The sequence below is a fragment of the Impatiens glandulifera genome, chromosome 2, assembly GCF_907164915.1.
Source record: "Impatiens glandulifera chromosome 2, dImpGla2.1, whole genome shotgun sequence".
Lineage (NCBI taxonomy): Eukaryota > Viridiplantae > Streptophyta > Magnoliopsida > Ericales > Balsaminaceae > Impatiens > Impatiens glandulifera.
In genome coordinates this window covers 2,026,766-2,098,854 of record NC_061863.1, presented here as the reverse complement: position 1 = coordinate 2,098,854, position 72,089 = coordinate 2,026,766, and the positions used below count along the sequence as shown (strand labels likewise).

Here is a 72,089-nt window from a genome sequence, read left to right as displayed (position 1 = left end):
TTTGTTAATGCAACTGCCGCCAATCCACTTGATGCCGATAGCAGTTCAGAAAACACATCAGCTTTGGATTTCAAACTTTTCAAAGCCTTCATGAAGAACATGAAAGATTTAAAAGGAAATGAAGGAAACAACTACAACTTCAACTCAGGTAATTTTTTTTCATATTCTCAAGAAAGTATCACAACAACTTATTTTAAACAAATTAACACTGTTAAGAATTACAGTTCAAGTCTTAATGATTTGAACAAATTAAATACTACATGGATTATAGATTCTGGTGCTAGTATACATATTTATAATAATAGAAATCTAATACATAATCTTCATGTTATTAAGAAACCTCTAAGTTTATATTTATCTTATGGTACTAAGAAAACTTTTACAGAAATGGGAGCAGTTTTGTTAAATAAAAATCTACACCTTATAGATGTTATGTTTGCACCAGACTTCAAATATAATTTGTTATCTGTTGCAAAGTTTATTGAAACTAATGAAATTCAATGTAATTTTTTTTCAAATGAATATCTTTTGCCGGACCTTAAAAGAATTGTTATTTTGGAAAAAGGGACTAGAAAGCAAAATCTATTTCGTTTTGATAATGATCACTCTTATGAAGAAGTTTTTGAAAATAGGAGTCTAGCATCTTGTAGACAATGCAATTTAATTCCTGTTGCTAATGTATATGAAAGTCTTTCATATAAACAACAATGTACTTTTGAGGCTTTGGAAAATATCAATGAAAGTCTTTCATTTTGTGCAAATATTGATTGTAATATTCTTCATAAAGACTTGGTCATCCATATGATATTGTTTTAAAAAAAACATTTCCTTTACTTAGTGGAAATCTACAACATTGTGAAACCTGCCCTATTTCCAAAATGACTAGATCTCCTTTTCCAAACACTATTTCTAAAACAAAGTCTATTTTTGATATGGTTCATATTGACTTATGGGGTCCTTACAAAGAACTTCCATTATTAATACTCCATATATGCTTACTTTATTAGATGATTATAGTTGATCCACTTGGACTTCCATGCTTAGTGACAAAATTATTGTCTTTAACACTATTCAAAATTTTATTAGACTAGTTGAAAACAAGTATAACAAGTCTATTAAAATAATTAGAAGTGATAATGGATCAGAATTCATTAACACTAAATGTCGAGAATTTTTATCATATCTTGTTTTCAACATCAAACTTCTTAGGGAACACAAACATTGATTCCATTAAAACTATTAGGGCTACACTAACGTTCTTTTCTGAGGTTACAGGTTTAACTATTAATGAAAGCAAAAATGTGGCATTTTATGGAGGCGTGAAGAACGAAATAAAGCAGGACATCTTCAACATCATGGGCATCAAGGAAGGCAGCTTTCCCGTAAGGTACTTAGGAATTCTGTTAAACGCGAAGTAGATCGAGATCTCACACTACAAGTCGCTAATTGAAAAGGTAAAAAACACTATATCTGGATGGGCATCGAAAAAACTTTCTTATGTAGGGAGGATCGAACTTATCAAAACCGTGGTCATGGGCATAGTTGGCTACTGGGCGCAACAAATGGTCATTCCGAATAAGGTAATGAAGGAGCTCGACACGCTGATGATGAACTTTATCTGGGGCAGTAGCGGAAGAGGAGGAAAGAAAGTCAAATGGACCGCTCTCTACAAACCGAAGGACGAGGGAGACATCAACTTGAAGAACTGTATCGAGTGGAACAAAGCTCTCACCTTCAAGCATCTGTGCTTTGGAGCGCAATCAAGAGTCATTATGGATCAAATGAGTGCATACGAGGTTTATAAAATACAAAACCAACATCTGGACCTACAAAATTCATGAAGGTATGAGCTGGTCTCTAAAAAAGATTCTTAAACTAAGAAGCGATATTACAGATCTTTATGACATTCGACTAGGGGACGGGAAATGCACTCTATTCTGGCACGACCCCTAGTTCGAAAACCAGCCTATCATCCACAATGAGAAGTTTCAAAATACCCGTATCAGAAGGGACTACACAGAAGCGAAAATTAGAGACATTAAAGACGAGAATTATGACTCACTCCTGAGAAGAAATCCAGAAGGACAAAGGATAATTGATCATGTAAGTAACATACAACTACACGATAGACCGTATATTCATGAATAGAAAGCTGAGGACAATGGGAAGCTGGTATCGAAGAAAATATGGGAGGTAATCTGAGAAAAAGCATAGAAAGTAGAATGGGCTCCTCTTATATGGTCAACGAAGATTATCCCTCAACACCAGTTCATCCTATGACTCGCCTTTTGGGATAGACTCAACACTCGTGATCGTATCAACAAGTATATGAGCATCCCGAACGCGAGTTGTCTTCTATGTAGAGGAAATGAAGAAATCATATATCACCTATTTGGGAGCTGATGTATTGCTTCAGAGCTTTGTGACAAATTCTATAAAAGCTTGAAGCTGATCAGTTTCCCGAGCAAATGGAATAAAATCAAAGAAGCGACACTACTCAAAGTCAAAGGAAATAAATTTGCAACAAGCGTGTTCAAGTGGGGCTTTGGAGTAGTGGTGTATAATATTTGACAAGAACGGAATGCAAGGGTATCTGGAAGAACCCGCAGGAGCATTGAAGAGTTATGAAAGATATTGTATCGGATTGCAGTGCCTCATGGGAACGTGGAAAAGAATTCCAAGCACGGAACATAACTGGAATATCTGTAGCAACTGGAATTTACTGTTTTTTGAACTCACTAGAATTGAAATCATTGTAATCATATAATTTATTTACGTTTTTAGCTTTTTAGCTTTTATTCAGAATGTTACGACTTCAAAATAATTCTAGGCCTGTCTAGAATGATCTCTTAAACTCGTGATTTTTTTCCCGTTTTTGGGAATTTTTTTTGAAATGACGCTAAGTCATTTTTCCAAAAAAAAAACTCACCAAACTTCTTATGCTTATGCACCCCAACAAAACAGAGTGGTAGAACGCAAACATATACATCTTACTAAAATGTCAAGAGCCTTAATGTTTTAATCTCACTTACCAATAGAATTTTGGCCTTTCTCTTTACTAATGGCAACACATCTTATAAATAAACTTCCTACTAGTGTTCTTGATTAGGAAACACCATACTTTATGCTCACTAATGAGAAACTTGAATATGAATACATGAGAATTTTTTATTGTTTATGTTACATTGCGAATGTCTTACCATCCAAAACTAAATTTGACCCAAGAGGCAAAAAATGTGTTTTCTTGGTTACCCATCTGATAAGAAAGGTTACATTGTTTATGAAATTGAATTAAAAAAGATCTCAACCTCAAGAGACGTTAGATTTTTTTAGGATATTTTTTCTTTCCAACAAACACAATTAACTAATGAATCTCCACAAAAAAATGTTTCAGAACCTCTTTCACAATATTTTTTTGAAAATGATGATGATTCTTTAAATGAAATTATAACTACTTCTAATTATACAGAATCTGATACATCAAACCAAAATCATATTCCTGTATCAAATAATCGAATAAGTACTAGAACAAGACAAACACCTAATTGATTTCATGACTATATTGTTAACCAATCAACAACCGGAAAAGAAAAACAACAAACAAATTTCACTCCACCCACATTTTCTATCCAATATTTCTAACTCTTCAGAACCACGTAGTTTTGAAGAAGCTAACCAGAATTCTAATTGGATAAAAGTTATGAAATATGAACTTAATGCCTTAGAACTTAATCACACATGGGATATTACTAATTTGCCCAAAGGAAAGAATACAGTTGATTGTAGATGGATATACAAGGTTAAACATAAATCTGATGGTTCAATTGACAAATATAAAGCTCGATTAGTTGCAAAAGGCTATAGTTAAATAAATGGTGTTGATTACCATAACAGTTTTGCACCGGTTGCAAAATGTGTAACTATCAGAATTCTATTTGCTATAACCGCTGCAAAACAATGGCACTTACATCAAATCGATATTGATAATGCTTTTCTAAATGGAAAACTTGATGATGAGATTTATATGTCATTACCTCCTGGTTATAATAATGATAAACCTAATCAAGTTTGCAAGTTGAACAAAAGTCTTTATGGTCTTAAACAGGCTTAGAGACAATGGAATATTGAAATTAATCAAACCTTTTTAGAGATGTGTTTCTTGCAATCATCTCATGACCACTGCCTCTATATTAAAAGGGTAGAATGTGATGTTACTATTGCACTTTTATATGTTGACGATATTTTGATTGCAGGTGGCAATCTGAATGAAATTTCTAATGTTAAAAGACAACTTAATTCTAAGTTCTCAATTAAAGATTTAGGTGATGATAAATTCTTTTTGGGATTTGAGATTTACAGGAACAAAAATGGATTGTATGTCAATCAACGAAAATATATTTTGGACATTATTGATGATGCTAAACTAATGAGAACAAAACATGCAAAAAATCCCATGTCCAAAGGCATTAAACTTGAAATGCATGATGGTGATCACTCATTGGCTGAATCGGAAAAGTATAGACGACTTATTGGTAGATTAATCTATCTAAATTTGACTCGTCCTAATATTACTTTTGTGGTTCAACATCTAAGTCAATTTATGCAAAAACCTTCCATGACACATTGGAAGGCAGCCTTGCAAATTGTAAGTTATCTAAAAGGTTGTCCTTCTCTTGGGACATACTACTTTGCTAATAATGATTTGATTCTTGAGAGTTTTTCAAATTCAGATTGGGCATCTTGTCCAGATTCAAGACGATTAGTCACAGGATATTATATTAGATTGGGTAATGCATCAATTTTTGGAAAACCAAGAAACAAACAACAGTCTCACGATCATCTGTAGAGGCTGAATATCGTAGTCTTGTGACTACGGTATGTGAGATCCAATGGATATGTTATCTTCTAAATAACTTGGGAGTCAAAACAACATTTCCAATCAGACTGGTGTGACAATCAAGCAACGATCGACATCTCCGAAAATCTAGTTTTTCATGAAAGAACGAAGCACATCGAAATCGATTGTCATGTTGTACGAGACAAATTTAAAGCTGAAATTATTTCGTTGTAGCAGATTTCGTCCAAGTCTCAACTTTCTAATATTCTTACAAAAGCATTAAACTGTCATCCATTTTCAGAATTAAGGAACAAACTTAGTCTTCAAGATGTCCATATTGAGGAGGGGATGTAAAACAATATGTTAAGTTTGTTCTGTTTATTAAGTTAGGTTATATTTTAATAGATTGTGTTGTTCATCTACCTAAATGTAAACAAAATAATCCTTTAAGGATTGCTTTGTAATTATTACATTTTAATATTAAATGGCAAGGGGAGCTGATAATCCTCAATGTTGTTTCTCATTTTTCTCTTTGTAAACCCTAGCTCAATATTCTCTCTTCTTGTTGATTCACCATTGTCACAAATCACCAGGTTTATTTCAAAGACGAGACACGACCTCCATTGACAACATGGTTCTAAGTTTGGGCATTTATCTTTTACGCGCTCCCTCTTAAACATAAGTAGTTTAAGCTAACGTAAGGCTTTAGAAAGACCCATTTGGAGATCATTTTTCTCAAATCTCAAAAGTTATATTGACTCGTTAGGAGACCGTCAATGGAAAAAATATGTTTTCCCGTATCCCTACTCATTTATCAAATTTTTATTTCACGCTTCGTCTTTTCCACTTCGCACTTTTGGGCGTGAGGGTTTAAGGGTCGTGGTCCTTCTTTCAAATCAAGACTAAAGCATGTTTTATTTATTTATTTTGAACCATTTTTTTAATAAAAATGTCCCAAATATTGATATATGGGTTTTGTGTTTTTAAGTTTATTGGGACAAGTCCCGTGACAAATTGCCTAGGTATTCTCATAAAAGAAGAAATCAGGTCCTAACATAATTTTCATTTATTGGTGATGACTTAAGTTTTTAGTGGGGATGAAGTGTGATAGATTTTTTTTTAAATTGTTTTTGAAATTATTTTTCTTTTAATAAAAAATGTCCTCTTGACAAGCTGCTACTTAGTTCTGTAAATGTGTGTTATAATTAACTTTTTTTTTGTTTTCGAATTTTATTTTATTGGAATTTAAGTTTAAAATTTATTGGGACCGAACCTAGTGATAGGCTGCCTACGTACTCTCTTGTGACAATGAGAGATCAGGTCCGAACGTAGTTCTGTACATATGTGTTATAATTATTATTTTTTGTTTTTAAATTTTTTTAAAGTCTAATTGGGTAGATGTATGTTAGTTAAATATGTTGATGCACAATTTGATATCATCTGTAGGCAATTGGTGATTGAATGCATGGTGATGGTGATGGTGATGGTGATGGTGATGGTGATGGTGATGGTGATGGTGATGGTGATGGTGATGGTGATGCATGGTTGATCAGATTTGCAAAGAAGGAAGAGACACATGAGAAGACAACACACAACACGGTGAAGGCAGAGATCCCGGGCAATCCCCGTGCGATCTCTCCCCCACAAGAAAAAGGAGACGTTTATTATATCATTGACCTGCCAAGCAAGCGCACCTGACATGACAAAGGTCGGATCGAGGGACACAACAAAGATCATCTAGCTAGAACACCAATCATCTAGATCTAACAGAAGTTCTCAAGTGCAGCAGCAGCATCATCATCTTCCATAACTTCTCACATTTATCCTTCAAGCCTGACTTCTCATTGATGATGAAGGCAAGCACCAGTTCAATAATTCATTGAATCTAGCTTCCTACAATCAACAGATTAAAATATGTCTGGATCTGGATCATCACATTCACGCTCTTCTTCCAACATATATAAGAAGACCAAATCAGAACTTATATATATAATATAGAAGGAATAGAGTCAGGTCTAGAAGGAAGCAAAATATATAGGCGCTCAATAAATTAATTAAGGTTATCATAGCGTTTACTACTTCTCCCATAAATTTTGGAGATTTTTAATTATAATCTTATTTTATTTTATTTTTGTTTAAAAGACTAAAACACTTATATATATAAATTCAGATATAAAATGTTTAAATTTTAAAAGAATTATTAATTATTTTAATATAAATTTAAATTACTATATTCTCGCTCCAAAATATTTGGAGAAAATTACACTAGATTATTTTATTTTTTCAAATGATCACTGATATATATATATATATATATATATTTATATTTATATATATTTATTTATTTATGTATTCAGAATTTCAGATATAAAATGTTTACAATTTAAAAGAATTCTAAATTATTTTTAATATAATTTAACTACATTAAGCATAAATTAGAAGGTATAGAGGACTCACCTGTACAATATAACCGGAGGGATTTAATCATTTTTTAATAAGGTTAATATATTTATATAAAATATCAACTTATCAAAATAAAATATTATAATAATTATGCCAAAGTCCTAAATATTTATTTGTTAACAAAAAAAAATTAAAATAAAAGATAAAAAAAAGTCTGGTAAATTTGTATACCTTCATAATTATATCTTTAAAATAAATTAACAATATATATAACCTAACTTATATGTGAACTTATATAAGAGTGTCACAAAAATTATTATAAATTATTGTTCGAGATTACTCAGTACTTAAATTAAAGTGAAGATAATGATAACTTTCAACATTAATTAAAAAAAAAAATCTTTCTTTTTTCTTCATTCTATATAACTCAAAAGCTATTTAAGGTATTTGAGCAATTAGAGAATAAGTTGAATCAAACAAAGTTTAGATGCTTTTTTAGGTCATCATCATCATCTTTGTAAAGTTATAAAACTACATTAAAACTCACTTTAATACATAACACTAGCAAATCATAATAGTGTACAATCTTTCCCCCAACTATTTGATCAAAAATTCTCCACATACCTTACTCATCTTCATCCTGAGTATCATCACAAGCCAAAAGATGATTCAAAGAAACTTTTACCTTCTTTTTGGCACTCGAGTTTTCGCCAATAATTTCTTCATCTCCCTTTCTTTTCAACGACTCATCATCCCCGTTACCCATTTCACCATCTTCATTCACATCACCCTTTTCTTCTTCTTTTTCAATTTCTTTTTCAACTTCTTCGCCTTCATGTGATGGCGACAATTTAGAGTTATTTTCTTTTGATTTCTCGCATTCAACTAAAAAGGACCCAACTTGTTCATTGGGTGCGAGATCATGGGCAGTTTTGCCGGCCTTAGTCTTTTCAGTGGCATTAGCACCTTTCTTAACCAAGTATTTTATTAGGTCTAGATGGGATCCTTGGACTGCGTAATGAAGTGCTGTCATTCCCTTTCGATTTGCAGACTTGATTGAGACTCCAGATGAAACAAGGGTGCGAACGACTTCTAAATGTCCCTTTTGTGATGCAAAATGAATGGCGCCCATGTCATCCATGGCTGCAGCACCAACATCAGCCTTGTTCTTGCAGAGGTAATCTACAACTTGAGCTTGACCAGCCCATGATGCTAAATGAAGCCTGATGAAAATATATTAGATGTTGAAAGTGAAAGAATTTGTAAATGAACTATAAAAAAGGAAATACAATATTGGGTCTCTTTCTTTTGTAGGGGTGGATAGAGTCGTGCTAGTCTCCTCCAGGGAATAAAGAAATACATATTACGTTGTCGTTGTTTGTTATCAACTTTTTCATGCTGATCGTCATCTGAAAAAATTTACTCTTGTCGTGCTTGCTAAAAGCTAGAACATAATGTGATAATGTTCCAAAAGAAATTCTACAACAATTACATAATAATTTGGATACTAAATGGAGCAATAAAAATCACAATATAATATGGATCCTTATCTAAAAAATTTCTTATACCAAATGGAAAAAAAAAAAACTTTTGATTTTGGTGGTTTTCAAATGGGATCGTGATTGTGACATATTGTAACAAAATACCAATTTTGAAATAGGCACAACGGGGAGTAATTTTGATCTATGATTTGATCCCAACTCATATTTTGTTTGTCATCTAGCCTAAATATAACTTAAAAAAATCCAGCTACACTTATACACTAAACAAAAATATACATGTTTCTGAAAAACGGAACATGATCTAGCAACAAAATTATTTTTCGAAATGAATTTGTGATCTCACCCAACTACATCTTTTTACCAAACAAAAAAGAAAATAGTGTACAACTACAAATTTTGAGGATTTCTCATTGGGATGGGATTGAGATACAACTCCAAAATTTCTTCAAACGAGTTCATTAACTATCACCACAAATCAATTCTTTCTTTTTTTGTGACAAGTGTTTATCACCAGTGGGATTTGGGAAGGCTAGCACAACATCCCACCACCATGACCACCCATTTAAATCAAAGTGTTCTCAGTGGGAATCAAAAGTAAGATTTGTTAGACACTAAGAGCTTGTTACATTGAGAATAAAAACGTTTGGTAGCATCTTAAGCTTAGCAGTTGCTTATGATATAACAATATATATTCATTTAAGATAATTTTACAAAAAGAACAAACAATCTTTGTATTGGATTCTGCCAAGAGGCCAAAGTTGATGGCAGCATGAATACCAGAGATCAATTGAAATGCATAATTATCAACATTTCCCAGCACATTCACACAAGTTTGTATGGATAAAAAGTAAAATATTTTGAATTGTTCACTAGCAATGTTCCACCAAATTAATCAATCAACAATGCTGAAAACATATAAGTGGAATGTGGTTCATAAGAAGCTGTTCAATAAAAGGATTTATAGTATCATCAATCTAACCAGACAAATTTAACCTAACTATGTATACTACGAAATTTCTCTTTCAATTATTTCAGGCCAACTATTAAGATTAGTTTGCAGTCTATCAATCATATTCTATCATCTAATTCAATTTCCAAATAGATATTTGAACTTTGTTTGATTCAGTATTACAACCCTAGCGAGTAAGTATCAGAATCAATTTGACAGCGTAACTTTCTACTTGCAGAATCAAATATGAAGCTGGAATAAGAAAGAACATTGGAATATATAAAAGAAGAAATGAGAAACATACGGCGCTCTGGAGTGCTTATCTCTGGAATTGATTGCCAGAGGATTAGAACTGCATATTCTCTGTACCGCCATTAGATCACCTGACCTTGCTGCAGCGTGTAGATCTCCTCCCGCTTCCGAAGATTTCTGAGGTTTTCCCATTTCTTCACTCCTTCTCTCTCTCTCTCTAAATATCTTAACCTTCGTCCCGTCCCTGTTTCCGGTTCAGCTTCGAGCCATTATCGAACCTCTGGTATTTTATTTCAATATATTAGATCAGTCCTTAACATAATCTTGATGTTCAAATTAACTCCTCGGATTTTATTTATTTTTATTTTTGAATTTTCAATTATTTAATCTTTTTTTATTAAATAAATAAATATTATTATTAAATCAATTAATTAGGTCAAAATATTAAATATAAAAAGTTAGAAACTAAATAATTTTAGAAATTCTAAAGGAATAAAAATTAAAAATTAAATAAAAATTTCACACCTATAATCAAAATTCAAATATTGCATGTCTTGTTTTTTCAATAATTTATTAACAAATCTGGAATTCACATTATTTAATATTAATTTAGTTACTTGGTTTTTGTAGAGAAATTGAGAGAATCTAAAGGGAGATGTTCAATATTTTTTTTTTAGGAATTTAATATTTGTCACACAAAATAATATTTTATTATTATTATTATTATTATGATTATTATTATTATTATTATTATTATTTTTGACAAGTTCCTCTTTTTAATAATGAGTTTTTTTTAGGTATTTTATTGCAAATTTAACTATTATATTTCTTTTCAATTATATAATATGAATTCATCAATTAAAAATTCTAAATAATTTTATTTTAATTTTATAAAATTTAAAATAAAAAATATTATAATAATTATTTTTTTTTATTGCTTTCTAAGTTTGTATTAGTATTTTTTAAAATATTTTTATAAAATTATTTAATTTATCAACTAAAATATTATTTTTATTTTATTTTTGTTAAATTTTAAATAAAAAATTATATTTAATAATTTTTCTTAAACGATTTTAAATAATTCTTTTTTTTTAATTAATTAATATTTTTTGTAATCATAAAAATCATAAAAATTAGACGGAATAAATTGTACACATCAATTAGACAGAGAATAAATAGTACAGAATGAAATTATAATGAGGTTCTCTCAATTGGGAAAGTTCTTGGTAACAACACCTGAAGATATCAGAAGTGAGAATGTTGACATGAGTAACGAGAAATCCTGTAAAAAAACACGATCGCCTGCCAGTGGAAGGTTTTCTGCGTTCAGTCAATCTACGCAGAGTGAATCGGTCCCTAAGGAACCCCGAAAGGGCCTGTCGTCCGATGGGTACACGAAAGTGACGAAGTTGCTTTGACTACATAACCCTGCCTGTCAGTATTAATTGATTGAATACTCTATTTTTAAATATATATATATATATAATTATATATAACCAAAATAATATTAAAAAAAAAAACTAAACTACTTCTGAGATAAAGTTGGTCATATGCTTCTATTAATTACTAGATAAAGTTGAGGTAATGTGCTTCAATTAATTAGTTGATTACATGTCATTTTTTATTTATTTTTTTAACATAGGTATACCTTGAGAGTTTGGATTGGAATTTTTGTTGTTAATTTAGATTATTTATTTCATTTATAATTTTTTAATTCAAATTATTTAATTGATTAAATTTAAAATAAATAATAATAATATTTTAAGATTAGGGATTATGAATAAACTTAAAAGATTATATATTATTTTTTGGGATGAATTAATCATACATCCTCTTGCAAATTATAACCTTATTTTATTTCTCTATCTAAAGGATTAGTTCTTTGACAATCATGCCTTCTTACTTTTCACTCCGTTTGTGTCCAGAATTCCTCAGTGTCCAGAATTCCCCAGTACTATCTACAAATTAAAAGCCGAGTCTACCACCTAATACCAACTATTTTCACATGAAAGGCCAATATAAACCCCCTCAAATTGATCCAATTTGGTCTAATCCCAACCCTCTTTCCGGAGCAGTACATTCGTTTGTGTGGCAGTTTAGCGTCAAGAATTTTGATGTTGATACATTGTTTGTGTGGCAGTTTAGCATCAAGGATTTTGACGTTGATTCAGATGTTCACAACTCAGACTTTATAGCACTTTTAAATAATCAAGGTATCGACTTTGCAAGGAACAGAGGAGATGGTATTGATTCAAGATTGTTAGTCTCTATGTTGACACATTCGGGAGTGTTGTGCTCTAAAATTCTTCGCGCATGGATCACTTTTCACGGTCTCTATGATTTTGGCTTCATCGTCAAGATCCTAATCGGAAGACCTCTCCCATTGGATCCGAACATGTTCATGGTCTAGTCAAGCAAATATTTGGGGAATCAGTTTTCGACCTCAAACACGTTATGAAGTCGTTCAATGGACTCTACGATGGGTTAGACAAATTGGCGATGACTCTTCAAGTGGAAAGAAGACCGGGCACTCAAAGACATCTGGCGGGCTCAGATAGTCTTCTTACCATGGAAGTATTTTGTAAACTCATGCGAGATTATTTGGATAAGCTTTCCCCTTACAAAATCATTGGATTCAAAAACATTCTTCATGGACTCTTATCCCTAATTCATACATATCAACCTCAATCTCTTATGTTTTTATCCCTCCAGAAATTTTCATTTAAATTATTTATTATTAGTCATGCATATTATAAATCTCATATTAATATAAATGAGATATTTTAAATATTTTTTAACATTCTAAGTATATTATTTTTTTAATTCATGTATATATAAAGTCTTAATTAACTATATATTAATCTAAATCGTAAATTACTGGTTTATCTAATTCACAAATTTCGGTAACTTTTATTATTTTAAATATGATTAGTAATTAAAAAATAGTTAACAATTAAAATAATTATGCCAAAATAAGTTAAATATTAATTTATTTAAGTCAATATTAAAACATTATTTTAAATAAATTTATAAATATTTTTTTATTCAAAACTAAATTCACTAGTAAAATATATGAGCCAAATATTTTGGGTTTGTTTGATTGGTATATAAGAGATAAAAAGAGAATTAAAATCAAGAATTAATAAAAACAAATATTTGAATTGTATATCAAAAATATTTTTAATAAATAATGATATTAATTTTAACAAATTGTATAAAATAGTTGTTATTAATATTACAAAAATCATGTTACTTTTTATTAAAATTATATATATATGAGAAAACTAAAATTATCAAACTAATTTTGTTAATTAAATAATGAGAAATATTGATGAACTAGGATAACTAAAACAATGTCACTGAGTCTAAGTCTAAGTCTCGTTTCTTCTTCAGTTTATAAGTTTGAAAATGGTAAGTCTTCAAGTTCCGAACATGATTTGAGTAACCCTAAAATGGCATTAACCTTATGTTTTTATTGTCTCTTCGTTTTTTAATTTTTTTAGATAATGAGATTCATGTAAATACATTCAAGTTTGTCGAAAACACTTAGAGGTAAGTTGATATATTTTTAGTTAGGTTTATCTAAACATGGTAGGCTACTAATTTAATTAAGTTTATCCGAACATGGTTTAAACATGGTTTGCTATTGATTTAGTTAGTTTTATCCCAACATTGTTTGTTTTTAGTTAGATTTAATATGAAAATTTTCAGTTCCGCTCCCAAACATGGCCTCTCCTCTTACATCGTTCCTCACTTACCTGAAAAGAACATGTCAAAGTAGCTCTCTCTCCCCAAAGAACCAAATGTAATCATTAAATTATTTTTTATTAGAAACTCGTCAATACAGACCTTTACAATCTACCTCAACAATTGTCGTAGTACTAATAAAAAGAGATCTCAAGACTCTCAACAGTTGGGAGTGTTTTTATCACTTGACCTTTCAAATTAAAATTTCAGCGAACTCTCTCAACACCTCATTAAAAATAAATTTGTGGCCCATAAAGTTTAAAAAAAATATATGATACTATATGAAAATTGTGGTAGACAAAGTTTAAAAAATATGATACTAATTATTGGAGAGACATTACAAAACTTAATATCTCTTATTTCAAATATAAAAGTTGTTATTCTTTTATTAGTATTGATACATTGTAAAATTTTAATATTTTTAATTGGAAACTATTTAAATATATAATGTCAGTATATTTGAAATAGTGTCTACAAAAATTGAATACATGAAATCCATTTTTTATTTTTATTTTCAAAACATAACGTCAATAAATTGTTTTAATAATAATATTTTGTTTGATTGGTTCATTATTATTTTTATTACTCTAACAAATGTAATATATATTTTATATTTGATTTATTCATTCTTTCTATTATTACTATATAAATAAATTAGTTGACTAACAAAATATATAAATATATATTGACAAATTAATAAATAAAATGAATAGAAAAAAGAAAAAGAAATTATATAAATATATTTTGAAAAATTAATAAGTAAAATAAATAGAAAAAAGAAAGAGAAATTAACGGAGAAAAGAGAGATAAATAAATTTTAAAATTTTTATTCCTAATTATTAGCAAGTCCTTAGCAAATTTTTTGACTCCCGCAATCATTCTTATATATATATATATAATATCATTATATAAAAATATTTATAATATTTAAAAAAACATTAATATAATTAAGAGAAAAATATATTAATATATTAATTAAATAATTAATAATACTATATTTTTTTAAAATTTAAAATTTTCTGAAACCTATAAACTGAGTAGGTTGCTAGCCGAAACTATTACAACCGGCACAAAACCACCCAGTGTCATTTCACACATATATGAATAAAATGTTAAAAATAAATTTTGGTTACATTACTATAACTTTTGTTTTCTTTTCTGTTTGATTTTTCATGCATGGAGTTGTCTGAAATTTATTTGGTTACAAACTAGTCATTAACTTTTTTTATAATCAAATTGTGAATTCGGTTATAGTTTTTAGCTAAATTTTATTTAATAATAATAGATTATTATAATTTAAAAAAATAAAATAATTTATTTTAATTAAATTAAGTTCTCAATTAATACATACTATATTTTCAAGCTACATAAATTGTTATTTCGATATTAATTTTATATTATACATAAAAACATAACATTAACCACTTTATTAATAAAAAAAAAACTTATATTTTCTTATTTTAAGACATAATACTCAACCTTGTTGGGGTGAGTTTTATCATAACAATCAGATATAATAAAATAAAATTATTTATAGTTCAATTTATTAATAAAAATATTAAAGTGTCATTTATTATTATATATTAATAAATTCACCACCAATCAACTTTTTTTTTAAAATTATTATATATATATATATATATATAAATTATTTTAAAATAGTTAATGCCCTTATTTACAAATATATATATTTTATTATATATTAATATCATGTAAATATTTATACCAAAAATAAACTTTTCAAAAATATTTTAAATTTATCTAAATATCAATAATATATCATTTAATAAATTTAAATTTTTAAAAAAAAAATTGATTTTTTCTTCCTAATATATAGGACCTATAAACCCGGGAAATTTGATAATATGACCCTAATAAGTGAACTATTTTGTTTTTTAACCTCTTTAATTTTGGTTTTGTTTTTTAACCTTTTTTTATAATTTTTTCCAATTATACCCCTGCATAACCTTTTCATTTTTTTTTTTTTTTTTTTTTTTTTTTTTTTCTTTTTCTTTTTCTTTCTTTCTTTCTTTTCTTTTCTTTTCTTTTCTTCTTTTCCCCCGCTTTCCTCTTTCTCCCTTTCCTTCCCTGACCCCCCGACCGTTGCACTCCCTCCCCTCCCTTCTCCCCCGATTTCTTCTTCATCTTCCCTTCCGTTCTTCTTCTCCGTCACCTCCCTCCCCAGCCTTCTTCCGTTTCCGTTTCTCCGCCGACGCCAAGCTCCGCCGACGCCAAGCTTCGCCAAGAAGCCCAACCATTCGTCGATCGCCAAGCCGAACTTCTAGCCAACGGACGATTTGAGGTTAGTTTAGGTTTATAGTTTAGGTTTATTGCTTCGTTCGGTTTGTAATAGTTAGGTTTATAGTTTAGGTATTCGTATATGCTTTCTTGTAATAGTTAGGTTTATAGTTTAGGTATTCGGACGATTTGCTTTGCATGTTTTGCTTATTATGAATATGAATGTTTGTGAATGTTTTGCTTAGCTGGTATAGGGTTTTAGGGTGGTGAACATCAGGGTTTTAGGGTTTAAGTTTAGGTTTAGGGCTTGGCGTGGGGGTTGGGCGTGGGGCGTGGGGGTTGGGCGTGGGGCGTAGGGATTAGGCGTGGGGCTTGGGCGTTAGGCGTGGAAGTTGGGCGTGGGGAGTGGGTTTGGGCGTGGGTCTTGGGCGTGGGGCGTAGGGCTTAGGCGTGGGGCGTGGGGAGTGGGCGTGGGGTCTTGGGCGTTGGGCGTGGGGAGTGGGCGTTGGGGCTTGGGCGTTGGGCGTGGGGGCTTGGGCGTTGGGCGTGGGCGTTGGGCGTGGGCGTGGGGGGTAGGCGTGGGGGTTAGGCGTGGGGGCTTGGGCGTTGGGCGTGGGTAGTGGGCGTGGGGCGTGGGCGTTGGGCGTGGGGGTTGGGAGTTGGGCGTAGGGATTAGGCGTTGGGCGTGGGTAGTGGGCGTGGGGCGTGGGCGTTGGGCGTGGGGGTTTGGAGTTGGGCGTGGGGGTTGGGAGTTGGGCGTGGGTAGTGGGCGTGGGGCGTGGGCGTTGGGCGTTGGGCGTGGGGGTTGGGAGTTGGGCGTAGGGATTAGGCGTTGGGCGTGGGGTTGGGCGTGGGGTTGGGCGTTGGGCGTGGGTCTTTGGCGTGGGGCGTGGGGAGTGGGCGTGGGGCGTGGGTAGTGGGCGTGGGGCGTGGGGGTTAGGCGTGGGGCGTGGGGCTTCAATTATTAATATGATTTTATTGTTTTTGATCAACCAAACATTGTGTTTATGATTTTAATGACTGTTTTTGCAGATGGCACCAAAGGAAACCATTGTCAATGATTTTAATGGCCGTGTTTCATGGAAATCCACCGGTCCTAGCTTGGCAAAGATAAAGGAGAGGTTTACTCACCATGATCTTTTGGATAGGGCTTTGCAGACCCAATTCAAGTCTATATTCCAAGCCCCGACATTATTATTTTCAGGAACCATACTCCATCAGATGCTTATCAGAAAAGTCAGTTCAAATTCGAAGGAGATAAGGTTCATGGTCAAAGGTAAGGAGGTCTGCTGGGGCATGAAGGATTATGCATTGGTGACAGGCCTCAACTTTGGCAGATTTCCGTTGGTGGAGGAGGTTGAAGAATGTCCACCCCTTGTCCTCAAATATTTTAACGGTAAAAAGGATGTTAAACTGAAAGAGCTTGAAGACCTTTTCGTCGGATGCTCTGATAAGGAGGATTCATGGAAGATGGGGCTCATATTTCTCATTTACCAGTATCTGTTCGCATCTGATAACAGGAGGAAGATAAGTTTAAGAATCTTTCACATGGTGGAAGACATGGAGATGTTCCTCCAATTTCCATGGGGAAAGGTGTCCTTCAGAGCTACCCTGCAGGGTATTGACAAAGATATCAAATACCTCCGTGGATTATATCTCTCGAAGAAGAAAAACTGGAACAAGAAAGGCGTATGTGATGTCGCTTATACTATACATGGGTTCGCACTAGCATTCCAAGTGTGGACCTATGAGCTTATCGATACATTCGTCCCCAATTTTGCTGAAAAGACACCGGAAGATGATCTTACAAGCCCAAGGATAGTGCTCTATAAATCTTTTAGGAGTTATACCGGACCTGAGGTATCTACAGCCATCCAGGAGTGCACTGTTCGAAGAAGAATTCATGAGTCTGCGGAGGAGAAGCGGATGTACTCTGGGGACGACTTTGAAGATATGACAAACAACATTTATGATGAATTCTTTGAATGTGATACGAGGAAGAGAAAGATTGAGGTTTTTGAAGAAGAAGAAAAACTTGAAAGGACTCCCAAACCGCCGACCAAGAAGAGTAGACATATTAGTCCCAAGGTCCCTGAAGTTAGTGGTGAAACTAGCCAAGAAAGCTCCTCTCATTCAATCCCTTCTGCGACGACTCCTATTCCAACTGTGTCTACATCTTGTGCACCAAATCGAGTGTCTCAAGACTTAACTGCCAAACTTGATGTGCTGACAAATGTTGTGAATGAGATTAAAAAGGATGTGAATGAGATTAAAAGTGAAATCAAGCTCATGAAGGACAATCAAAAACTTATAATCACATTATTGGGGCAAAGAAATGAACAAAAGAATGGTGGAGGAGAAGAAAAAGAAGAGGCAGGTACAGCTGCAATTGATACTCAGAAGAGGACGACAAAGAGAAAGAATGATGATGTTGAGAATAGAACGAAGAGGAAGAATGATGATGTTGATAATGAGAATAGGACGAAGAGGAAGAATGATGAGTTGATGAACTCTAAGAGGAAGAAGACTGAGGATGATGATGAGATTACAAGAAAGAGGAATGAGAGGAAGGAGAGGCGAGAGAGGCTGTTAATCTTATCAAAGAAGAAGATTGCTGATGAGTTGGACAAGAAGAGGAATGCTGAGAAGTTGGCCAAGAAGAGGAAGGCTGAGAAGAGGAAATCGAAAAAGGTACACACCCTAAACCCACACGCCTAAGTCTCATGCCCCACGCCCACTACCCACTCCCCACGCCCACTACCCACGCCCCACGCCCACTACCCACGCCCCACGCCTAATCCCTACGCCCTACGCCCAACCCCCACTCCCAACGCCCAACCCCCACGCCTAACCCCAACGCCCTACCCTCACGCCCCACGCCCAACTCCCAAACCCCACGCCCACGCCCCAACCCCCACGCCCACGCCCCACGCCCAACCCCCACGCCCCACGCCCAACCCCCACGCCCCACGCCCACTCCCCACGCCCCACGCCAAAGACCCACGCCCAACGCCCAACCCCACGCCCAACCCCACGCCCACGCCCTACGCCCAAGCCCCACGCCCACGCCCTACGCCCTACGCCCAAGCCCCACGCCCAACCCCACGCCCACGCCCAACCCCACGCCCAACGCCCAACCCCACGCCCAACTCCAACGCCCACGCCCAACCCCACGCCCACGCCCTACGCCCAAGCCCCACGCCCAACCCCACGCCCACGCCCAACCCCACGCCCAACGCCCAACCCCACGCCCAACTCCAACGCCCACGCCCAACACCCAAGCCCCCACGCCCAAGTCCCAACCCCCACGCCCACACCCACGCCCACACCCAAGACCTCAAAATGTATATTAATCTCATTTCATTTTTGATTTTGCAGAACGATGAGGAGGAGGAGGACGAGTACGAGGACGAGGAGACTGAGGAGGAGGAGACTTTGGAGAAGGACGAGGAGACTGAGGAGGAGGACGAGGAGACTGAGGAGGAGGACGAGGAGACTGAGGAGGAGGACGAGGAGACTAAGGAGAATGACGAGAAGACTGAGGAGGATGACAAGGTATGGTATAGAACGTGCGAATCCCCACGTTCCACAATGTATATATATTAATCTTATTTTTCATTGTGCAGAATGATGATTCGCCCCCCACGCCAAAAACCTCTCGCAAATTGGTTTTTGATGGCTCAGAGGAGAAGAATGATGACGTGCATGAGAATAAGGAGAACAAGGAGAATAAGGAGGTGGAGGAGAACAAGGAGGAGGGGGAGAATAAGGAGGTAGAGGAGAATAAGGAGGAGGAGGTGGAGGTAGAGGGGAATAAGGAGGTGGAGGAGAACAAGGAGGAGGGGGAGAATAAGGAGGTAGAGAAGAATAAGGAGGTGGAGGAGAACAAAGACAAGGAAAAGGAGGCGGAGGTGGAGAAGGAGAAGGAGGTTGAGAAGGAAGCTGAGAAGAATGACAAGGTATTGCACCACGCCCTACATTCCAATTCCACTATGTATATTAATCTAATTTTTTGATTGTACAGGAAGAAGATTTGCCCCATGTTCCAAAGGAGAAGAAAGAGGAGGTGATTGTGGAGACTGAGGAGGAGAAGAAGAAGAAGGAGAAGAATAAGCAGAAGGAGAAGGAGAATGAGGTGAAACAATTGACTCCCTCACAATTTGTTGGTAAAAGTTTTCGGAGAAAGAAGAAGTCGAAACAATTGGGGGAATACACCGACCCTGGTGGGAAAGGGTTTAAACTAAATGATCCGGTTAAGGTTAATCCTTTGTTACGAATTGACGAGGAAAAGATGAAGGAGTTGAAGAAATGGTTAAAGAGTGATGCAAAGGATTTCAAGGAGTTGACGACTTGCTCTGCAGATCGTTCTTTATTCAACAGATTGCTCAAGCCTCAACAATGGTTACACAATACGGTAAGTATTTCTGTTCTCTATTTTTTAAACGCCCAACCCCACGCCCTACCCCCACACCCCACGCCCTACTCCCACGCCCAACGCCCTACCCCCACGCCCAACGCCCAACCCCCACGCCCAAGCCTCTCACCCCACGCCCAACGCCCAACCCCCACGCCTCACGCCCAACCCCCACGCCCAACGCCCAACCCCCACGCCCAACCCCCACGCCCAACGCCCAACCCCCACGCCCAACGCCCAACCCCCACGCCCAACGCCCAACCCCCACGCCCAACCCCCACGCCTCACGCCTAACCCCCACGCCCAACGCCCACTACCCACGCCCAATCCCCACGGCCCACGCCCAACCCCCACGCCCAACGCCCAACCCCCACGCCCAACCCCCACGCCTCACGCCTAACCCCCACGCCCAACGCCCACTACCCACGCCCAATCCCCACGGCCCACGCCCAACCCCCACGCCCAACCCCCACCTAATAATTTTGCTTAATCTATAATTTTTTTCGCAGGAGATAGATGAAATCTGTCATCTACTGAAACGAAGGGCTGAGGAGTTCCCTAAGACATATCCAAGAAATTTCTCAATTGCTGACTCCAATTTATCTCAGAAGATGAGTAATCGCTATGAAGTGTTCACCCCGAATCCTGCAGGCTACAAATTCGACGATCTCATGGAATACGTAATTGGTGAAGGAAGTAATCCTTGGAATATTGTTGATATGATATACGTACCCTTGAACATAAAGCAGAAGCACTGGGTCCTGTGCAAGATTCATCTTCAAGATTGGTGCATATATGTATATGACTGCGAACAGAATATGTTCCCAAAGGATGAATATGACACATTCTTGGAACCAATGTGTGTAATGGTGCCGTACTTGCTTGAACAGGGGTTCAGCACGAGCGATAAACAAAGGTTTCCACAGATCAAATTGGATGCGATGCCATATTCCATAATACCACACCCCATAGTCCCAAAGACAACCAAAAGTGGGGACTGTGGGGTTTTTACTATTATGCATTTGGAATACCTTACTGCCTCATTGGATATATCAAATGTGGTCACTGAAAATATGAATTTTTGGAGAAACAAATGGGCAGTAAGGTTATTCCATCAAATTGTAGACCCTTGATCTAAATTCAATATAAATAGTTATTTTGTTTGCTTCAAATTTCATTCTAAAATTAGTTAATTATTGTTGTCTTTGTTAGATTCAAATGAATGAGATTTTCCAGTAATATGTATAACAAAACCTTAAATTAATTCAAGTAATAATATGTAAAGCTCCAACGCCCACTCCCCACGCCCCACGCCCAACCCCCACGCCCCACGCCCAAGCCCCACGCCCCACGCCCAAGCCCCCACGCCCCACGCCCAAGCCCCACGCCCAACCCCCACGCCCCACGCCCAATCCCACGCCCAACCCCCACGCCCAACGCCTTACCCCCACGCCTAAGCCCCACGCCCCACGCCCTACCCCCACGCCCACACCCCCCCCACGCCCAAGCCCCTACGCCCCACGCCATAGACCCACGCCCCACCCCCACCCCCACGCCCCACGCCCAACCCCCACGCCTAAGCCCCACGCCCCACGCCTTACCCCCACGCCCACACCCCCCCCACGCCCAAGCCCCTACGCCCCACGCCATAGACCCACGCCCCACCCCCACCCCCACCCCCACGCCCAAAGGCCCACGCCCAACCCCCACGCCCCACGCCCAACCCCCACGCCTAAGCCCCACGCCCCACGCCCTACCCCCACGCCCACACCCCCCCCACGCCCAAGCCCCCACGCCATAGACCCACGCCCAAAGGCCCTACGCACAATGGCCCACGCCCAACCCCCACACCCCACGCCAAAGACCCACGCCCCACGCCAAAGACCCACGCCCCACGCCCAAAGGCCCACGCCCTACGCCCAAGCCCCACTTATTGCCTTTGGGCACCTGCACATCAGATATGTTACAACAGAAAAAAAGTCACCTGCACATATACCACCTAGACAAAACTACCACCTACATATATATATAAAACATCATATGGAATAGTCACTAATTCAGTTGGTGCAAAAACTTACAATTTAACAAAAAGATACAATTTAACCAAAAGAAATATTGTCTAGAGAATGTGGCAAAGATGAAGATTGTGAAGGTTGTGCCAATTGTGACGGTTGTGAAGGTTGTGCCACTTGTTGTCTTGAAGTAGATGGTGCAGGCATCACTGCTTTGCATGTTGCCCTGTTATGGCCTCGACCGCCACATGAGTTGCACCGTCTCTGTGGCTTACGAGGCTCACCTTGTGATGGCCTACGCTTTGTTGTTGGCCTACCCTTCTTAACCTTGATTGGGGGTTTTAGACAAACTCGTTCCTTGATATTTTCTGGAATATCCCAAGAACCTTCATCGCAAACTGGATAACATGTATCTACATATGCCATACACCACGCTTCAGTTGTGAAAAACCTGAAAAAAAACATTTAAGTTATATAAATTCAATCTTAGAATTAAACAATGCAATAATTCTCTAACCTTGAGCAGTACTCATAAGGAATAGTTTTCCGAGAACGGGCAGCAGCAAGGGCATGTTTACAAGGAAGACCAGATAGATCAAATACCCTACAAGTACAAGTTCGAGTTTGGAGATCAACTTGAAAATCATGTTCACCGTCATTCACATGAAACTCGAATCTGTTAAGCGGATTAACAGTGTAGAATCTGGCCTTCTCGGCTTGTTCACGTAAGTACTTTTCATAATATTGAGATAAATGTTCTGTGTGGTTAGAAGCTTTTTCTCTTCTATCATGAAACCATTCTTGTAGTGTGATTCGTAAATACTCAGCCAATGTTGATATGGGATATTTCCTAGCATTTCTGCACTGACTATTAAAGCTCTCAGCGTAATTGCTTGTCATTTGATTGTATCGAAAACCAGGAAAAAATGCACGACTCCATCTCTCCAATCCTATCTCTTCCAGATAGACAGCAATACGAGGGTCCTTGGTCTTGATCTTGTCAAAATGGAGTTGAAACTTTGGAACTGTATATGCGCGTGAAGCCATATCAAACTCATCATGGCAGTTATCGGTTTTGAATTTGGCCATAATATTCATTTTGATGTGGTATGTGCATGCCGCGTGATGTGCTTCTGGAAAAACAGCGGACAAAGCATTGGCAATACTTGGGTGTCTATCAGATACGAAGACGAGATCCGGGACTAATCCAATTGCCACTTTTAATTGTTGCATAAAATATGTCCAAGAGTTATTATTCTCCGAATCAACAACGCCAAAAGCAAGGGGAAATAGTTGTTCATTCGCATCCAATGCAATCGCAATCAATAATTGACCTCCAATCTTGTGTTTAAGAAAACTGGCATCGACGGACAATACTGGACGACAATACTTGAAACCTCTGATTGAGCAGCCTAGAGACATGAACATATATCTGAATTGACCATGCTCATCCGTCTGAATGTCAGTTATGGTACCTGGGTTACTCTTCGCCAACATGAACAAATATGATGGCAATTTTCCATATGATTCCTCCACTGTTCCTCGCACTGCCATTAATGCTTGTTCCCTAGACTTCCAAGCCTTATTATATTTCAGCTTAAACCCATAATTTGTCTGCATGTCTTCCATTATTTTCTTAGGCATGTGGTCATGGTGATGGTCCATATACTTACGTTTGATGCACTCCGCAATTACCCATGATGGTGCTTGCCTCACATTCTCTTGCCTCGTCAAAATTGAGCATGTGTGTACATTTAGTAATTTTCGAATCTCAAACATCTCTTGAAATTTCCCTTTCACGGCACGCAACCTCCACTTGCAATTCTCATTCACACATTTCACAAACCAAAGAACTTTTGTTGACTTTTCGATTTTGAATTCAAAATGATTAGCCATCGCATATCTATGCACCCTCAATTGAAGTTCTTTTTTGTTCTCATAAAACGTACCCACTTCCAATCCGTTTTCAAGGGTTAATTGAGCATGTGTTTCAACCGGGATTGGTTCCTCAACATTAATGGATGTTTTCCTCATAGGGGAAGTGGCTGGCCTGGGTTCAAAAGGGGGGGTACTAGCAACCAATTCACTCGGATGAAGAAATGGGACTTGTTGTTCTTCATTTACTGCATCGTGTATGTCATTTTGGGGGAGTGGATCTTCATGCTCAAATTCAGAAACCTCCTCTCTTTGGATTTCATCCGTTGGGTGTGAAGGTTGTGACTTCTCTAGTAAAGATACACAAAGAGGAGTGTTTTGCTCTTGGTGTGAAGTCGAAATATGTTGCACATAGAACATCACATCTTTATCACATCGGATAACAGCAGGAGGAGCTCTTTTAAAAAGACAATTATACTTCACTTTCAACACTAAATCATATCTCACTTTGTCCACGCGAATAGCATCATAGACGATTTCAGTTAATTCTTCATATGTAGTATTTCGGGATAGATGCACACCTACTAAAGAATTTGCTTCAAAAGAACTAACACCTTCATCATCTTTCAGCCACTCACCATCATATAGGACAAAACAGCTAACATATAAATTGGAATCTGCAATTGATAGAAATTTAAATGTTAGTGTACAAAAGAAAACCTACCATAAATGGATCGTTGGGCTTGGGCGTGGGGCGTGGGGGTTGAGCGTGGGGCCTGGGGCGTGGGGCGTGGGTCTTAGGCGAGGGGTGTGAGACTTGGGCGTGGGGTGTGGGCGTGGGGGTGGGGCGTGAGACTTGGGCGTGGGGGTGGGGCGTGGGGAGTGGGTGTGGGGCGTGGGGGATGGGCGTGGGGCGTGGGTATTTGGCGTGGGGCGTGGGGAGTGGGCGTGGGGGCTTGGGCGTTGGGCGTGGGTAGTGGGCGTGGGTTGTGGGGGTTGGGCGTGGGGCGTGGGGCTTGGGCGTGGGGCGTGAGGAGTGGGCGTGGGGCGTGGGGGTTGGGCGTGGGGCGTGAGGAGTGGGCGTGGGGCGTGGGGGTTGGGCGTGGGGCGTGGGGGTTGGGCGTGGGGCGTGGGTCTTTGGCGTGGGGTGTGGGCGTGGGGCGTGGGGGTTGGGCGTGGGGCGTGGGTCTTTGGCGTGGGGCGTGGGGAGTGGGCGTGGGGCGTGGGGGTTGGGCGTGGGGCGTGGGGCTTGGGCGTGGGGCGTGGGGAGTGGGCGTGGGGCGTGGGGGTTGGGCGTGGGGCGTGGGGCTTGGGCGTGGGGCGTGGGCGTGGGGGTTGGGGCGTGGGAGTAGGGGTTGGGAGTTGGGCGTGGGGCGTGAGGGTAGGGCGTGGGGCGTGGGAGTAGGGCGTGGGGCGTGAGGGTAGGGCGTGGGGCGTGGGGCGTGGGGCGTGGACCGACTTTGACAGCATTTCGTTTACGTATCATTTCCCAGCATTTCCCAGCATTTCAACCATAACATTGACAGACATTCAACCATAACTTGAATGAAATGAGATTGATAGAAATGAACGTACCCATTTAGATGGTCTCGTCGTCGCGGGGTCTTAGTTGGGTCTCAGGCGTCGCGGAGCTGTGTCGTTGGCGTGGCGGCAGTTGACTACGGTGGCTGGCAGTTGGGGGAAGGGAGGGTGGTGGGGTCGCGGTGGAAAGGAAGAAGAAAGGTGATTGGGGAAGAAGGGAATGTTTGGGAAATGGGGGACATGTGGGGGATGGGGGGTGGTGGGGGACCAACGGGAGGGGAGTGAATGAGAGGAGAGAGGGAAAAGAAAAGAAAAGAAAGAAAGAAAAAGAAAGAAAAAAAAAAAAAAAAAAAATTAAAAAATGAAAAGGTTATCAGGGGTATAATTGGAAAAAATTATAAAAAAAGGTTAAAAAACAAAACCAAATTTATTGAGGTTAAAAAACAAAATAGTTAGGTTATTAGGGTCATATTATCAAATTTCCCTATAAACCCACTATCCAAGGCACATCTCAAACTATAACTGCTCATCTCCTCTCTATCTCTCAATCACTATCATTAAAACCGTACCTGAATCTTCTCCGCCGGAATCTTCTCCCTCTAAATCTATCATCAATCACCTTAAAACATGGATCAAATAACTACATCATCCAGCGATGATTCCGCTGCGAAATCAATCTCAATAGTTCCCTGCGCAGCCTGTAAATTCCAGCGCCGCAAATGCCCTCCTTCCTGTCCACTTGCTCCATATTTTCCGGCATCAAATTCTCAACAGTTTCTCAATGCTCGTAGATTCTTTGGAGTAAGTAATCTAAGTAGAGCTTTGAATAGGGTTAAACCTAATGAGAGAGATGATACAGCAATGACTATGATTTTCGAAGCTAATACTAGGGCTCTTGATCTTGTTGGTGGATGTACTCGTATTATACGAGAACTTGAATTTCATATCGAACAGGCTACTGCCGAGCTGGATTTTATTAGGTTTAAGCTTAAGGCTTGTCGTGGTGTCGGCGAAACGTCGCTGCCTGTGGTGGTTCAGCCGGATATTGGATTCGGTATGCATTTGTTTGAAGGGATGCCGACTTTGATGTCATCATACACCAATGATTGTCATTTTCCAGGGTTTGTTTACTTTTAACCTCATTATTAGGGTTTTTATTTGTGTTTCTTTGTTTATACATGATTTTAAAAGATGATAGTGTAGTATATTTTGTTGAAACTTGTGACAAGTTATGCCATTGATTCGATCTTATATGTTTTTGATTAATTGAAAATTAGTTTTTTCAAAAATAAATAATTCAAACTCAGAATTTATTTGTAGAACTTGTTTGATCTTGGGTTTTTAGTTTATCTGGGTTATGAGGTGAAATGAGAGAATATTGAGTTTTATTTAAGCTTGTTCATACTTTTATAACCTACATTATTAGGGTTTTTATTTTTGTTTATTTGTTTATCATGATTTTAAAAAAAAATGATAATGAAGTATATTTTGTTGAAACTTATATGACAAGTTATGCTATTGATTCTTATATGTTTTCTTCATATGATATATTGATCTTTAGAAAAATAGTTAATTTTAGATTTTTTTATTTTTAGAGCTTGTTTGATCTTGTTGATTTATCTAAGTTTTGGGATTTATTTGGGTTATGAAGTGAAAGGAGGAACAACATTGAGTTTTGATAAAAAAAAATTAATAATAATAATAATATCAAATAATAAGCTCTTATGTATATCTGTTTGATTAAAATTAAATGATTTAATTTTTTTAGATCCAATTCAAAGTATATTTATAATTAATTTTTTTTTTGTAGGATGAAAAACGTGAAAGAAGAAAACGAGTTGATTCATCATGATCAAGAACGACAGCATGATCTCAAAAGTGTTCATACTTTCTCATCTCTAGTTGCTCACAAATTAGTTGAAGGTAAATTTTGTATTAACTAATTAATTATTAGTATGAAAATGGAAAATTAGAAAGTACAGTATATATGATTTAGGTTGTTTGGAAGTAATTTAAATGTTGTTGAATCAACATATTGAATTGCTTAATGTTATAATCTTAGTGTTATTTTGGGTCTAAATTATAGTAAGTAAGGTTGTTTTAATAGTTTAGAAGATATTGATAGTGTAGCTTTTACTTATGTTTTTTTAAGAATGATTTCAATTTGATTATTAGATTTAAGAAAATCTTTATAGTAAATGGAATCATGACTATGAGAATTAGATTTTTTTTTTAAAAAAAAATTATTCCAATTTATGATTATAACTTATCTAATTTAGATGGGTAGCACTTATGGGCAAAAAAACAGTTAAATACAATTATTATTTAATGCAATCAAGCAAAAAAAAAATCAGTTTGAATAAGAAGTCAAATTAGAAGATTAGAAGTCCCAATTAATATCATTTATAATTAGTGATTAAATTATTGGATCATTTAAATATATTTTTCTGCACTTTTTTTTCTGAATAAATTATTTATTTCTCAAGATGGGTTATCAACATATTTATAATTATAAATTGTGCATATATATTTTGGTCTTCTTTATTAAATATATAATAAAAATATTAAAAATAACTTATATATTTAATTGTTTTTGCAGATAATTAACTCGAAGAATCTTTGGTGGAAGTAAAGAAAAAGAAGAAGAAGATCATTAGTCTTATTATTTGTTGATAATTATGAAATTTAATTTAGATAGGTAACATTATGCATTAATTAAATTTAACTAATTTAATATTTATTCAATGCATATGTCATTTAAAGTTGAAATTCCGTTTGTAATGAAATTCAAAGTAGTAGTTAATGTCTTGATAACTAGCTAGGGATTTAATTCTTGGATCATTTACATTTATTTGTTTTTCTCTCTTTTTTTTTATTGTTAACCATTTATTTATAATGACAACTAATATATTAATAAATTTATCAAAATAGTTTAAATATTCTATCAACAAGTTATTTAAATTTAGTTATCTGTAAACATAATAATTTAAGCAAATATCTTAATAATAGTTTATAATCATGTCCTAATTCATAATTATTTCTAATTTTTTGTTCAAAACCTAATATTTTATCTTGTATTACTTTATTTATCACATCACTATTTTTATTCATCAAAAGATTCAAAACACCAATTTTATTCATCAAAACACCAACAAATTGAATATTTTTTATTCTGAATTTTAATTTTATAAATTGTTTATACAATTTAATATATAGATTATAAGAAATGATTTACTTGATGATGTGAAAATGGATACTTTATTGATTTTTAAATTTTCTTTTTTTTTAGTATTTATTTAATTTATTTATGAGAAATGATTAAGGAAGAAAATAAATATGGAATAAGAGAAAAAATAACTGTAAAAATAAAATAATTTTGATTTCTTCGTCCATTTCATTCCTTAAATTCTCTCTCATTATCCATCATCTTTATTATTTAATAAAAATTATTTTTTAATAAAAATAAATAATATCAAATAATTTTTATTTAATATATTATCCCTCGTTATGAATCTCATCTATTTAGAAGGTAAATAATATTAATCTTAAAAAAAAATATTTAAAAATAAATCAATAAAAGATTTAATCCCAAACCCATATAAAAAAAAACTCTTATAATATCTTATACCGTGTCAATAAAAAGAATTAGTAAATCAGTGGAAAGATTACAATAATTTAAAAAATAATTCATAAAATATATTTTTATATACACTCAAGTAACATACTATTAGTTTGGTATTAAAACTTTTGAGTTTTACTTTTTATAAAAAATTATGATATTGCATCATACTTTTTTATATATTTATTATTATTTAATTTATTAATTCAAATTTTAAAATATATTTAGTTTTATCTTATGGGATAGCGAACTCTCTTTTATTGTTATATCTCTAACCCCTCCGTCAAAATCAATTTTAATAATTCAACTAATAAATTTTATTTTTATTATTTTATCATTCAATTTATTAATTAAAATTTTAAAATATATTTATTTTTAATTTTATAATATTTTACTGTTGCAACAAACTCAATTCTTCTATCTCTAAATCTCTAACTATAGAAAATAAGTTTTAAATAAAATAAATATTGTAACAATTTAACTAATAAATATATATTTTATAAAAATAAAGTTATAATTTTTTTATATAAGAGGAAAACAAATTATTTATTTTTAACTTTATTATATTTGTACGGTGGAGTCAATTGTAAGTCTTATATCCCTAAATCTCTAACCGTAAAAATAATTTTAAATAAATTTTTTTATAACAATTCGATTAATAATGTTTTTTATAATTTCAATTTTTTAATCAAAATTTTAAAATATATTTACTTATAACTTTATAATATTTTAGCAAACTATAGTCTTCTATCTTTAAATTTCTAAAATTAATTTAAAAATAAATAAATATTATAATAGTTTATTAATAAAAAAAATTAATTATTTTTATAATTCAATTTATTAATTAAAATTTTAAAATATATTTATTTTAACATTATAATATTTTATTGAAACTCTGGTCTTTTATCCTTAAATCTTTAACGGTGAGAAAATCAGTTTTAAATAAAAATAATATTATAATAATTCAACTTTTACTTTTATATATATATATATATATTTCTTTTTATTATTTAATTTATTAATCAAAATTTTACAATATAATTACTTTTAACTTCATAATAATTTACTGAAAACTATGGTCTTCTCCTCATAAACCTTTTACCGTACTTATAATAATTCAACTAATATATATATATATATATATATATATATATATTATTTAATTTATTAATCAAAATTTTAAAATATATTTATTTTTAATTTTATAATATTTTATTGGAGCAACACCCTAAATTTCTAAAATCAATCTTATAAAAATAACTTATAATTTTATTTTTATATAAGATGAAAACAAATTATTTAATTGTATTCAAATTTTAAAATATATTTACTTTTAACTTTATAATATTTGTATGGTGAAGCGAACTCTCGGTCTTCTATCCCTAAATCTTTAGTAACCGAAAACCAATTTTAAATAAAAAATATTATATCAATTCAACTAATAATTTATTTTTTATTTTTTATTATTTAATTTATTAATCAAAATTTTAAAATATATTTATTTTAACTTTATAATATTTTTCTAGTGTATGGAACCCTCTCTCTTCTATCCCTAAATCTCTAACCACACAAAAACCAATTTTGAATAAAAAATGTTATAACAATTCAACTAATCAATTTTATTTATTTTTTTACCATTTAATTTATTAATCATAATTTTAAAATATAGTTACTTTTAACTCTATAATATTTTAATGGTATTTTATCCCTAAATCTCTAACGTGCAAAAATCAATTTTAAATAATAAAAAATATTATAATAATTAACTAATATATATATGTTTATTATTCAAAATTTTTAAATACATTTACTTTAAATTTTATAATATTTTATCGGTGAAGCACTCTAAATCTCTAATTGCTAGAAAACAAATCTTAGAAAACAAATTATTTAATTGTATTAAAATTTTAAAATATACTTACTTTTAAAATTTTAATATTTTTCTAGTACAGTATACCAATTCTAAATAAAAAATGTTATAACAATTCAACTAATAAATTTTATTTATTTTTTTATCATTTAATTTATTAATTAAAATTTTAAAATATAGTTACTTTTAACTTTATAATATTTTACTGATCTTTTATTCTAAATCTAAAAAAATATTATAATTATTCAACTAATATATATATATATATATATATATATATTTATTATACAATTTAATAATAATTTTTTTAAAATACATTTACTTTAAATTTTATAATATTTTACTGGTGTAACACTTTAAATCTCTAATCGCGAAAAAACCAATTTTAAAAAATAAATTATTTAATTGCATTAAAATTTTAAAATATAGTTATTTTTAATTTTATAATATTTTACTGGTCTTTTATCCTAAATAATAAAAAAATATATTTATTTTAAATTTTATAATATTTTACTGGTGTAGCACTTTAAATCTCTAATTATGAAAAACCAATTTAAAAAAACAAATTATTTAATTGTATTAAAATTTTAAAATATATTTACTTTTAATTATAATATTTTATTGGTGTAGCACTCTAAATCTCTAATTGTAATAAACCAATTTAAAAAAACAAATTATTTAATTGTATTAAAATTTTAAAATATATTTACTTTTAACGTATGGTAAAGCAAACTCTTCTATACCTAATAATTTTAAATAAAAAAATGTTATAACAATTCAACTAATAAATTTTATTTAATTTTTTTATCATTTAATTTATTAATCAAAATTTTAAAATATATTTATTTTTAACTTTATAATATTTTTATGGTGTAACAAACTAGCCGTCTTTAAATTTCTAATCGCGGGAAAATCAATTTTAAATATTTTATTTTAATAATTCAATTAATAAATTTTAATTATTTTTTTTATCATTAAATTTATTAATCATAATTTTAAAATATCGTTATTTTTAACTTTATAATATTTTACTGGTCTTCTATCCCTAAATCTCTAACCCCGCGAAAACTAATTTTAAATAAAATAATGTTATAATAATTAATAAATTTATATTTTTATAATTTTATTTATATATAAGATGAAAAAAATGATTTAATTGTATTAAAATAACAAATATAATTGTTTTACTTGTAATAAATATGATATTGGGGTGAAAAATAGATGGATCTGTGAAATGGAGGGAAGAATGAACGGTTAATTTAATCCCAATGGTGTTAGCTTGAAGAAGAAGGTGCGTAAATTAAAGGGAATCTTCTTTCTTTCTTTCTTTCTTTTCTGCAAAATTAGAGAGAAGAGAAACCCCCATCGATGCGATTCGATTCATAGAGATGTCGAAGATGAAGCATCTTTTGCGTAAGCTCCACATCGGAACTGGAGGAGGAGGAGGAGGTTTCAATGATCATCATAATCATCATCACCGTTTAGATCCTTCTCCGCCGCCACATACTGAATCAACTTCCTCTTCTTCTCCGCCTCCATCCGCCGCCACTTCATCCGCCGATTCATCTACTTCGTCATCATCGATGGCGGCTGTCCAACAAGGAACGAGGACTGTGGAGTCCACGGAGGAATCTACGGATTTCAGTTTCTTCGAGGAAGAATTCCAAATGCAACTTGCTCTTGCGATGAGTGTGTCCGATCCAGATTCACGTGAAGATCCTGATGCTCTTCAGATGAATGCTGCTAAGCAGATGAGCTTGGCTTGTTCACCTTCTGAAACCCTCATTGACTCTCTTTCTCTTCGGTATTGGGTATTACACTAGCTTTTCCTTTAATATGACTGATTGTATCTTCGATTGGTTCGATTTCATTGCTCCTGATCACATTTGTATCAATTAGGTTTTTCTTTGATGTTGTAATTGCGTTGACTGTACTCTAGTATTTGACTACCTGATTTTGCATATTTAGTTTTCCGCAATTGATAGGCTGCATTCAGTTGCTATGCATGTCCAGATTTGTGCTCTTAATTTTTTTTTGTTAGTAATGTTAACTCAGATAATTCCGTTGTGTTGTCATCTGCAGAATTATAATTTCGTGAACTATGATGAGAAAGTGATGGATGGGTTTTATGATGTATATAGAATTGGTTCATCCCCGGGATCTCACAAGAAGATCCCCATGTTATTCGATCTACAAGCAATATCTGCTTCTGATAATGTTGATTATGAAGTTACTTTAGTGAACAGAACAGTTGATCCTTTCCTGCATCAGCTCGAGGAAAGAGCTAATCAAATTTATATGGAATGTGAAATGCTTGGTCAGGCTCCATTTCTAGATGGCTTAATCCAGAAGATAGCTGATCTTGTTGTTGATAGGATGGGGGGTCCTGTTAGTGATGCTGATGTGATGTTGAAGAAGTGGACTTTTAGGAGTTCAGAGTTACATAATTCTCTCAACAGTATCGTCATTCCCCTTGGTTTCATCGATGTTGGGCTTTCACGTCACCGGGCCTTGCTTTTTAAGGTTGTAAGGACTTCATCTTTGTTATGTGTTATATTATATTTAATGGATATGAAAGTTATTTGCTTAAGTTAATATTATTCTCAAGTTTGAATGTGCTTACTTTGAAGTTCCCAAGTCATTTGTTGCCTGTGTTTTGTGAAGTAATTCTTTTATAGTATTTGTGAACATTATTTAACATTTGCTTGCATAGATAATTAATAGCCCTGGATAAATATGAGAAATTTGTTGCTTCTATTAGTGTAAGGGGTGAACAAAAGTTAATTTGGATGCTCATAGTGTGGAATGGATATTCCCATGTTTCTGAAATGTTGTTCCAGTGATTATTGCATTTCCCTTATTTGGAATCTCGGTGATTTCATATGTTTATTTTTAATACTTTTTGAGAAAGTATCAATACTATTTGTAATTACTAATTCTCATGTTTAAATTATATCACAATCAAAACAAGAGGCATGCCTCTATAAAAATCAGGTGATTGCAAATAGGTTTTACTCCATTGGTATTTATATTGGAAATGATACGTGCCTCACTTTTATGGTTATGGTCTGTGGCTTAGATGAAAGAGCCTCAGAAGCTTTACTTGAATAAGAAACTCTAGTTTAATTGTCACTTTTATGATTACGAATCCCTTTTCTATATATTCTCTGGTTATTGTTGTGATATAAAATCCACAATTCAATGAAGCTCAAAACCATCTTACTTGCTGCTTGTTTGATAGGTGGTATCGTTTCCATCTTTCTTTAAAATCTTGTTTGATGATAAAAGTGGATTATTTGGGTTAAATGGCCAAAATATCCTTAATATCTAATATTTTGAAAGTTGATGTTTTTCCATTGTTAAATGGCCATTATAATATTTTGTTTCATCCTGGATGAAGAATTTAATCTTCTCATCTTTGTTTAGGTGCTTGCAGATAGAATCAACCTGCCTTGCTTGCTGGTAAAAGGCAGTAATTTTACTGGGACCGATGAGGGAGCTGTAAATCTGATTAAATTCAGTGATGGCAGGTAGCTGCTGATACTAGTTTTTTCTCCTAGCAATGTCATCCAAATCATCAATTAACGTAGGCCTTGTTTGCTCTGGATTATTTGGGATTAATTCCAACTAATCCACTATCCAATTAACAATCTATTCATCAATCACATCATTCAAATCATCAACCAAAATATCCTCCTCTATTTTAAAAGAGTATATTTATTCTCTATAACCTACATCAAACAAGGTTATATGAAAATAACCACTTTTTCAAATAACCCTAGATCAAACAAAGCCTTCATTGCAAATAGCATGTCATTACTTGGATAGTTACCATGAATTATGTTTGCACTTCTGGCCGCTTCTTCTCAGAGAAAATCCTGTAACTGTAGATTTTCATTTTTGGTTTTGTGCAGTGAATACATTATTGACCTTATGGGTGCTCCAGGCATATTAGTTCCTGCAGAAGTACCGAGCACTCAGCTTCAAACTTCAGGGTCATACATCAGTCATGTTCCAGAGTATCGTACTAGTGTTCCAGAATTATCTTTACCAATTAAAGAAAGTGGGGCCTTGGTTGTTTCCACAAATTCTACGACAGGAGCCACCTCACTAGAAGAGTCCCTGTTGAATTTGCTGCCACAAAGCAATGGAGTGGCAAATATCAACCAACAAAATGAAGAAGAGAGATTTGAGTGTGAGTTTGGCAGGCTTAGTCCATTACCATGCAGGTGGTCTAAAGGAGGCCCTACCCCATTTGGGAGTACATCAGATTCTGATGCTCAAAAGATGAAAGTTAGTGATGTTTCCAGATATGTCATTAGTGCAGCAAAAGATCCAGAATTTGCTCAGAAACTTCATGCTGTTTTGTTGGAAAGTGGCGCGTCACCTCCTCCAGATTTATTTTCGAACATTGATTCGCAAAATATGCAAGTAGAAATACATGGAGATTTATCCTACTATGCATCTACATCCGATAACTGTTTGCCTTGTGAAAGATCTCTTGTTAATTGTGGAATTGGTGAAGCAAGCAAAACTGATGACAAAGGTATGTCTATTGTGTCTATTGGTCTATATTTGCATAATGAACAGTCTGATCAATCCTCCAAGCCCTCTGCAGCTAACATTTACAAATTACAATCTGCAGTGGGTACGAATGATGATGATAAGGCAAAATATGATGAAGATAATAGAGGGAAGTTTCTCAACAAAAATGGACACACCAAAGAATCTTCTTTCCCGTTGTTAGAAGTGACCACCAACGAACTTGTTACTGCTCGTAGTGCTGTGGCTGAAAGAATAAGCCCGGTGGGTGAAGTTGAGGGATGGGAGATTTCATGGGAAGAACTTCAGATTGGAGAACGTGTTGGTATTGGTAAGAGAATATTTTCTGTTCAATTTGATAATTGATGTGAATGTTAGTCTGTATCTGGAATTGTCTTTGCCAAACAACCATTACTCAATTGATTAGGAGCTTGCTTGATGTAGTTTTTTTCTTTCTAAACAAACCAATTTTTTGTAAAAGATCTTGTTTGATGAAAAAGTGGATTATTTGTGTTAAATGACTAAAATATCCTGTGTATTTAATATTTAAAATGTTATGTACTTTATTTTATTTTCTGAAGAAGAGAGTAATTGATGCGTTCATTTTCCTTTTGATTTTGATTCCTTTAAAGAAAAACATATCTGAGTTGCTTAGACTGAAATTCCACTTAGCATCCATGCAGCTGGGTATTTGATTTAGCTTCTTTCTTTTTGATAAGAAAAATAAACAAACTCTACTTCTGACCTCAACTGTGGATTCCGATCATTACCATTGTTGGAATCTGGTAAGAGTTATCAGAGGTACAAAGGAAAACCAATGACTAGGGTAGAGGATCAAACCCTAGCATCTGTAATAACAACCTCTAAGTTAGCTGGCTTGTAGTATAATTGTTAGATTCCCTTTTATTGTTAATTGTACTAAACTGACAGTAAGTTGTTAGGCTATGTCATATATAAGAAGATAGGCTTCCCATTTCATAGGCATGAATGCATGATTGGAAATGGTGTAGCCTCTATCCTCTTAACCTATATTTGATCTTAAGTCTTCCTTTGTTCTCTGTGTCTCGTCTCTTTCCCCCGTTATCTTCATTATAAGTTTCTCATCTCCATCCCTTAATTCTTATTGTTACAGAATCTGTATTTCCTCTAAGTAGTGTTATAATGATAAAGTTCAACTAATGTTCAGCATGTATAGTTGGCTTATGAGAAAGTTCACTCTTCAGTTTTTCAAAACAGCCTCCGTTTTTGTTTTGCAGGTTCATATGGGGAAGTCTATCTTTCCGAATTGAATGGCACTGTAAGTTAAATCCTTAATTCACTTTATTCTTCTGCAATAGTTGCTTGCGAATGTTGGATAATGATTTGCCTTTTGTGTTCATGACGATATACATTTCTGTTTTAACATGATAGAATTTAACTATGCAGGAAGTTGCTGTGAAGAAGTTTATGGACCAAGACATTTCTGGAGATGCACTGGAGCAGTTCAAATGTGAGGTAATTGCTGTCGCTATGATTATGCATGTGAGGAATCATTTTTCTTTTAGAAGAATTTAAATGAGAACCTGTCGATTTATCCCTGCAGATTGAGATCATGTTGAGGTTAAGACATCCAAATGTTGTTCTCTTCATGGGGGCTGTTACTCATCCTCCAAATCTCTCTATACTTACAGAGTATCTTCCAAGGTTGGTCTTGCTTTAGATTTGGGACTTGTTTGATGTGGATTTTTTGGATTTAAGAGCTTGTTTGATGTGGATTTTTTGGATTTAAGAGCTTGTTTGATGTTTGGATTATTTCCAAATAATCCACTATCCCTTAAAACATACTTTTTCAATCATATCATTCAAATTATCAACTAAAATATCGTTATTTTACTTTTTATAACATTTTAAAATATTAAATACTAAGAATATTTTGGTTATTTTACCACAAATAATTCAAATAAACATTTTTACATCAATTGTTTTTTAAATAACCAAAGATCAAACCAGCTCTAAAATAAAAAAACCATCATCTCATCATCAATCACTTTAGGGCTTGTTTGATGTATTTTATTTGGATTTAATCCAATGCCATGTTTGATCCATGTTATTTGAATTGAATCTCAAAGAACCTACTATCTTTATCAATCACACCATTCAATCATCAACCAAAATAATATTTAAAAAAATAAATCATTATAATACCCCTAATGTTTTTTTACCCAAATAAGCTGCAAGGTAATTTTGAATAACTTACCGCATATCGAACTACCCGAGATTGACCAAGGCCCAAATAAAAGACCATGCCACAACTTATCAACTCTTCACTCTAATAATAAATCAAAATCTAAAACTACTCTTCTTCATTTTTCTTTTCTATGTCAATTTTTATACATCATTGAAGTTAATTAGCAGTTCAAACAAGCCCTTACCGCATTGAAATAATTTTCACTTGGCATGCTCTTGCTACAACTTTCATGTTCCGGTTTAGATATATAGAGTGTCTGCCCTAATACAGCTCCACCAAAAATTGAACGAACTAGATGATAACCAAAGTGTTGATTTGTTTGTTTGTCTGTAGGGGAAGCTTGTACAAGCTGCTGCATCGGTCGGGTAACCAACTGGACGAAAGGAGGCGAATGAAAATGGCTCTTGATGTGGTAAGTCAGTAATATATTTAAATTTATTTTATTGATAATAATATTGTGCGAAGTTTGTGAAGGAGATTTTTTTCTGGTTCTTTTGTTGGCAGGCAAAAGGAATGAACTACTTGCATACAAGCAATCCTGTTGTTGTACACAGAGATTTGAAGACTCCAAACCTTCTTGTGGACAACAATTGGGTGGTTAAGGTGTGTGACTTTGGATTGTCACGTATAAAGCATCACACATTCTTGTCATCCAAGTCATCTGCTGGAACGGTAAGGGTTTAGTTTTTTCATATTCAATCGAGTATGATGTTACAGTAGCTGAGCTTGTTTGATCTTGTATTCTTTCCAAAAAAAATAATTTCTTTTAAAAAATAATGTTAGTTGATGTAAAAGGTGGCTTATACCGCTAAAATAACTAAAATATATTCTTTGAAAGGATGAAACCATTTCACTAGTCCATACTTTTGTGTAGGTCCCAAACTTATGACCTGAGTGGTCATAAGTTACAATCACTGTAAAAACTAAAAAATAGAACAAAACACAAAAGAATCGTCATAAAAAGAAAGGGAACGGAGGTAGTGTTAGTTTTGTCCAGGGAAAAAACCCTAGTTCTTAAAATTGTGAAAAAAAGGAAGGAATAGAAAAGACCGAGTGAACCTAGTCTAATCTAGCATCCATCTATGATCGTGTAATGAATTTTGTATGCTATCCTTTTCGGTGATTTTGTTTTGAGGATTTTCACTTGCTCGTTAATGTACTTAGTATTTAATATTTTTAATGTCATAAAAAAGTAAAGTAAGGGCATTTTGACATTTTATTTGATTATTTGAATGATTTGATATATCAATTGATTTAATAGTGGATAGTGATTTGTTGTTACTGAAAGTATTGATGACTATTGTCGTTGCATGCAGCCTGAGTGGATGGCACCAGAAGTTTTGAGGAACGAACAATCAAACGAGAAGTGAGTCAAAACAAAACAAAATAAAAGACTAATTTATTTGTTTTGTTATGTGGTGATGATTTTAAATATATATATGTGGAATTGAAATTGCAGGTCAGATGTGTATAGTTTTGGTGTGATATTGTGGGAGCTTGCAACTCTTCGTGTACCTTGGTCCGGTATGAACCCAATGCAAGTTGTTGGAGCAGTTGGATTTCAGAATAAGCACCTAGCGATAACCCAAGATATTGATCCAACTGCAGCCACCATTATCCTCGATTGTTGGCAACCGTATGTTAAAAACTTAAATTTAAGGAAAAAAAAGAACTTGAATTGGTTAACTTGAAAAATTGTTGTTGATTATGTTGCAGGGATCCTCAATCGAGGCCTTGTTTTGGCGAGCTTCTTTCACGTCTAAAACAACTTAAACATCTTCAAGTTTCATCATCATCATCTACAGAAAGAATTAGAAGCGCGGGCATGTTTTCTAATTGAACTGAAATAGGATGACGAAACAAAAAAAGGTCGTTATGGCTCAAAGAGCCAAAACGAATGCGAGTTAATTGGCAATGATGGGAAAAAGGTTTGTAGCTGTTTAAACTATTATAGTAATACATAAAAAAAAATTGAAGAGAAAAAAAGAAGTGGGGATTGGGAAAATTGTGTTAGTTTCTTCAAAGGAAGAGACTTCTTTCTAATAATAATCCCATGAAAAAAAAATTAGCATTGTTAGTCTTCTTCTTCTTCTTCTAAGACTTGCTCTTATTTAAGTAAGAAATCAAAAGTGGGAAAATGAGTTTTAATTTTTTTTTTTGGGTTTAAATTGGCAAGTGTATAGCAAGAAGAATTGAAAAAAAAAATGTGAAATGTTTGTAGAAGGAATATGAGTACTAACTTCTCCATTGAAAAAAGATCTTTGGTGAAGGTTTAATATTATTATTATTATTATCTACAGCTCCATAATTGTGTATTTACTATTATGTACTTATTTTTGCAAGAATAAAAAATATTTTTATTAATTCATATATTTGGGAGGTTGCAAAGCTAAAAAAATATTTTTTATTACTCACAAAGGAAGAGCTAAAATTTGTGTTGATATAGAGTTTTAACATAATAAAAACATATATATTAGGGTAGGGTATGATTCCATTATTGCTATGATTTTCGTTTTTTTACTGGTAACATTTATTTTTTTGAAATATTAATTTATGAAAAAAAAGTTAGAAAAGAATGCAAGTTCCTGACTAATAAAAAAAAATTAAAAATTTTAAATGCTAATAAGATTGAAATTTTTTTATCCCTTTACAATATTTTTTAATTTAATTATTATATTTGTTAATAATTTAATTGTTGATAGTTAATAGAAAGGTTTTACTTTTAGTTGAAAAAATGTATTTCAAACCGAATGTTTGTTTTAAATTGTTATTATAAGTATTTTTTTAATTAATTATTTAAAAAAATGAGACTGAGAATGAATGGATGTATAAGATACACTATTAAAAAATTATACATTAGACACTAACAATAATATAGAGTTTTAATATAATATAATAAATCAGTTTGTATAAAATTTGTCAAAAAAATGAGGCAAAATATATATCATTTATTCTTATACATTTAGGCTATAATATATATATATATGATCACTATTTATATTAGTGAGACTTAAATTTATTATAGAAGTTCATTAGTTTAGGTATCGGTTTAAGAGACTCATTTGAAAATTATTTGAAAATGTATGATAAATTTTTTGACAAAAGAAGAATTAAAGACTAGTTCAAAATAAATGTCATTTGAAAATTATTTGAAAATGTATGATAAAATTTTTGACAAAAGAAGAATTAAAGACTAGTTCAAAATAAATGTATAAAACTTATTTATCATGAAAAGAGTGGAATATAACTAGAAATAATGTTAATTGTTTTTTAAAAATAAACATTAATTTAAAAAATAAAAAATAACATGACAACAACAAACGCATATTTTTTTTCAAACTAAAATTTAAAAAGAAATAAAATTAGTACATTGCCAATATAATGAGATCTTTATTCAACTTTAAGTTGTTTAGTCACTTGAAGATCAAATACTGACTGATTATGAATTATAGTTAATTTTCAATCTTCATTTGACTTAATCATAAATTATTTTTTATTAAATAATCAAATTCAGTATCCAACCTTTTACACTTATTTTCAATTTAACAAAACCTACCCAAATATCAATACAAAAAATAATACTATAAATCCAAAAGTGATCATTTATCCCATGAATAGATTTCCCTTGTTCTATACTATTAAAAGAGTACTAATTAACATAATAATAATAATAATATATAGTTCATTTTTTCTAGTAGTACTAGTTTAACCTCAATCAATCTAGCATATGTAACATTGTAATATTATATAGTAAAAAATAATAATAAGGATGGTAAATATATTTTTTTCAATACCCGAAATACTTTGGCGCAACCAATAACAAAGCTTCCAACGCGCTAGGAGAGAACTTCCTCGCAAAAACATGACATATCGACGACGGTTGGTTATTATAAACGCAACTATAACCTTCCACCATCTTCTTCAAAAACGCTTCTTTTATATCGGACCTACCAAATGTAGCCGGGTGGGCACCGCCTCTAGACCAATCGACCCATGTTATGCTTCTATTCGCCAACATATGAGAAGCCTGAATAGTTAACATCGTCGGGAAGTAATGCTCGTCTACGTAACATGCGGGTTTGCAAAATTCCGAAAACTTGGGGTAAAAAGTTGTGTCTTCCGCTATATATGTGGCTAATTTGCGATTAATTTCGAACCATTGTGATCCTTTTCGCCAATGGGTGATGTTTACTTCCGGTGCCATGTTTGGATCGTATCGTCCTCTTCCGTATGGTCCGGGATCGTCGAATGCTCCGATAAAGCTGTATTTGGATCTCGTTATGTAACGGTATACGACGCTGAAGTTGTAGAGGGGTATGCAGGATTCCGAGAGAAGCACGAACCATTCGTTTGAGATGTCGAGTAATCCGTTGGAGATGAGTCGCCTCTCCGCGTCGCATATGCTCATTCTTCCCCATTCTGATAACTGCATAGCAAAGGATGCTGCATTTAAAATTAGCAGTAACAAACATTTTTGAAACATGTGGACATGAAACTATTGTTTCTAGTTTCACCCACACACAAAATCAATAATATTGGCATTATTTGGATGACCATATTTTCAAATAACCTTAAGAAACTAAAAATTTAAGGTATGATTCTCACTAACAACGCCTCGAATGAAATGGAAACTACGAAGGTGGGGATCCTATCTCCCTTTCCGGGAAAAACCCTGTTTTTTATAATAAAAAGTGAAAAAGATAACCTTATTCGTTATAGGTTATTAAAAATTGGGTTATCTGAATAAAAATGCATAAAGGATATAAGTATATAATGAAATATATATATAGAAATGAAATATATATATATAGTGAGTCTTTTGGTTTAGGGTTTGAATAATGTAATTGATGAGGACCATGGATGATTGGTCAGTGGGTTATTTGAGATTAAACACAAATATAACCCGACCAAACAAGAGTTAGTGTTTGGCGCTTTACTTATTTTCCTTTATTTTGCGACTTTATTCCTTAAAGGAGGCTAGCACATCTCCCACCGCCCTAATCCCCACTTAATTCAAGGTGTTTTTTAGTTGGAAATTGAACCTAAGACCTTAACCTCTACTTCTAGTTAGATCTAAAAACAAATGACCTTGTTAGAACTTGGGTGGTTTCAATAAGGTTATTTTCAGATAACCTCAGTCTAGATTATTAATAATTGGGTTATTTGAGTAAAAAGACATTAGAGTATAAATATGCAACAACAAAAATATACATTTTAAAAAGAAAGTCGGATATTTGTTGATGATTTGAATACTGTGATTGATGAGAGTATGAATGATTGGATGGTGAGTTATTTGAGATTAAAGTCAAATAACCCTAAACCGAACAAAGGCTTTGTATTCCCCACTTAAATCAAGGTGTTCTAGATGGGAACGAACCTAACACCTTAACACATGTCTCTTCATTCATCCGACGATCAAATTAACGAATAATACTTATGTTCATGAGCAAAAATGATACGAAAAATGAAAAAAAATTGAGGGTTACCTGACTCGGGATCTGTCTCTTGTAGAAAACAGAAGAGGATGGAAAATCCGGTTGATAAGATGGCAGCGAGTGAATATATATCGAATATAACCCTTCATGGCCCTTAAAAAATCTATCCCAAAGAGGAGCCAATGGTAATGGTCCCTTAGTTAAGAACATGAAAGCAATTTTGGGAGTTCTCTTGAATGGATACTTCTTAATTCTCGGAACAAAAGTTGCTCTCCAGAATAACTCTTTATCAGTCATTGTATGCAACAAATTAGATGGAGGTTTAATCCAATTCTTTATGCTATTAGGTACTTCAATACATTCTTTGAAGCTAGGTGTTACCATAGTCACAGGATTATATACTCCAAAGTATCTAATCATGTAAAGACTAATAAATGTAAATACTAAACATAAGATCAGAAAAGCCAAAAGCATCTGTAGCAGCCTTTGAGGTAAAACCCTAGATTGACTCGTTCTAGTAACCAAAATTGGATCTTTATCTTTACCCTCTTCCATCGGCATTATCTTTGATGGCATCAGATATCAAACTATCGATGGTTTCTACATTCTTAGTGATGATCTAATTTCCCCTGATTCAACTCTAGCTGATCGAGTATTCAAATGATTTTCTAAACCCATCAACATTTCTTCCCTAGATTAACCACTTGACTTCAAATCACCATAAACTGCAGCAGGAATCAAGAAAAAACTTACAATCTAGATAAATCGAAATAGGATCATGAAAATGACAAGAAACAGTAAATCGAGTAAATGGGTAGTTGAGTAAAGCCAATACAGGACATGATAAGAGCTAATCCAGTGACGAAAGACTTACATATCGATGGCGATCTCAACAGCTTCGGTTGCTCGTGAGATGAACCGATCAGTGGGTATACTAACACAGTTTAGCGGTTACGAAAGAAGAAGAATTAGGGCAGATGATGAAGATCTCAACGGAGAGATTAATCAGGCGAGAATCACGAAAGAGGAAAATCTATGGAGAATGTTAGAGAGAGAGAGAAGAGAGAGAGTCGTTTTAGTTTGGCACGATGAAAATGAAAGGTGTACACATATGACAGGCAATTCTTAGAAGAAGAAGAAGGTCGGTTCTTTGTTTCTTTTTGCTTCAAACTTTAATAAAGTTATTTTCTTTTAGTAAAAATAAAGAAATATATATATTTAATTATTGTAATAAATATGAAAATATTTCAAATCTTCATTATATATTACAACATAATTTCGATGATTTAAGGAAGAATTGATATGAGTTCTATACCAATATCAATAAGTGATGAAGGTGAGTAAGTATCCGTGTAAGATGAATTTCTATCTAAAATTTTGAGCAACAAAAATTTGTCTTTACCCAAAGGTTGAAAATAATGTTAGATAATAATAACGGATAATTTACGAGGAACTGATAAAATCAAGTAGAGAATACTTATAAAAGGATGTCTAAATGAAATAAAAATTCTATAAAAAGAAAAAAGTTATTAGAAAAATAAAAAATAATTATAAAATTCATTGTCAATACGCTTAAGAGAGTATAAATAATATTATACCTACCAAAATATTCGACTAAATAAAATATTGTCCCGAACCAAACATAAATACCAACTTAAATTTGAATAGTAAAAAAAATCAATCAAATGAGACTATATTTTGATTATGTGAGAAAAGAGGAGCGGTCTTATGTTTTGACCGATAATTGATTAATACAATCAAATACATCTTGAATTGTTTTAAAAAGTCTTATCATTTTCACACAATTTTATTTGATAACATTTTTACAATTTTGCATTTCTGATTTAATTGTTCTTTAAAGTGTAAAAATTAGTTTGATTTAACTCACTGGACAAATGGTTAAATATAACTAATTTTACCTGATTTATAAAATTCAAATTTTATTTATCTAATCTGTAATTAATATCATAATACATATTGAATTTGGATTGGATGGTGTATATTAGATAATTTAATTTAACATTTATTTTATTTTATTACATAATATGTTCATGTTTATTTTTATTTTATTATTTAATATTTAACATCTTCACTTAACTTTTACTTTTATAAATCACTTAATGTAACCCTAAATTTATTATATTTACATTAGTAAAAACAATGTCTCTAATTTGTTAATACAGTTAATAAAGTGTATTTTTAATTCCAATGTTTTAGGTCATTGAAAAGAAAATAAATAAAATTGATTGTGGTTTAAGTGATTAAGAAAAGAAAGTAGAGAAAAACAATTTGAAATATTTAAAAAAAAGTTTGGAATTTTTGTTTTGTTGGGATAATATAGACATATCATCTTTCAATCCGAATTTAATATAATTCAATCTGAACTATAATATAGAATATCCTCTTTCAACCCAAATTTAATATAATTCAATCTGAACTCAATTCAGTCTGAAAGAACTAATTTAAATTAGTATTTGAAATTTGGATTAGTTTGAATTTTGGTTTAATTCGTTAAATTCTCCGGTCTAGTTCAAATAGTAAGGGTTATGTCTAAGAGTAAATATTACGATTCAATTCTCACTATAATATATATAATTATAATGATGTTTAATTTTTAAAATGTTCGAATTGCCGGATCGAGAATTGTGGTTAATTTGGTAAATGAATACTTGGGTTGCACATGTCCATTAACTTAAAACGGTTAAAAATAAAATAAAAAATGTTATATGTATGTTTCGAACTTGCAACCTAACAAAAACAAGTACAACTCTTTAATCAAATGTGATTGTGATGTGGTTTGTCGATGGATAATAGGCCGGTAACAATTGAAAGTGGTTAAAAAAAATATGAATCAAATATTTGATTGACTAAAATGTGAGGTAACAATGTTAAATATTAAAAAATATGAATCAATGATTGACCAAAATGAAAGTGTAAGGTCACGAGAGGAGAGATTCATTCGGAAAAAATATGTGATAAAATATGTGAGAAAATAAGTTGTTTTATCGAAATAAATAAAATGTGGAATGAGAGTGTTCTATTTTTTTAAATATATTATTCGTAATTTATTAAAAATTTTAAACATTGAATACATATTATTATTATTATTATTATTTATTAGATTTATTTTATTTATATTTTGATCGCACGTTAATTTTTCTAGTTTAAAATAAAATCGTATTAATTTTTAAATTAAAAAAATATTTGATTTCACACCATATATCCATTTGAATAATAAAAGCTTAAATTGGTTATTTTTAAAAGTCTAGTTATCCAATTAATTGATTTGTTTGAATGGTAGTCATGATTTTATTGACCTAAATAAATCGGGTAACCATCTTTAACTACTTATGACTTTCTATATTGTTCTTAATATAGAAGATTTTTTATTTTCAAAGATCTCATAATTTTTTTACTTTAATTTTGATGAATCAAATTAAAACAATGTGAAATAAATGATCTATAGAAAATATGATTTTGACTAAAATTTTGATATATATATATATATATATATATATAAATAAAGACTTTAAATTTGAAATTCTTATTAAAGTCAATTGAGATTTTTGACTTTTATTTTCTTAAATTTTAAAATTTGAGGTATTTATTATTAAAATGATCCAAAAGGAGTGTTTAACAATTTCAATCATTGTAAATTTATTATGTTTGTGTATTTATAAATAAATAAATGTCACTTATTTAAGTATCGAATTTTAGGGAGGTAAGGTTTTGACTATCGATTCTTAGGAAATTGGTAGTCAAAACTATCTGAAATTCGGTAGTTAAATTAATAACATTAATTTTTTTTATTAATTAATTTATAAATATAATGTATATAATAAGTTAACAACGTTTGAAATCATTAAACGAAAATTTTTTTTTCCATATAATTTTAACAATAAAATAACTATAAGGTTTGAAAAAATGTCCTAAAATTATTTGTTAGAGTCCAATTTTTACCAAAATAAATACACAATTATGATATTCTCCCTATTCTAGAATCCCCTGTCAAGCTAATCTAAATGTGCCTAACACGTTCAAAGACCACATAAAATACATTTAGTTGAATTGATTTGATACTAATAAATAATAACATTTAGCCTTATAGGAATTAAAATTGTACCCAATTTTCCTTATTTATTTCACAATACATTTTTTTTTTTGTTAATTTTATAACGATAATGTAGTTACGACTTTAGACTTTTAAACAATATTTTGTTTGTAGAGGATTATTTATTTTTAATATAAATGTATTGACTTACCATAAAAATTATATCTTTTTAAAGACATAAATCATTTTTCTTTCATACACAACTATAATAGTGAGATTATAGTTTTTAGATAAGAAACAATAATATTTTTATTTAATGTAAAAGTAATTATATATATATATATTTTATATAATTATAATTAATTATGCAGTTTATTTTTAAAAGAAGAATTAATTAATGAATTGACTTAATTAGAATACAAAAACATACCAAATAAATGCACATTTTCATATAATAAATTAATGATACAAAACAACATAACATCATCGTGTCCAAATAATTAACAAATGGGCCGCAAGACCATCATCAACATATCCGGCCCATTTAGCCACAGGAATTTTGCCCATATTATAAATTTGTTAACGTTTATTTTTCTAAGTAACTTAAATTCAAATTAATAAATATTTTCAAATAAATTTTATTTAAAGATCAACCTAACAAATATGACCTTGTTTTCACAGTGGACTAGACATAACTCTTCTTTAAATCATAATATTATTCTCAAATTAAGAAAAAAATATTGTTGTATTAATTAAAAAGTTTTGAAGTTGTTAAAACAAATGCTTAAATGTTGAATTAAGAGACAATTGAAGTTGATTTTTTTTTACAAAACAGGTTAATTCGGAATGTTATTATAAATTTTAGTATTAAAGCTTATTTGTAAATGACTTTGTTAAACCTTAATAAAAAAATATTTGATAAAAATAAAAGGAAAGATAAAATTAACTCTTACAAATAAAATTATTTTTAAGAGAAATATAGAGAACAATAAATATATTGACATAAAAATATAAAAGTACCGTAAATGATGTGTCATTCCTTGATTGTTGAATTAAAAATATAAAAATAATCTTTCATTAAATAAGGGAATAACACATAATTCTTTTTCTTTCTATCCTTTAATTAGAGACAAATTGCTATATTTTTACAAACTATATATATAACAAAATACTGACTTTTTATATATATATATATATATGATCCTAGAAATTTTAAAATTATAAGGATTATCTTAATTAGCACGTATTTCGTGCATTTGCACGAATAATAATTAAAAAATTGTGAAAAAAATATTACGATAAAAATTTTATGGGCGGATCAACTCATAATCCGACTCAAGTATCCATTTACTCTCACATATATCCAAATTAACCACAGCTCTTGACCCGGCAATCCAGACACTTTAAAAACTAAGCATCATTATATATATATATAAATTAGTTAGTTAAAAAGTTAAACTTTTATTGTTAAAATGTCACGCGTTTATCAAATTTTGGGTTAAATTAAAAATGTAAAGTGTTATTAGCTTAGTTGGTTAAAATGTTGTACTTATTTTGTTAGGTTGCAAGATCGAACCATACCTATAGTATTTTTAATTTTATTTTTAGCCGTTTTAAGTTTATGGCGGGTCATACCACAATCCGACCCAAGTATCTATTTACTCTCACATATATCCAAATTAACCACAGCTCTCGACCCGACAATCCGGACACTTTTAAAATTAAGCAGCATTATATATATAGATTAGTTAGTTAAAAAGTTGAACTTATATTGTTAAAATGTCACGCGTTTATCAAATTTTGAGTTGAATTAAAAATATAAAGTGTTATTAGCCTAATTGGTTAAAAGGTTGTACTTGTTTTTGTTAGGTTGCAAGTCGAACCATACCTATAGCATTTTTAGTTTTATTTTTAACCGTTTTAAGTTTATGGGCGGGTCAACCCACAATCCGACCCAAGTATCCATTTACTCTCACATATATCCAAATTAACCACAGCTCTCGATCCGACAATCCAGACACTTTAAAAATTAAGCATCATTATATATATATAGATATGGTTAGCAAAATATATAAGACACTATTAATATAAATCATAACTTATAAAGAATAATGATCAAATTCAATTTTTCTTATGACTTATTTTTCTAAAAATCCTTTTAATCCACAAAATAACCAATTTTGTTTAATTGTTACTTCAATGGTCAAACATGTGCATTCTCTTAAATAATTAGCAGGATAAATGATCATAAATATCACATACTACTCATGGGAAACCGATTCCGCGAGAGCTAGCAAAATAAGACGCAAGGTCTGGACAGTTTTTAAATAACATTAAAGAAGCGGCCCTCCCATTCTCAATCCTGACCTACACAAGTGGTTTTAGAACTTGGAGTCCGTATCATGGTGAATGTAAGGCTGTGATTCTTGCTAAAAAACAGACCGAATGTGTTTGAGTTATTGGCTCGTCCGACCTATAATTTTTATTATAAAAACTCAATACATCCTACTTAATATCATAAACTTACTACTACAAGGAGTTTATGGTTAACATAAATTTGTGTAATTATCATTCAATTTATGTTGAAATTACACGAGGGCATATTTGAAAAAAAAATGTGTGTAACTTTGTCGCAAATTTGATTAGTTTGTCCATTGTTTAGTTGTCCAAATGTCACCCCTATCGTATATCTCCCTCAATCATATATAATTTATTTTATTTTTGGTGATTTGGTTTATTTTTTTAATTTAAATTAAAACATTTTTTTATGTAAAATATTTATTTGATGCCGGTTGATTATTTATTTAATTAATTATGACACACATTATAATGATTTATATTAAAGTTTTGTGATACTTGTAATTTTTTTTAATCATTTACATAAAAATATTTTTAAAAAGTAAATATTTAAGGAGAAATTTGTTCACTTTTAATAACCCACATTTTCAATCTTGTTTTATGGTATTCCTTTCAATCAGTTTAATTATATTATTATTCATAGCATTTGAACTTCTTAACATGTAATTTGAATCCATACAGTATTTTTTTTTTGTGATAGCAGACTTTGCTATATATTCTAATTTTCAATCAAAATGTATTTATTTAAATAATCTGTAACTAACTTGCATTCACTGACAAATTGTAACATTTTAAAATAAATTATTCATTTTGTTAAAATCTTTTATTGTATTTTATTATATATTATACATTTTTTACCCATATAAACTAACCGGCACTTACAAGTGTAAGAGGACTTGGAGCATTAGAAGTAGGTCTTTTCAATTTATTTATTTTTTGATATATATATATAATATATATATATATATTGTAATAAACTCAGATGGTTGAGTGGTGTTGATTTCGAGAAGAGTATATTTTTTTAATTTTGTGAGAAATGATAGGGGAATGACAGTGGGATTACGATTCTCCCAACTGACAACCACGTGAAAAAAATATGCTACGGTGAAAAGAAAAAAAAAGTCAGCCGACACACTTCTTCACTTTTGATCAAATCATAGTCTTCTCCTATCGAAAAGAGCTCAAAGTTTGAGCTTTAGATTTCTCTTTCAATGAGAAACCCAAATCGAAGTAGACGACGACCTAGAAGACAACTACTACGAAGACGATGAGCGCGAAAAAGACCACCGAGAAGAAGATCACCGATAAGAAAACCACTATGAAGACCACTGCGAAGAAGATGACTATTGCGAAAAAGACGACCACCGCGAAGAAGACGTTAACTTGTATTATTTTTAAACTAAACTGTAATGTTATTTTTAAACTAAACTTTAATGTATGAACTGTAATGTTCTTTTTAAAATGAACGATAATATTTACATATCTAAATTTTAATTTTATTTTAAAAATTGAAATTTAATGTTTAAACTGTAATGTTATTTTCAAAATTGAAGTGTAATGTTTGATAATTTGAAGTGTAATGTCTAATAAACTAAAATGTAATGTCACTTAAATTGTACTATAATATCATTTAAAAATTTAACTGAAATGTGTTTTAAAATTGAAATGTAATTTTTTATAAATTGAAGTGTGATGTCTAATATATCGAATTGTAAATTTGTAATGTCTAATATACTGAAGTGTAATGTCATACTTCGTTGTAATTTATTTTAAATTAAATATTAACATTTTTTAAAATTTAATTAAATTGTATTTTAAACTGAAATTTAAATTCTTATATACCAATTTTTTTAATATTTTTTTTATATTTTTTTTATTTCCATTTCACTTCCAATCTTACTTATCATTATCCCCTCTCCACGGGTATATTCAAATAATCCAAGATATTGATTTTTTTTTTAAACTTAATATTTTACCTATTTTATTTCATTTATCCTATCATTCTTTTTATTCATCTAAATACCATGATTATTTATTTCCTCTCACCTATTTATAAAATATAATAGTCATTCATCTTTAAAACACTATTTTTTATTTGAAAATTAAATCAAATAAAGATTTTATTCAAAATTAAGTTAAAACTTAATATCAAACAAGATCTAAGAGTAATTGCCCAAAAGCAGGTAAGAAATTACATCATTATCTTGATATCATCACATATATGTTAATTTGACTTGGTTTCAATCCATTTCCCCTTTTATAATTGATTTTTTAAATTAATAATAATTATAACATAAGAAAAAGACCAAGTCTTCATAAATAAATAAGAAATGAGTTGAAAATAAAATGGTTAAATTTAATAATCTAAAAAGATAAAAAATAAAAAAATAAAAAAATCTCAACATGCTATAAAATTATCATTTCACCTCCAAATATTTCCATCCAAATAAAACTCAGATCTTTCTCAATTCTCACACCATGGGAAGAGCTCCTTGCTGTGATAAAACTAAGGTGAAGAAAGGTCCATGGTCGCCGGAGGAAGACGCCGCCCTTAAAAACTACATCCAAAACTACGGCACCGGCGGCAATTGGATTACCTTGCCCCATAAATCAGGTACTTTTTAAACAAAACAAAACAAAACCAACTTTAAAAAAAAAAATTAAATAAATCTCGCATTTCTTAAAGGACTCAAGAGATGCGGAAAAAGTTGCAGACTGAGATGGTTGAATTATCTAAGGCCCGATATCAAACATGGCGGCTTCACAGAAGAAGAGGACTCAATAATATGTAGCCTCTACAATAAACTTGGAAGCAGGCAATTCAATTGTTACATTTTATTTTTCTATATTAAGTATTCATGTATATATATAGCTATATATCTTGTTAAATTTTCAAAATGAAATGGTTTGGTATTGTAGGTGGTCGGTCATAGCTGGTCAATTACCCGGAAGAACAGACAACGATGTTAAGAATCATTGGAACACAAAATTGAAGAAGAAAGTACTATTGGCAATACAAAACCCTAGCCCATCCGAGCAACACGTTATCGTCAACAAAAACAACACAAGTCTCGTTAACTCGCCAAACGTGTCGACCATCGATCATCACAACAACTCATATATGAGTTTCTCGGATATGAGTTCCTCGGAGTACTCGATGTTGGCCCGTAACTTCTCAATTGACGACGACTACGATGAAGAAGAACAAGTCCTACCATCCAACACTAACGCCTTAAACCTAATAATGAATGAAATCAATGAACTCTTGGTGGATCCGAGCAATCATGATAGTGGCAACAAAACCGAACATTCTTTGAGCACATTGGACTTTTCATGGCCAGAAAACATGGGTATGGGGAATGCAACGGTTCTCGAGGGATTCAATGCTATGGATGTTTTGTGTGAAGAGATTTTGATGGGGTACGGATCGATAACTTCGTCGTCGCGTTATGTTAATTCGTTATTGGACGATGTTGGTGAATTTGCGGGAGGACATGTTCAACGAACTAATTATTACTAGAAATTAATAAACTTAGTTAAGATAATTTGGAAATAAAGGATCTAGATAGACAACTTAATTTAACTAGTATTAATTGTTGACTATATATGGATTACTATAAGTTATAATTAGTAATTAAATTAATTATTATGGTAAATTGATTTTAAACAAAAAGTAGTAGTTACTTGGTAAAGGGGTTTGGGAATTGGTCATCTTTGATTTATTTGGATGATATCATAATATGGATTTATTTTAAGAAATCTAAAGTCTTATCCATAATAAATTAGTTTATTTCCTAAAAGTCAGAACCTTATTATCCCAAATCAAAAGTTGATTTTTTTTTAATTGTAAGAAAACCACAATATTAAGCAATAAAGAAAACAAAAACAACAATAATGATTCAAACCAAATAACCATGTAACTCAAACAATACAATTATAAACACAATACTAAAAATACACAATCTATCTGAAGTTGTTAACCCAATAAGTAACTTAAAGTGACAAAGTGTTACATAAGAAACAAAATCTCTCGGGCTAAATTTTCACAAATAACGTCTTAAATTAAAATTTATGATAATAACCCGTACTAATTTTCTAAATTCAATAAGTATTAAATAATTTTTCAACTGGAAATCACCGATTAGATGAGAGTTGCCCTATATTTATCCAACAAAATGAATAACGTTCAAATATTAAATAAATGCAAAATCACCTAACATTAAATAAATTTATATGGCTTAAGACATCTCAATTCTTGGGTTTACTATCAAGTGTAAACATGTTCTCGACAAAGGACAGGTGCCTAACTATGTACTTTTTGCGAGCATTTTCTCAAACTACATGTCTGCATCGGGTCAATTCCTCGCAATAAACAGAGTTTGTATTTTTCACTATTAAGAATTAATTAAAAAAAAAAAAACTTCTAGAAAACATATTGGAGAGGCTTACTTAATTTATAATTGGATTAATTAAAATGAGTAATGAAAGTCGAACAAATTGAATAATTAATGTGAACGGGACTAAATTATTGAGAAAAATAAAGATATGTAAAATGTCCATATCTTTGTGACACAAGTAGAGTGTGGGAAGTTACAGAAAGTTGATAAAATTGACTAAGCAATTTTACTTTTCTTTTTTCCATGTGAACAAGTCTTCTTCCAGGGTCCATCAAATTGCATGCACATCATAGTACATGGTCCAAAAGAGTAAACTTCACCCTCTTTTTAACTTTCTTTTTACCATTTCTCACTTGTGATATGTAATTGTAATAAAAGTTGAACCAATCTTAACTATTCGGTTAGCCGGTTTAAGTGCGGATGAATCGCTAAACGGTCTAGAAGTAAAATCGTTGGTGATTGAATTTTTTAAAGTTTAATGACTATTTTATCATCTAAATAGATTAGATAGAAAGATAAGAGAGAATAAAAGTATTTTTGTGGATACATTGAGGATGAGATTGATGAAATGAAATGAGTAAAATGATGAGTTTTCGATAAAATAAAATAAAAAATTTAAATATTAACCGTATAAAAATATTTGTTCAACTCGTTAGGGTATGTTGAGTATAGGAAATCTATATTATGAAATAAAAGCCTCAAGTTTGATTTTTTTAGTGATATAAATTCAATTTTTAAAAACAATTAGTATATATATATATATTTTATTTATGCTAATCCGAATTACTGTATCTATAATTTATTATTATAGCTATATTTTTATAAAAACAAATTTGGTGTATAATTATATTATTTAAAAATGATTTTTTTTTTTGGAACTAATTAATTGATCAAATGAAATTAACCGACCAATAGATCGACGAAAAAATTCAAATATATTTATTTATTTTTAAAATTTTTCTATGATGACATATATTCATTGATCATATGAAGAAAATTGACCAGTTCTAGTTCTTGTTTCATTTTTATGATGAATTAATAATAATATTGTCATGAAACTTGCATGGAGCAACTCGATCGATCTTGAGGGGCCCAATTGTATATTTGCATATTATCTTATTCAACTGCCTTGACTGTTTTTCATTCAAGTCAGATTTTGCTGTTTTGATATATAGAGATTTGGATTTGATGAGGAAAAATTAATTATAATTAAAATTATTTTTTATCTCATTTTAATAATTATATTATTTAATTTATAAATTAAAATATTAATATTTTTTTTATATAAGTAAATAAAATTTATTTTTTTATTATATTTTAATATTTATTTTCAAAATCAATACCGTTCAATATTTATTTAAATAAATAAGATTTATTACAATAAAATCCAAACCCCAAACCGAACAAACACGTTAATGTTAGATCTAGAATCAAATACGAGCTTAATGTTGGCTTTCTTTAGATTTTGACTAATTAAATACTTGGCATAAGTACTATTGGAGTTTAAATTTGAGTCATTTTTATCAAATAAAACTTGAACTTTGAATTGTATCATACGAGGCTTTAACTATCACAATTTTAACTATTTAAATTTTTTCACAAACGAATAAACTTTGTCTTCTTACTTTGACTTAATATTTTTCTTTTATAATTAATTTATCAAACAATATATCAATTCACTTGCTTCATGATATTTTCAATTATTTTCACACATTACATATTTTTTAAATCATTCCAGCTGTATTCGATAATTTTAAACGTATATATATCGAAAAAATACTTAATTTAAATTACAAATACATCTAAATTAGTAAACCATACAAAAAATTATATCAAAGTTTTTGAAATGAAATAAACATTTTATCTCTATTTAATTTTTTTCAAATCTTTTTTTAAATTAAACATTTTTTAGTCACTCAAATCAAATTCGACAAATTAGAACGTGTAAATTTCAAAAATAACACTAAATTAAAAAAATACGTCCAAAACATTTTTAAATATCTTTTTATTTGAAAACGTGATAAATTAATTTAAAAAATGAAAAAATAATATGTAATACGTTTTGTCCATTTGAAAAAAATACCAAAATAGTTAAAATTTTATAGTTTGAGCCTGATTTGACAAAATTTAAAGTTAGAGCCTAGTTTAGATAATAATAATAATAAATAATTCAAATAATAAGTTGTCCATAAATATTTATTGAAGCTTTTCAAGAGGAGTGTTCCACTTGAGAAATCCAATTCTTTAGATATTTCTTTTTTTTTTATAAATCTTAATACATATATTTTTTTTTTTTTGAAGAAATTAGATATTGTAACTTAATCTTTCATAATTTTTATGTACATATAAATAAATTATTTTATTCCAATAATATTATCCCAATAATTTTATATAAATTTAATTACTAATTTTTTAATATTTATAAATAACTAATATTACTAAATCTCAAACTCTTTATATATCAGTTTTTATGTATAAATATAACTATTTTTATATTTAAATATGATATTTTGTAAAGATTAATAAATAATTTTCTTAAAAATAATAATATAAAAATGTCCTATAATAATAATCCTATATAAATAAATTTATTTTTTAAAATATAAATATAGGTATTAATATAAAAATATTTAATAAGTTTTATTGAATATCCAAATATAAAAATTTAAGTAATTCTATATTTTATATTATAAATAAACTTTACATTTATAAACAACTAAAACACACAAATATAAATCTTTTATAAATTAATAATTATCTACAACAAAATATTAATGTAAATATAAATATTTTATATTAATAATGCTCTAAAAACATTTCTTATTTTATATTTATTTTAATATTATATATTAAGGTTGTTTTTAATTTAATATTATTTATATATTAAGATTAAATTTCTAATTATTTTATAAAAAAAATTCATATAATCAAATATTCCATTTACATTTAAACACGAAATATTTTTGCTTCCTAATTAATTTACATCTCTACTTCTACTAATTAATTAATTTATCTCTTTCAATCTCACAACTTAATTCTATTATTTAATTTAATTTTTTCTTTTCTTTACTATTAATTAATTTATCCCGTCTGGTTAATAAATTAAATTTTGTATCATTTTTTTTTCTTTTTTATTACTTATCACTATTTTCAATAAAATTAACTAAAAAATACAATATTTTAACTCAAAAATTAAAAATAATATCTTATTAAAATATTATAATAATATCTTTTTAAATAAAAGATAATGTGATATAATAAAACTAACAATAATCTAATATAAGAATAACAAAAATGAAAACAAAAATATAATGAATGTTATCCTTTCACAATATTTGATCACCAACAAGTGTTCATGCCTATAATTATCAATTAAAAAAATATATAAATAAGTTAATTGTGAGATAAATTATTTCAAATATATTATGTAAAATAAAATAAATTAAACATTTTTTCGAGCCTATCACATATCTTCTCACATTTTGTTCAACCACCGATTGTTTTCTCTTTGTGGGTGAACGTCCTCGAGCTCGTACTTTTAATGGAGAGGGTATTATTTTTTATACCGGATGTAGACACTTTTTTCAAATTTTCATTATTTTGAGGTATTAGCGGTAAATTGCAATTATTTCAGCAATTGAATACTCAATATTTATAGCAATTAGTTTGTCCTACACGTCTTTCAAAACTTCAACCAATAAATAAGTCAGATTTTTCTTCAAGTTGTTGAACCTCATTCATCAATGGAGTGAGAGTTTTGTGCATATGTCTTTCCTTAACAAAACTATGATCATCATAATTGTTAGTGATGCTTTGATACCCACGTTTCACATTTTTCCGTCATCGGTCAATAATATAATTTTGAGAAACCTCAATCACCCCATTCATTATCAACACAAATAACGCATGTCTAAATAAAATATCCCGAAACTCAAACATTCGGCAAAGACAATAATCTAACATAGCATAACACACAACAAAACAAACTTTTCGTATTGTTTTTTTTTATTTGTTGCCATATAGTCTATATTACTTCAAATATCATATATAGTTTCTCTTTCTTCCTTCACTAATGAGCAGTGTTCTAAATGGCGGTCGAGGCAGCCGCCTAGGCGGTAGGCGGTCCAACACCGCTTTGCCTATACATGAGGCAGTTAGATTATTTAATTATTTATAATTTATTATTTTAATTAATTAATAATTAATATTAATATATATATATATATATTTAAGAAAAAAAAACTCTTTATCTCCCACTATTTATTTAAATTTTGAAATGACTCTTTACATCCAATTCATTTATCTTCTTCTTTTTCGTTTCTTATCTCATTCACCTCACATCCCTTGATTATCTACATCTTCTTCGATCACCTACCTTTTTCTTCAGCTCGTCTACGTACTTATTTTTGTTAAATGTTACTATGTTAGAGAATATTAATTTGGCTTTTTAGTAAAATAATAATTATAAAACATCTTTATTGTATTTATATTTATATTCAACCGCCTAGCCACTCGAGGTAATAGCCTACCGCCATTTAGAACACTGCTAGTGAGGTATTGCAAAACATCAAACCTTTTAATTCATCTTGGAACAATTTAAATATTTTTTTAGTATACACATTTTCAAATTGTCTCTCAATAGGATAGTCAATTATTACGGGATCACAAAATTGAAAGAAGCAAAATCCAAAACAATCTTATTATTTTGAATAAGAAGAGATAACAAAGTCATTGCAATTGTCGGAAAACTTTTTTATTTTCAATCTTCCTCTTTAAAAAATGATCATACTACTCAACAAATTGTTTCAATAAAGTTTTAGAATGCACATACTCATAAAAAAAAGCATTCATACTTTCACTTCTCTGAGATGTAGACATACTTGCCAAAATTTATCTTTGACATATACATGCATCCACTTATTACGTTCTTCATTCAAAGACTTCAACCAGACATTATTCTCTAAGATAAACTCTTCAAACATACTCTGTCAATTCTCATCACACTCATCAACCGTAAATGAGTTATATACAATGTTCTTCATTTGTTTCTTTATCACTTTATATTGCGCAAGAACACCTAATTTAGCTGGAATTTTTTCATTATATGCCAAAAACATAAAGGGTGGTGAAAATTTGGAAATACCCCTACAATTGCAATTGTCATTGAACGACATTGGTCTTTGACTAATCCTTTGGAGCACGTCCAAACATACATACCAACAAAGTTTTGAACAACCATATGAATGATTATGTATCTTCACTAAATAATAGTTCACATCCAAGTAAAATAGATTGAACATGATGATTCACTCCAACAAATAGAGAAAAAGACATTTCATAACTATTAATCAAATAGGTTGTATCAAAAGTAATAACATGCTCTTGATCTTGCATCTGCCCAAAAAATATTCTAATCTGAGATTCACCATCTAAATCAAGCGCGTAGAAAAAATTTGAGTTCCTACTTTTGCATGCGACAATAATAAGCACTCAAAGCTCCATCATCTTCATTCCCTAATTTCAACCTTCTAACACCTGAAGTATAATTTCTACAGCTTATTTAATCGAATGAAAAATTATCATAGCCTTCCGCCTCTACTATAAATAATTGAAAACTTTTACTTAATGTTATTCCAGTTTCATCATTTAGTTTCAATCTTCTCTTTGTAGCTAAATCTAATACTTTATTAGATCTAAAATATCATGATTTTTCTGTGTTCAATATATATATATTGTTATGTTCAAGGTGTACATCATTTATTACAAAGTTTGTATTACCTTTAATAGCTACATTAATCTTAGTTTTATAATTTATCTTAATCGAAGGTCTAGGATTTAGTACATTTTTTTACCTACATACTTTGTTATGACTCTTAGCGCATCAAATAGAAAAATATTTTTGTTTTCCATCGACTCCATTTTTACCACTCAATTTAGAAATACTGAAACCAATATTCTCCGAATAAGATTTATAAAAATTACACACTTCATATTCGGATGAAAATGTCATTCCGATTTTAGGAAAATTTACTTCTTTTAAACTTGTCGACCTTTTTAAATTTGGCAATGAGTCTTGATGTGCATTGTTGTTGTTCTGAATCACCTCATTTATATCATTTTTTTCCTTTTACATAATAACTATTTTTTTTTTTAAAATAGAATGTAATTATTAAAAAATATATATACAATTATTAACCATATTATTGACCAAAAAAACAAACTAGTAAAATGTTGATAATAATCTATGTTTATTGAAGGATTAAAATATAATGAGAAATAGATAATAGAAATATTAAATAAATAATTATAAGTAAATAAACTAAAAAAATATTAATAAGTCAAAAGAAAAAATAATAAAAAAAAGGGTAAAAAAAATAAATGAAAAATATTTGATAAATAAAGTAATTGAAAAATCATAAAAATATAAAAAAAAAAATATAAAAAGAGATAAATTCATATTTCAACTAAACTAACCGTAGTGATATTAATTAGTTGGAGCGAAAAAAGAAATTAATTAATAAATACAATCCATTGTTTTTTGTTTAAACATATTATTAAAATATTTAATAGGAGAGATTATTGTAAAGTTGTGAGTTATTTTAAAAGTTAGAAGAGAGATAATAAAAATAAAAAAAAAAGAAATGAATGAAAAAAAATTATTTATTAATAATTAGTTAATAAATGAAGAGAAATTAATTAATAGTGAAGGATTGATAAACTAATCAGATAGCGAGAAAAATTAATTAGTAAGAGGAGAGGAAATGTATTTAAAGGGAATATTCGAACTTTTACCGCTAGCGTTTCCCTATCATTTCTTATATACTCATATGTATAATAGTTTTATTCATATTATATTAATTATAAAATATTTTATTATAATTAATATTTTATAATTTAATTATACAGTTAATTTTAGTTATTAATATTTATATATAAAAATAATTATTTATTTTATTTTTATTATAATATATATATAATATAAATATATTGTAAAAATATATATTGAATAATATAACATTTAAACAAATTTATTATTATTATTATTTGTTATATATATAATAGGTTAAGAACTTAAAGAGTTAAATTATTATTTTTTTAAATTTATATTATTTTATACTCTTATATAATTTAAATAGATACTAAATATTTTAAGTAATATAAATTTTGTTGGGATATATAAAAATTATTTTCAGTATATATTTAAATTATTTTCAGTATATATTTAAATTATTTTTCCATATATTTCAGTATACAAAAAATTGTTTATTAATTTTTGAAAAATATTATTATAAAATAATAAATAATTAACAAATTATATATATATTAAAATAAAACTAATAATTTATAAAATAAATATTATTTATATGATTATTAATGATTTATTTATATAAAGATAATTGACGTGATTACAAAATGAGAAATAATAACAAAAATGTTATTTGGAAAAATTATAAATAAATAAAAAGTTAAGTAACAAAAAAAACATAAGGTATAATTTTAAATAATAATTATTGTATATAAATAGTGATGGATTTGTTTTTATTTATAAAAAAGATATGCAAAACTCTAAGTTTGCTAGGGGAATTGGATGAAACGACCCTAATAATGGCCTAATTGGAAAATGATCAACACCTAATAAAAATTACGCAAATGATCACTTTCCAGTTTTCGGACGAAAATACTCCGTCGCGTCCCGCAACGCAGTGACGCGACGGAACCCCAATTCGTTGAGTGTGCCGTCGTGTGACGCGATCGCCATCGCGACGAATTATGGTTTTGTTGTGTCACCCGACGCTAACATGACGCGACGGGGTATTTTCGTCATAACATAAGGGAAGTAATCATTTCCGTAAATTTTATTGGGCACTGGTCATTTCACCAAATAAAAAATTCTAAAATGTAAATAGTTAATTATAATGTCTTTTTATAATATTGCAATAAAATAATTATAAATAATAATTTTTTAAATATATATAGCAAATTCAAACAAAATAATACACAATCATATATTTCAAATTATTTTGCCATATCTAACATTATTAGTTTTCAATGATTATTAAGCTTATCAAATATAATACTTAATAAGATAAACTCTATTATATTAAACAAATCATATCATTTATAAAAATGTTTACTTAAACTAGTTATTTGATTAAAGTTCAAATATTTAAATAACTTTGTAATGGGTTGTTCTAATCTCAAAATCAAACTAACCCTTAATAAAAAAAAATATATTATAAAAATTTATGTTGAGATTTTTCTCATGCAACAAAATTTAAAATGTTTGATAGGTTTAGAAGCAATAGTGACAATTTTTTTTAAATTACATAAATTAATTTATATAAAATTAATAAAAATTTAAAACATACCTAGTAACATAGAAACAGTAATTAACTATATTTAAATATCAATCACTTTTAAAAAAAAACTCTTATCAATTAATCGAAGATAACATTTCCACTTCAAACAAATCTTCAAAACTAAACATTAATATATATAGTTTTCTCAATTAATATTAAGAATGAGAATCTACTCTTTTTGCTTAATCTTGGACTTTTTGTTTAATCTAGAAAGTTGACTATTAATTTGAGGAGTATGAAAACTAATATTTTATAATTCAAAATAGTAAGAAATCGAAATCGAGTTACTAGAAACAATTTTGTGGTCATATCACAATTTAAAAAACTTTAGAAATAAGCGAGAGTTAGTACAATACAATGGGTTTGTTGAGTTTGTTTATAATATTTAAGTGTTATCTCTTATTATAGTCTAACGGTAATAAGATGTGTATATTCCCAATCAACTTCCTTGCAATGTTCTAAGTTCGAATCTTGGTAAATTATGCGCCTAGTTAAATGTAATTGTGGGTTATGTGATTAACCCCTTGTGATCACATTTATAATGTTTAAATATGTTCTAAAACAATTCATAATAAAATGGGTCATCCTCCTCATATATAAAGAAGATTTTTTCGAATGTTGTTTTTAATTCTCATTCATGTGATGCTGGTAAAAGATCTAAAATACATATGTTGACATTTCAAAATAGTATCCCACAAACAAAAATTGTTTTGAGTTGATACATGCCGATGTATGAGATCTTTACAAAGAAATCACATAAATCAACTGTCATTACCTATTATCTTTAGTTGATGACTATAAAAGATTTCTATGAACTTTTCTAATGAAAAATAAAATGTACCGTGTATTGTATTTTAAATGATTTTTATAAATAAATCAAAACATGATTTAATATAAATATTAAAAAATTTAGAACAAATAATATGACATAATTTATCGTTGTTTTTGAATAAAATATAAAAATTTACACAAAATTAAAATAATTTTATTTAAAGAGAAGCATAAATTTTGGTGCATTAAATTTAAAATTGCATTATTATTGTATATATTTATATGACATTGGTTTAAAAATAATGTGTATATACACAATTAAATAAAAGTTATATATAATTTTTTTCAAATTAGAAAATTATATCATTTCATATTATATATTTTTTCTTTTATATTATACAAAAATATTGTAATTTTTTTATATTAAATAATATTTTATATAATATTATAATATTTAAATTTAATATACATACATATAATTAAATAAAGGATATTATATGAGTTCAAAATTTTAAATGAAAATTATATTTGGCCTGTATTCATAAGAGTTCAATTGCCACTGGATTGAGTTTAAATAATATTATAATATTATCAAATGTAAGGATTTAATATGCTACTTAAAGATTTATAATAGTAGAATAATTTTAAATAATATCATAATAGATTGGATTTAAATAATATTACATGAATATAAAATTATAAGATTGAAAAGATTAATATGCTACTTAAAGTATTATAATAATTGAATAATTTTAAATAATTTAAATAATATCATAATGGATTAAATTTTAATAATATTACATGAATATAAAATTATAAAATGGAATGGTTTAATATGTTATCTAAAGTATTATAATAGTATAATAATCTTAAATAATTTAAATAATATCATAATGGATTAAATTTAAATAATATTACATGAATATAAAATTATAAGATTGAAAAGATTAATATGTTACTCAAATTATTATAATAGTTGAATAATCTTAAATGATGGAATAAATTTAAATAATATTACATGAATATAAAATTATAAAATGAAAGGGTTTTAATATGTTACTTAAAGTATTATAATAGTATAATCTTAAATAATTTAAATAATATCATAATGGATTAAATTTAAATAATATTACATGAATATAAAATTATAAAATTAAAAAGATTAATAAGTTAGGTAAAGTACATATTATAATATAATAGTAGAATAATTTTAAATAATTTAAATAATATTACAGAAATATAAAATGATAAGAAAGATTAATATATTATTTAAAGTATTATAATAATTGAATAATTTTAAATATGTCATAATGGATTGTGTTTAAATAATATTATAATAATATAAAATTATATGGTTTAAAATTGTTGAATAATCTTAAATAGTTTTAATAATATCATAATTGATTGGGTTTAAATGATATTACACTAATATAAATTATAAGATTAATATGTTGACTAAACTATTAAAATAGTTGAATAATCTTAAATAATGTCATAATTGATTAAATATTAATAATATTACAGTAATATAAAATTATAATTAACAAATTCAATGAATGCGCAATTATGTGTATTTATATGAATAATTAATCTTCTTTGTTCCCTAAGATATAATCTCCCATACTCTTTTTCACATATAAACGAATTATTTGAAATTCATCATGAATGTCCGTTTAAGTATTCTATTTATTTTATTGAATTTATCTTTTAAACTCATTTTACTATCGGCGAGGAGAACACCAAAAAAGTAACAAATATTCCAAGCTCTCCTATTTCTTTTACGCCTAAGAGAGAAGTTGTTATTAACAATGTGACAACACCACTAGAACAACTAGGATTATGTCACTATGATCTTAAGAATGATATTGGCGAGGATATCACCAAAAAAGTAACAAATAGCCATTACTCTCCTACTCCTTTTACGCCTAGGAGAATAGTTATTATTAGCAATGTGACAGCAACCGTGAAAGTAAGATGTCAATCACATAACGATGATCTCGGTTACCACATATTACGTCGAGGCATGGAATTCTATTGGAATTTTAGAATTAATTTTTGGGATAGTACACTATTCTTTTGTCATTTTTATTCGAACAGAAAAAGTGCCTTCTTTGATGTGTTCAATAGTGAATTAGATGAATATTACTGCTGTCAACATATGTGTTATTGGGTTGCTAACGAAGATGGTTTTTATGTGAGCAATAATAACCAAAATTTTCTCAAACTATATAATTGGTAGTATATAATTGGCAGTGGTAAGTTGGTGCTAATTATAATGTTATTATGAATAAAACTTGATTATTATATTTGATAGTTGGTCTAATTTTTGTATTTTCATATTTCTCTTTGCATTTAATTAATTTGGAGAATTTTATTATTTTGGTCTCTAGTATCTCGATTTCTGATATAAACTCAGCTAGAAAATAAAAAAAATTCAAATATTTATAAATGCAAACCATATATATATACAACAAAAACAGGTATATTTCGGTGACACATAACACATAATAACAAAACACTTAATAAGTGTAGGCAAAAGTGAAAAATAAAATAAAAATTGGAGTTTAAAAATCAAAATACAGCCGCCTATTATTTCGCTGGTGGCCCAAATCGAACAACACCTACAAGTCCTTTTCTTCTTCTTCTTCTCGCTGGCTAGTAATCCTCACGAAACACCACCCTAAGAAGAAAATACATGCAAAAGCAAATTAAAGGTACTTCTTTCGATTTACTGCAACCAATTAATAATCGTAGTCATCTTCCATCGATCTAAATTGTATACCATCAATTGATAACTTTTGTTAGATTACCTCTAGGCTTGTATTGAACTACATTGTATACCCATTTGATATAGTGGATGATTTAAGTGGTCGAAGTGTCCCGTGGTTTTATCTAATTTGGGTTTTCCACGTAAAATCTTGGTGTCCTGCTCTTTATTTTTGATTGTTTGATGCTCAATTGTTTTGGCTGCCTATTTAATTACACAAAAGGGAAAAATAATTGTTAGGCCTTATTGTAGCTTGTTTATTTCTGAATTGCTAAACATGTGTTATTATTCGATTTCTCCAACAAGTGGTATCAGAGCTGAGTTCGTTTAGTGGTGATTCTTGTATAATTCAAATGGAAGAATCGTTGAGCAATAATGGAACGATGATCAAACTCACAGCTACCAATTACACAATCTGGAAGTCACGGATGGAGGACTTATTGTGTAATTATGATTATGAAGACACTATTTTGGGTGATAAAGGCAAACCAGAGGCTATGACAGATGCAGATTGGAAGAAGCTGAACAGAAAGGCAGTTGGTAAAATCAGGCAATGGGTTGACAACAGTGTGTATCAGCATGTGGCTACTGAAGTTAATGCTTATAAGGTGTGGACTATTTTGAGTGAACTGTATGAGAAGAACAGCACTCAAAACAGAGCATTTCTATTTAGGAAGCTTTGCTCGTTGAAATATAAAGATGGGTCTTCTATGTCTGAGCATCTAAATGCTTTTCAGGGAATTCTAAATGAGTTGGCTGCGATAGGAATGAAATTTGATGATGAGCTTAATGCTATGTGTTTTATTAATTCTCTGCCTGATAGTTGGGAAACACTTGTGCTTTCAATTACCAATTCTGTTCCACAAGATAAGCTCATTTTGAAAATAATGAAAGAAAGCGTGCTGAATGAAGAGGCTAGAAGAAAAGAACGGGGCTTCTCGACTCCAAGTCAGGTGTTCGTGACTGAGAAAAGGGGTAGAAGTAAAAGTAAAACTCCAAAGAATCGCAGTGGCAGTTCAGACAGGTCACGGGGAACATCCAACTCGAGAAAAGAGATTACATGTTATCATTGTGGCAAACCAGGACACAAGAAGTATCAATGCAGATATTTGAAGCGGGAACAAAAGGAGAAAACAAGATGGAAGTAGTAAGGTTGCAGATGTGGGTGGTAACGACATCGATATTATTTACGACAATGATAGTATCAACCTTGTTTCTCAAGATACACAATGGGTGGTAGACTCAGGTGCTTCTTATCATGTCACCAATCGTTGTGATATATTTGCTTCTTACACTAGTGGACAGTTTGGTTCAGTGACGTTGGGAAACCATGTTACGTGTAAGATTGTTGGAAAAGGAGATGTATGTTTGGATACTAACACTTCGTGCAAGCTACTTTTGAAGAATGTTCGACATGTTCCTGATATTCGGATGAATTTGATCTCTACTGGTATTCTTGATGATGAGGGCTATCATAGTTACTTTGGTGAAGGAAAATGGAAACTCACTAAGGGGTCTTTGGTGATAGCTAAAGGAAAGAAGGTTGGTTCTCTTTATGTGACAAAGACTAAGTCTTACGGGGGAGAAGCAAATGCAGTTAATGATTGTTCAGCACAACTTTGGCATAAAAGACTTGGTCACTTAAGTCAGAATGGCATGCAAGTTCTCTCCAAGACAATCGATCTCCAGGGCTTAAAGTCCACAAATTTGAAGACATGCACAGATTGCTTAGTTGGTAAGCAACATAAAGTTTCCTTCAAAAGTTTCTCTCCATCTAGGAAGCCCAATATCCTAGATATGGTTCACACAGGAAGCCCAATATCCTAGATATGGTTCACACAGACATATGTTTTATGGATTCCTTGACTTTAGGTGGTGCTCATTATTACATCACTTTTATCGATGATTGTTCAAGGAAGGTGTTGGCATATTGCTTGAAGACTAAGGATCAAGCATTGGATTATTTCAAGTTGTTTCATGCTGAAGTGGAGAGAGAAACTAGGAAGAAGTTGAAATGTGTTCGTTCGGACAATGGTGGCGAATACAGAGGACCATTTGTGGAATACTGTAAAAGTCATGGGATCAAGCTTTTGAAGACTGTGCCAAAAACACCTCAACAGAATGGAGTTGCAGAGAGGATGAACAGGTCTATCAATGAGAGAATTTTGTGTATGTTGTCTCATGCTAAGTTGCCAAAATCCTTTTGGGGAGAGGCAATGAAGACATCGGTTGATCTAATAAACCTTTCACCCTCAACTCCTTTAGATGGCGACATTCCAGAAAGAGTTTGGAGAGGTAAAGACGTCTCTTATGATCACTTGAGAGTTTTTTGTTGTAAAGTGTTTGTTCATGTTCCTCGAGATGAGAGAGCTAAGCTTGATAGCAAGACGAGACAGTGTATCTTTATTGGGTATGGTCACGAAGAATTTGAGTACCGATGTTGGGATCCGGTTAACAAGAAACTCATTAGAAGCAGAGATGTGGTATTCTTTGAAGATCAGACCATTGAAGACTTTGAGAAAAAGGAAAAGCCGAAGTCTACGAAGAATGAATTGCCTGACAATGGTAGGATTCGTACACCACAATCACAGCCCAATGATTTGGAAAATGCCCAAATTGAGGTTGATGAGACTCCTCTAGTTGATGCTGAGCCAACAGAGGAAGCTGAACAAGATGATGATAGTTCTCTAGAGCCACCTGATGATCAGCATATTAGAAGATCTAGTAGGCAGAGACAACCTTCTAGTAGGTATCCTCCCAATGAGTATGTGATGTTGACTGACGGGGGAGAACCAGAAACCTATCAAGAAGTATTGTCTCATGAAAACAAGAATAAGTGATCGGTGGCAATGTAAGAAGAGATAAATTCCTTACAAGAGAACGAGACTTATGACTTGGTGAAACTTCCAAAAGGATAGAAGACTTTGAAGAACAAGTGGGTATTCAAATTGAAGCACCAAGAGAATAGCTCACAACCTCGATATAAAGCAAGACTGGTTGTGAAGGGCTTTGGACAGAAAAAGGGGATTGATTTTGAAGAGATCTTCTCACCAATTGTGAAGAGGTCATCCATCAGAGTTGTGTTAGCATTGGCTGCTAGTCAAGATTTGGAAATTGAACAACTGGATGTGAAGACTGCATTTCTCCATGGTGACTTGGAGGAAGAGATCTATATGGAACAACCTGAGGGTTTTAAAGTTAAAGGTAAAGAAGATATTGTCTGCAGGTTGAGGAAAAGCTTGTATGGGCTCAAGCAAGCGCCTAGACAATGGTACAGGAAATTTGACTCCTTCATGGAAGCAAATGGGTACAGTAAGACTACTTCTGATCATTGTGTTTTCATCAAGAGATACGGTATTGATGATTATGTTATTCTTCTGCTCTATGTTGATGATATGCTGATTGTTGAGCAAGATATTGCAAAAATTGAGAAGCTCAAAAGGGATTTGAACAAGTCTTTTGCGATGAAGGATTTGGGTTCAGTGAAGCAGATCTTATGCATGGAAATCACAAGAGACAGAAAGAACAGAACACTTTGGCTATCACAGGAGAAGTACATTGAGAAGGTACTTGAGAGGTTTGCAATGAAAAATGCAAAATCGGTTTCAGTTCCACTTGCAGGTCATTTCAAGTTGAGTTCTAAACAATGTCCTACAAGTGAGAAAGAGAAAGATGAAATGAAGAATGTACCTTATGCCTCTGCAGTTGGTAGTCTTATGTATGCCATGGTATGTACAAGACCGGACATAGCACACGCAGTTGGTGTTGTTAGTCGGTATCTCTCCAACCTTGGAGAAGAACATTAGTTGGTTGTTAAGTGGATTCTCAGATATCTTCGAGGCTCTTCGAAAGCACGTTTATGCTTCGGAAGTGATACTCCTATTTTGGAAGACTTTACAGATTCTGATATGGCGGGTGATGTTGATTCAAGAAAATCTATATCAGGTTTTTTGGTTACCTTTGCAGGCGGTGCTGTTTCGTGGCAGTCAAGGTTACAAAAGTGTGTTGCTTTGTCTACTACAGAAGCTGAGTATATTACAGCTACTGAGGCATGTAAAGAGGTGTTATGGATGAAGAAGTTCCTACAAGAGTTGGGCCAAAAACAAGAGAAGTTCACTTTGTTTTGCGACAGTTAAAGTGTCATTCATCTCTCAAAGAATTCAGCTTTTCATTCGAGATCCAAACACATCGACGTGAAATATCATTGGATACGTGATGTGCTTGAGGCAAAAGAGCTGAACTTGGAGAAGATTCATACAAGTGAGAATGATGCCGATATGTTTACGAAATCCTTGCCTAAGGACAAGTTTGAAGATTGTCGGGAGAGAGCGGGTTTATTGGAGCCCGCGAAGTTGCGCTGACGGGGGAGATTTGTTGGGTCAGCTCATTTGACAGCTGGGCCTAACAAATTAATAAAGCCCATTAGGGCATATTTAATTAAGGAAAAAAAACACAGCAGTTTTTGGGTGGTTTTTCTCTCTCTCTCCTCAGCAGTTCTTCCTCCATTGAAGCAGCAATTCCTCCATTGCAGCAGCATGTTCTTCTTCTGATTTCCTTTATCTCTTCTCCATTTGGTTAGCCATCTTTAATGATGATGATAATGTATGTGAATGACAAGTTAGGATGAAGTCAATTGATAACTTTTGTTAGATTACCTCTAGGCTTGTATTGAACTACATTGTATACCCATTTGATATAGTGGATGATTTAAGTGGCCGAAGTGTCCCGTGGTTATTACCTAATTTGGGTTTTCCACGTAAAATCTTGGTGTCCTGCTCTCTGTTTTTGATTGTTTGATTGTTTGATGCTCAATTGTTTTGCCTGCCTATTTAATTACACAAAAGGGAAAAAGAATTGTTATGCCTTGTTGTAGCTTGTTTATTTCTGAATTGCTAAACAGGTGCTATTATTCGATTTCTCCAACACATAATAACAAAACACTTAATAAGTGTAGGCAAAAGTTAAAAATTAGAGTTTAAAAATCAAAATACAGCCGCCTATTATTTCGTTGGTGGCCCAAATCGAACAACACCTCCAAGTCCTTTTCTTCTTCTTCTCGCTGGCTAGTAATCCTCACGAAACACCACCCTAAGAAGAAAATACATGCAGAAGCAAATTAAAGGTACTTCTTCCGATTTACCGCAACCAATTAATAATCGTAGTCATTTTCCATCGATCTAAATTTCACAATTGTTTTCACCGCAGTTTTTGATCATGATGTTGTTAATGACAATTACTGGTTTTTGTTTATTTGTTTCTGATTGATTGATTGATTGATTAATCGCATGCATGACTGATCACGGATCCACGATGGATGATTGATTGATTTTCTTTAATTAGATGCTTCATGTTTGGCCTTTCATTAGGAAATGATTGTTGTGGAATCGTTTTACTTTATAATTCGTTAGTTAATTAGCGAAAGTGAATTAATCGACGTCCTTAGAAGAGTATAGATAGATTATATATAGAGGCCGGGGGAAATTAATGGATTATCATCTTCTTAATTTATCATTCATTCATGCATGATTCATCAGCTGCTTTTATATCATTTTCCTCTACTTTGTGGCTCTTAATTTCATACCTATTAACAGATTGAATTGGATTTGGATATATATCTATTAATTTCATACCTATTATCTCACGTCTGCCCAACCAGTGGGGAGGCCAAATACATATTCAAATTTTGTTGCCTCCAAAATAAAAATAAATATAACAGTGATACATTTTATCAAAAATTTATTAAATATACAAATTAAATATATAACTAAAATCAACTGAAAAATGATTTTCACAATTAAGTTAGAGTTGAATTTATGATAAAATAAAATAAAATATTAAAGATGGAAAACGACTATAATATAAATAATATAATTAGGGTCAAAAGGGTCGTGGGGAGAGAAAGAAAATTAATAAGTTATTATATTAGATATAATATGGATAGA

The 72,089-nt window shown here is 31.2% G+C and overlaps 6 protein-coding genes across 6 annotated transcripts; 4 read left to right on the top strand and 2 right to left on the bottom strand.

Annotated features, from left to right (window-relative positions):
- Window positions 1-7,775: 7,775 nt before the first annotated feature.
- Window positions 7,776-10,204, bottom strand: LOC124926500 (putative ankyrin repeat protein RF_0381). The gene is made up of 2 exons (XM_047466735.1): window positions 9,996-10,204; window positions 7,776-8,463 (listed from the first exon to the last, which is right to left on the bottom strand). Exons 1-2 carry the CDS (start codon window positions 10,133-10,135, stop codon window positions 7,866-7,868), a joined length of 738 nt encoding a protein of 245 aa, XP_047322691.1. The 5' UTR covers window positions 10,136-10,204; the 3' UTR covers window positions 7,776-7,865.
- Window positions 10,205-18,433: 8,229 nt separating this feature from the next.
- Window positions 18,434-21,475, top strand: LOC124923705 (DNA ligase 1-like). The gene is made up of 5 exons (XM_047463668.1): window positions 18,434-18,619; window positions 19,555-19,887; window positions 19,953-19,994; window positions 20,115-20,342; window positions 20,852-21,475. Exons 1-5 carry the CDS (start codon window positions 18,434-18,436, stop codon window positions 21,473-21,475), a joined length of 1,413 nt encoding a protein of 470 aa, XP_047319624.1.
- A 4,902-nt stretch (window positions 21,476-26,377) lies between these two features.
- LOC124923696 (LOB domain-containing protein 22-like) lies at window positions 26,378-26,887 on the top strand. Its single transcript, XM_047463661.1, has one exon. It carries the CDS (start codon window positions 26,378-26,380, stop codon window positions 26,885-26,887), a length of 510 nt encoding a protein of 169 aa, XP_047319617.1.
- Window positions 26,888-32,482: 5,595 nt separating this feature from the next.
- Window positions 32,483-40,323, top strand: LOC124924011 (serine/threonine-protein kinase EDR1-like). Its single transcript, XM_047464040.1, has 13 exons — window positions 32,483-33,050; window positions 33,322-33,762; window positions 34,666-34,769; window positions 35,154-35,785; window positions 35,885-36,112; window positions 37,038-37,078; window positions 37,207-37,275; window positions 37,364-37,464; window positions 38,342-38,420; window positions 38,513-38,680; window positions 39,325-39,374; window positions 39,468-39,644; window positions 39,725-40,323. The coding sequence occupies exons 1-13, from the start codon at window positions 32,628-32,630 to the stop codon at window positions 39,846-39,848; spliced, it is 2,637 nt and encodes an 878-aa protein (XP_047319996.1). The 5' UTR covers window positions 32,483-32,627; the 3' UTR covers window positions 39,849-40,323.
- A 1,308-nt stretch (window positions 40,324-41,631) lies between these two features.
- On the bottom strand, window positions 41,632-44,531 carry LOC124925456 (glycosyltransferase BC10-like). Its single transcript, XM_047465457.1, has 3 exons — window positions 44,318-44,531; window positions 43,495-44,168; window positions 41,632-42,434 (listed from the first exon to the last, which is right to left on the bottom strand). Exons 2-3 carry the CDS (start codon window positions 44,017-44,019, stop codon window positions 41,796-41,798), a joined length of 1,164 nt encoding a protein of 387 aa, XP_047321413.1. The 5' UTR covers window positions 44,020-44,168; window positions 44,318-44,531; the 3' UTR covers window positions 41,632-41,795.
- Window positions 44,532-52,330: 7,799 nt separating this feature from the next.
- Window positions 52,331-53,372, top strand: LOC124923694 (transcription factor RAX3-like). Its single transcript, XM_047463658.1, has 3 exons — window positions 52,331-52,466; window positions 52,539-52,668; window positions 52,772-53,372. The coding sequence occupies exons 1-3, from the start codon at window positions 52,331-52,333 to the stop codon at window positions 53,370-53,372; spliced, it is 867 nt and encodes a 288-aa protein (XP_047319614.1).
- The last annotated feature ends 18,717 nt before the right edge of the window (window positions 53,373-72,089 follow it).

Coding starts and splice junctions, on each gene's coding strand:
- LOC124926500 (XM_047466735.1), bottom strand. CDS start 10,135: ATGGGAAAACCTCAGAAATCTTCGGAAGCGGGAGGAGATCTACACGCT. Junction 8,464..9,995: donor GATAAGCACTCCAGAGCGCC/GTATGTTTCTCA, acceptor TATTTTCATCAG/GCTTCATTTAGCATCATGGG.
- LOC124923705 (XM_047463668.1), top strand. CDS start 18,434: ATGAACTCTAAGAGGAAGAAGACTGAGGATGATGATGAGATTACAAGA. Junction 18,620..19,554: donor AGAAGAGGAAATCGAAAAAG/GTACACACCCTA, acceptor TTCATTGTGCAG/AATGATGATTCGCCCCCCAC. Junction 20,343..20,851: donor AACAATGGTTACACAATACG/GTAAGTATTTCT, acceptor TTTTTTTCGCAG/GAGATAGATGAAATCTGTCA.
- LOC124923696 (XM_047463661.1), top strand. CDS start 26,378: ATGGATCAAATAACTACATCATCCAGCGATGATTCCGCTGCGAAATCA.
- LOC124924011 (XM_047464040.1), top strand. CDS start 32,628: ATGTCGAAGATGAAGCATCTTTTGCGTAAGCTCCACATCGGAACTGGA. Junction 34,770..35,153: donor ATTAAATTCAGTGATGGCAG/GTAGCTGCTGAT, acceptor GGTTTTGTGCAG/TGAATACATTATTGACCTTA. Junction 37,465..38,341: donor CTTACAGAGTATCTTCCAAG/GTTGGTCTTGCT, acceptor GTTTGTCTGTAG/GGGAAGCTTGTACAAGCTGC.
- LOC124925456 (XM_047465457.1), bottom strand. CDS start 44,019: ATGCCATCAAAGATAATGCCGATGGAAGAGGGTAAAGATAAAGATCCA. Junction 42,435..43,494: donor AGAGACAGATCCCGAGTCAG/GTAACCCTCAAT, acceptor TTTGCTATGCAG/TTATCAGAATGGGGAAGAAT.
- LOC124923694 (XM_047463658.1), top strand. CDS start 52,331: ATGGGAAGAGCTCCTTGCTGTGATAAAACTAAGGTGAAGAAAGGTCCA. Junction 52,467..52,538: donor TACCTTGCCCCATAAATCAG/GTACTTTTTAAA, acceptor CATTTCTTAAAG/GACTCAAGAGATGCGGAAAA. Junction 52,669..52,771: donor TACAATAAACTTGGAAGCAG/GCAATTCAATTG, acceptor TTGGTATTGTAG/GTGGTCGGTCATAGCTGGTC.